This window comes from Vitis riparia, chromosome 14, assembly GCF_004353265.1.
Source record: "Vitis riparia cultivar Riparia Gloire de Montpellier isolate 1030 chromosome 14, EGFV_Vit.rip_1.0, whole genome shotgun sequence".
Classification (NCBI taxonomy): Eukaryota; Viridiplantae; Streptophyta; class Magnoliopsida; order Vitales; family Vitaceae; genus Vitis; species Vitis riparia.
The window spans coordinates 25,226,041-25,295,660 of NC_048444.1; the positions used below are offsets into that span (position 1 = coordinate 25,226,041).

General features: G+C 33.8%; 6 protein-coding genes and 2 pseudogenes across 13 annotated transcripts; 7 read left to right on the top strand and 1 right to left on the bottom strand.

The window, feature by feature from the left end:
- Positions 1 to 10,683: 10,683 nt before the first annotated feature.
- LOC117930582 lies at positions 10,684 to 12,002 on the top strand (annotated as a pseudogene).
- A 2,281-nt stretch (positions 12,003 to 14,283) lies between these two features.
- On the top strand, positions 14,284 to 16,320 carry LOC117930045 (annotated as a pseudogene).
- A 1,263-nt stretch (positions 16,321 to 17,583) lies between these two features.
- Positions 17,584 to 24,513, top strand: LOC117929611 (sugar transporter ERD6-like 8). Of its 2 annotated transcripts, XM_034849949.1 has the most exons (21): positions 17,584 to 17,752; positions 18,159 to 18,278; positions 19,332 to 19,433; positions 19,619 to 19,795; positions 20,406 to 20,468; positions 20,682 to 20,771; positions 20,869 to 20,928; positions 21,016 to 21,081; positions 21,181 to 21,246; positions 21,592 to 21,667; positions 21,874 to 21,938; positions 22,240 to 22,332; positions 22,502 to 22,582; positions 22,671 to 22,755; positions 22,846 to 22,889; positions 22,968 to 23,030; positions 23,132 to 23,191; positions 23,269 to 23,322; positions 23,676 to 23,735; positions 23,826 to 23,940; positions 24,203 to 24,513. In XM_034849949.1, the coding sequence occupies exons 4-21, from the start codon at positions 19,634 to 19,636 to the stop codon at positions 24,313 to 24,315; spliced, it is 1,416 nt and encodes a 471-aa protein (XP_034705840.1). In that variant the 5' UTR covers positions 17,584 to 17,752; positions 18,159 to 18,278; positions 19,332 to 19,433; positions 19,619 to 19,633; the 3' UTR covers positions 24,316 to 24,513. The 2 variants fall into 2 exon arrangements, with proteins under 2 accessions (XP_034705840.1, XP_034705841.1); XM_034849950.1 differs by lacking the exon at positions 24,203 to 24,513 and having other exon boundaries at positions 23,132 to 23,144; positions 23,826 to 23,906.
- A 3,284-nt stretch (positions 24,514 to 27,797) lies between these two features.
- LOC117930583 lies at positions 27,798 to 28,791 on the bottom strand. The gene is made up of 2 exons (XM_034851222.1): positions 28,699 to 28,791; positions 27,798 to 28,319 (listed from the first exon to the last, which is right to left on the bottom strand). The coding sequence occupies exons 1-2, from the start codon at positions 28,789 to 28,791 to the stop codon at positions 27,798 to 27,800; spliced, it is 615 nt and encodes a 204-aa protein (XP_034707113.1).
- Positions 28,792 to 38,228: 9,437 nt separating this feature from the next.
- Positions 38,229 to 45,951, top strand: LOC117929610 (sugar transporter ERD6-like 8). 5 transcript variants are annotated; one of them, XM_034849943.1, is made up of 21 exons: positions 38,229 to 38,499; positions 38,596 to 38,963; positions 40,782 to 40,883; positions 41,046 to 41,228; positions 41,687 to 41,749; positions 41,970 to 42,059; positions 42,159 to 42,218; positions 42,306 to 42,371; positions 42,471 to 42,536; positions 42,888 to 42,963; positions 43,189 to 43,253; positions 43,541 to 43,633; positions 43,793 to 43,873; positions 43,966 to 44,050; positions 44,141 to 44,184; positions 44,333 to 44,395; positions 44,496 to 44,555; positions 44,639 to 44,692; positions 45,039 to 45,098; positions 45,188 to 45,302; positions 45,623 to 45,951. In XM_034849943.1, exons 3-21 carry the CDS (start codon positions 40,830 to 40,832, stop codon positions 45,736 to 45,738), a joined length of 1,494 nt encoding a protein of 497 aa, XP_034705834.1. In that variant the 5' UTR covers positions 38,229 to 38,499; positions 38,596 to 38,963; positions 40,782 to 40,829; the 3' UTR covers positions 45,739 to 45,951. The 5 variants fall into 5 exon arrangements, with proteins under 5 accessions (XP_034705834.1, XP_034705835.1, XP_034705837.1 ...); XM_034849944.1 differs by having other exon boundaries at positions 38,602 to 38,963; XM_034849946.1 differs by lacking the exon at positions 40,782 to 40,883 and having other exon boundaries at positions 38,229 to 38,963.
- A 432-nt stretch (positions 45,952 to 46,383) lies between these two features.
- On the top strand, positions 46,384 to 51,827 carry LOC117931121 (sugar transporter ERD6-like 5). 2 transcript variants are annotated; one of them, XM_034852009.1, is made up of 18 exons: positions 46,384 to 46,789; positions 47,514 to 47,576; positions 48,120 to 48,209; positions 48,320 to 48,379; positions 48,789 to 48,863; positions 48,946 to 49,011; positions 49,091 to 49,166; positions 49,250 to 49,314; positions 49,527 to 49,619; positions 49,763 to 49,843; positions 49,925 to 50,009; positions 50,096 to 50,139; positions 50,224 to 50,286; positions 50,361 to 50,420; positions 50,519 to 50,572; positions 51,001 to 51,060; positions 51,169 to 51,283; positions 51,377 to 51,827. In XM_034852009.1, the coding sequence occupies exons 1-18, from the start codon at positions 46,580 to 46,582 to the stop codon at positions 51,499 to 51,501; spliced, it is 1,485 nt and encodes a 494-aa protein (XP_034707900.1). In that variant the 5' UTR covers positions 46,384 to 46,579; the 3' UTR covers positions 51,502 to 51,827. The 2 variants fall into 2 exon arrangements, with proteins under 2 accessions (XP_034707900.1, XP_034707901.1); XM_034852010.1 differs by having other exon boundaries at positions 46,385 to 46,789; positions 48,789 to 48,854.
- Positions 51,828 to 53,701: 1,874 nt separating this feature from the next.
- LOC117931127 (sugar transporter ERD6-like 5) lies at positions 53,702 to 55,890 on the top strand. Its single transcript, XM_034852023.1, has 8 exons — positions 53,702 to 53,807; positions 54,158 to 54,220; positions 54,415 to 54,504; positions 54,629 to 54,668; positions 54,804 to 54,967; positions 55,052 to 55,116; positions 55,222 to 55,314; positions 55,744 to 55,890. The coding sequence occupies exons 1-5, from the start codon at positions 53,709 to 53,711 to the stop codon at positions 54,872 to 54,874; spliced, it is 363 nt and encodes a 120-aa protein (XP_034707914.1). The 5' UTR covers positions 53,702 to 53,708; the 3' UTR covers positions 54,875 to 54,967; positions 55,052 to 55,116; positions 55,222 to 55,314; positions 55,744 to 55,890.
- Positions 55,891 to 55,959: 69 nt separating this feature from the next.
- On the top strand, positions 55,960 to 60,128 carry LOC117931124 (sugar transporter ESL1-like). Of its 2 annotated transcripts, XM_034852015.1 has the most exons (17): positions 55,962 to 56,212; positions 56,919 to 56,981; positions 57,158 to 57,247; positions 57,347 to 57,472; positions 57,563 to 57,628; positions 57,712 to 57,787; positions 57,869 to 57,933; positions 58,043 to 58,135; positions 58,215 to 58,295; positions 58,383 to 58,467; positions 58,563 to 58,606; positions 58,689 to 58,751; positions 58,837 to 58,896; positions 58,978 to 59,031; positions 59,497 to 59,556; positions 59,691 to 59,805; positions 59,895 to 60,128. In XM_034852015.1, exons 1-17 carry the CDS (start codon positions 56,027 to 56,029, stop codon positions 60,017 to 60,019), a joined length of 1,452 nt encoding a protein of 483 aa, XP_034707906.1. In that variant the 5' UTR covers positions 55,962 to 56,026; the 3' UTR covers positions 60,020 to 60,128. The 2 variants fall into 2 exon arrangements, with proteins under 2 accessions (XP_034707907.1, XP_034707906.1); XM_034852016.1 differs by lacking the exon at positions 58,837 to 58,896 and having other exon boundaries at positions 55,960 to 56,212.
- Positions 60,129 to 69,620: the final 9,492 nt, after the last annotated feature.

Consider the following 69,620-nt stretch of genomic DNA (forward strand, 5'->3'; position numbering starts at 1 on the left):
AAAAGAGTGAATTTTTCGACATGAAACATTGAATATACGAGTAATAACTATTTTTTATTTTCAAGTGAACAGTTACAACTAATAAAAAGCTCTTAAAAAAATTCAAAAGGATTTTCGAAATCAAAATTTAGAAATAAAATATGTTCATATAATGTAAAAATAAAAAGCTACTATATAAAATATAAAATTCAAAATTAAAAAGGATTTTCTAAATCTAAATTTAAAAATTAAATTTGTAAAAATAAAAAGATACAATATAAAATATTTTTTATTTGTAAAAATAAAAAATAGTAACTTTTTAGGGAATCTTTTTGAATTTTAAATTTTATATTTTATGTAGTAGCTTTTTATTTTTAGGGTATATGGAAATATTTTATTTCTAAATTAAGATTTAGAAAATCTTTTTGAATATTGCTTTTTATCGATATAAAACAACAATCAAGCCATCAAGAAACATTCATTGAAGTCGACTTCAATTATGGCAAACACAAGGTGAAAAATAGAGCATGTCTTCATCAAATACAAATATGGTGAAAAAACAGAGCAAGGGAAGACAGAAGATAGAAATAAAAAAAAAATCGAGAAGAAAAGGTCCTTGGAGGTCACCTTCTCCAAGCGTCAAACAAACAGAGCATGGGTAGACAGAAGATAGAAATAAAAAAAAATCGAGAAGAAAAGGTCCTTGGAGGTCACCTTCTCCAAGCGTCGAACATGTTTGTAAAAATATGGATACAATGGAGAAAAAAAACACTCTCAAACACTCACTTTGATACAATAAAACTCTCAAAGTTACAAAATAAGAACAAGAAGAAAAAGAACACAAGAAATGCTCAAACAAGTCCTTGGAACTTTGTCCAAAGACTCTATTTCCTCCCTCTTCTAGAAATCTTTTGGGAACTAATGGAAATAGTCTTGGGATTGATCAAGCTTTTTCACTTTTCTGCATAAGATTTCAAAAAGAAGAAAAGTCATATAAAGCACTCTTGGGGTTGAAAAATGGTTACAAGGATGAGAAAAAACCCATTGTCTTCCTCAATCTCTTCATCTTTGTAACATTCAAAAAAATTAAATTATATGTTTAATTCACACATTAAACATGATTTAATCTCAAATGTGTAACTCTCTTACACTTAACCTCTTAAGTTTTATAAAGTTACAAAGATGAGAAGACTCATTGTCTTCCTTAACCTCTCAAGTTTTGTAACATTTCAAAATGTAATCATATGTGTAAATACCTCTTAAGTTTTGTAACATTCCAAAACTTAATCATGTGTTTAATTCACACATTAAAAGTGTAACTCTTCTTACACTTCATTTTTAACCAAAAATATATATATATATATATATATATTTATATAAATATAACAATCCCCCACTTGGTTAAAAATAAACATCAACCCTTATAACCTCAACAGTGAAAATGCATAAAATAAAATATCTTTCGATTTGAATTTTACCTTAGTTTAATTGTCACAAAGCTCCGTTAAAATCCCAAGTTGCTTGTAGCATTGAACCAGTTATTCCTTGTAACGAAACCGGTAACAACACACACACTTCCACTAACCACACGAGTACCCATTAATTTCTTGCTTAGCACTTTTATGGCCATGTGCTCAATCCATTCACGAACTTTCTTGAAAGAAACTCCAACTCTCATGAGAGGTGGCACCACCCCTAAGTTCACATAAGTGAAATTCTTCCAGCATCCTTGTTACCTTTAAGATGCTTGTCACACATAGACTGAATTTCATTAAAAGCTTTAAGCTTAACCCTCCAACGGTAACAACCAGCATTAATTATCACAGATGGAACTTACATGTTCTAATGCTGTCACAACCCACTTATCAATGACTTGTTTTTACCTATTGAACTTAAGACTGGTCATTTCTTAGTATTAAGTTGGGTTATTATCATTGGTGAATTTTATTTAAGGAGTTTTAGTCCCATCCCTCTAGATGTTATCCTTACTAAATCTCTTGTAAGAGGTTTAGTAAAAGGATCCGCCAAGTTTCCACTTGACCGCACAAATGAGATTGAGATGATTCCATTTTGAATCAATTGTCTCACATACTCATGTCTAATGCTTATATGTCTAGACTTCCCATTGTACACTCCACTGTACGCACGAGCTAGAGTGGCTTGACTGTCACAATGTATCGACACTGTTGACACATTATTTGCAGTAAAAGGGATGTCCATCATGAGATCCCTAAGCCACTCAGCTTCTTTTCCAGTTGCAGCTAGAGCTATAAACTCTGCCTCCATGGTTGAGTGTGATATACAAGTCTGTTTCTTAGATCCCCAAGAGACAGCCCCACCACCAAGTGTAAACACCCAACCTGTGGTAGATAAATTATCTCCCACACTCGATATCCAGCTTGCATCTGAATACCCTTCAAGCATAGCAGGAAACTTTGAATATTAGAGGCTTAGTTCTTTGGTATTCTTTAGGTAACCAAGAACTCTACCAATAGCTTTCCAATGTTCCACGCTTGGATTGCTAATAAACCTACTTAGTTTACTAACTGCAAATGAAATGTCAGTCCTAGTACACTGAGCAACATACATAAGACTTCCAATTGCACTTGCATACTCAAGTTGAGCCACCAATCTACCATCATTCTTTTCAAGTTTTATACTTGAATCAAATGGAGTATTAGCATCTTTAATCTTGAGATGACTAAATTTGCTAACTACTTTCTCAATATAGTGGGTTTGGTTCAAAGCATAACCCCCACTATTTCTTTTCACTTTGATACCCAATATAGTATTAACTTCTCCAAGATCTTTCATCTTGAAGGTTGAGGATAGAAACCTTTTCGTTTCTATTATTCCTTTCATGTCATCACTCAAGATTAACATGTCATCCACAAATAGACACACTATAACCACATAGTCATCATAAGTCTTAGAATATAAGTACTTGTCCACATTGTTGTGTTTAAATCCATCCGAAAGAATAGCATGATCAAATTTTCCGTGCCATTGTTTGGGAGCTTGTTTTAAACCATATAATGATTTGAAAAGCTTACACACTTTGTTTTCATTCCCCAGTAGAACAAAACCTTCCGGTTGTTCCATGTAGACCTCCTCATTGAGATCCCCATTCAAGAATGTCGTTTTGGCATCCATTTGATGAACAAATAGATTATGAATTGATGCCAAAGCAAACAATATCCTAATCGATGGTGTTCTAGCCACCGGCGCATAGGTATCAAAATAATCAATACCTTCTCTTTGTTTAAACCCCTTAGCTACTAATCTAGCCTTAAAGGTTTGAATCATGCCATCGGTGTGATATTTCCTTCGAAATACCCACTTGCACCCTATTGGTTTAGATCCTGGTGGAAGGTCTACCAATTCCCATGTTTGGTTGGACATAATTGAATCCATTTCATCATTGATAGCCTCTTTCCAAAAAGCAACATCTCTAGAAGTCATAGCTTCTTTGTATGTTTTGGGATCCTCCTCTATTTGAAGTACTATAGGAATTTTTCTTATAATATCTTCTCTATTTCCTTCTACTAAGTAAAAGGAAATTCTTTGAGAGTCAATCTCATCCGATCCCAACACTTTCTTTTTTCTAGCTCTTTGGCTTTTCCGAGGCACAATGGGTTGCTCAACAACCTTTGAAGATGTCTCCTCTTGAGACTCTCCAACACTAGTAGGTACTTGAGAATTGCTATCACTCAACAAATTCTCAAAGAACTCTACCTCTCTTGATTCAATTATCACATTAGACTCCAAGTCTAATAGCCTATAAGCTTTGCTATTTGAGGCATAACCTACAAATGCACACTTAATGGCTCTTGGACCCAATTTTGTTTTATTTGGATCCATTTTCTTGCAATAAGCAAGACACCCCCACACTTTGAAGTAACCTATATTAGGCTTCCTTCCTTTCCATAACTCATATGGAGATATCTCATTTTTTCATAGGAATTCTATTCAAAATATGGCAAGCAGTCAACAAAGCTTCACCCCACAAATTGAAATTCAATTTAGCATGCAATAACATAGCATTCACCATTTCCAAGAATGTTCTATTCTTTCTCTCCGCTATGCCATTGTGTTGAGGTGTATAGGGTGCGGTGCACTCATGTATTATGCCATATTCTTCACAAAAGAATTGAATTCACTAGAGAAATATTCACCACCTCTATCACTTCTAAGCACCTTAATATTTTTTCCTAGTTGATTTTCAACTTCGGCTTTGTAAACTTTAAAGGCATTGAAAGTTTCACTTTTGTTTTTCAACAAAAACACATAGGTAAATCTAGAACAATCATCTATGAATGTAAGAAAATGCCTATTTCCACCTCTTGTTAACATGCCATTAAGTTCACAAAGATCACTATGTATTAAATCAAGCAAATTAGATGATCTCTCAACACTATGAAAAGGCTTTTTAATCATCTTTGATTTAACACATATTTCACACTTTTCAAATTTCTTGGTATCACAAGCAATCAAACCACATTTCACAATCCTTTTAATAGTGCTTAAACCAACATGTGCAAGCCTATTAAGCCACAAAAATAAAGAATTTGAATCACACATATAAGCGGAAGTAGAAGCCATTTTATTGATATTGTCATTGGTACAAAGTTTGATCATCCCATCACAAGAATACCCTTTTCCCACAAAGTTCCCCGATTTGGATAAAATTAGCTTACCGGATTCAAACACCGCTTTGATACCCGGTTTGCCAAGCAAATCCCCACTAACCAAATTTTTATTCATATCGGGACATACAATACATTTATAAGGGTAACCTTTTTGCCGGAGGTAAAAACAACTTCAATAGTGCCCTTGCCAAGCACCTTGGATCTTCCTTCATTGCCCATTTGAACCTCTTGATCTCCCTTTGCATCTTCAAAGGTCTCGAAAAGAGATTTGTCATAGGTAACATGAACTGTGGCACAAGTATCATACCACCATCCTTGCACCTTTCCTTGGACAACGCACACATCGCTTTGTGTTGCAATGATCTCCTCATCAATTGCATTCACCACAACCCCTTTTTGGTCCTTTCGGTACCTACACTCCCTAGCATAATGCCCGGGTTTTCCACACACAAAACAAGGACCTTTCTTGCCCTTAAATTGCTCTTGATTTTTCTTAGGGCTCATATAATTTCCGGAATTCTTTTTGTCGTTGTTATTTTTTCCTCTAGGATGATTGGCCTTTGAAACCGCATTGGCTTTGTTAGTCCCACCATTGGACTCTTCCACCATTTTGTCTCTTGATCTGGATTCTTCCTCAATGCGAAGATGTTTTTGAATCTCTTCCAAGGAGTAATCTTCACTCTTGTGGAGAATCCTCTTCCGGTAACTTTTCCAACTTGATGGTAATTTAGTCAAAATAGCACCAACTTGGAAGGCCTTCGGAAGTTCAATTTTGAGAACTTTCAACTTATTCACAATTACTCGCAACTCATGAATTTGTGGTAAGAGAGGTTTTTCATCAAAAAATTTGAAATCTATGTATTGAGAAATAAGAAACTTTTTGGTACCTTTTTCCTCGGCTTTGTACTTGTTTTCAAGAGCCTCCCAAATCTCCCTCGCGGAATTGGTGTTGGTGTAGAGATCATATAGCCTATTGGATAAGGCGTTCAAAATATGACCCCTACATATGAGCTTATCCTCCTCCCTCTTCTTCCTTGCCGGCACCACTTGAGGTGTGTCATTTTCCTTTGGTTCTGGTAACGATGCCAAGGTAGGATCAAGGATGTAAAAAATCCTGAGTGCTGTGAGAAAGAATCTCACCTTGTCTTGCCACCTAGTGAAATTGGAACCATCAAAACGATCCAACCTCACAAGGTCTTGGTTCATAATCTTGATAGTCTCTCCTTCCATTGAAAATAGAGTCTTTGATTGTTAGGAAAATATGGATACAATGGAGAAAAGAAACACTCTTAAACACTCACTTTGATACAATAAAACTCTCAAAGTTACAAAATAAGAACAAGAAGAAAAAGAACACAAGAAAAGCTTAAACAAGTTCTTGGAACTTTGTCCAAAGACTCTATTTCCTCTCTCTTCTAGAAATCTTTTGGGAACTAATGGAAATAATCTTGGGATTGATCAAGCCTTTTCACTTTTTTGCATAAGATTTCAAAAAGAAAAAAAGTCATATAAAACACTCTTGGGGTTGAAAAATGGTTACAAGGATGAGAAAAAACTCATTGTCTTCCTCAATCTCTTCATCTTTGTAACATTCAAAAAAATTAAATCATATGTTTAATTCACACATTAAACATGATTTAATCTCAAATGTGTAACTCTCTTACACTTAACCTCTTAAGTTTTGTAACATTCCAAAACTTAATCATGTGTTTAATTCACACATTAAAAGTGTAACTCTTCTTACACTTTATTTTTAACGAACAATATATATATATATATATATATATATATATATATATATATATATATATATATATATATTTATTTATATAACTATAACAGAACAGGACTCTTCAAGAAGGCTAGCGAGCTCTGCTTTTTGTGTTGTGTTGAGGTCGCCGTCATCGTCTTCTCTCCGGGCAGAGAGCTTTCGTCTTCAGCCACCCCTCCGCGGACGCTGTCATTGATCGCTTCCTGTATCGCGAGACCAACTCTCGTGCGTTGCGCTGGTTCCGGTAAATACAAGAGCAGCCCGATAAAATTTTCTCCATCTTTTGCCTTATCTTTTTTCTCTTATTTTCCTCATTATTTTTTAAGGAAAATAATAGATAAAATATTATGATATTTTCTTTAATGTTTTTCTTTATATTTTTTTCCATCATATTTTCCATGTCACTCAAACTAAAGAAAATAATTTTTCACATGATTTTTTTTTCTTTTCTTAGCATTTTCCAAAAACCAAACATAACCTAAGGGTTTGTAAAGAAAATATATATAAAAAAATGTTATAATTCAATTTTAAGATCTACTTAATGATTGGTCGGCAAAAAAGTAGTTCAAACACAAAATTTAATTTCTCATTCATTAATTATTAAAAAGAAAAAGAAAAAGAATACATTAATATTTTTTTATTATTGAATTAATGGATGGCAAGGCCATTATGGATCTATTTTTTTAAGGAAAATTATTGGATAGATGTTAAAAAGATGCTTATTTATTAAATTCCTGAATGACTCAAATTTTAAGATGTCAATTTTACCCTTTGTTGAACTTTTTTTTTTTTTTTTTTTTTTATTACTCCTTAAAAAAAATTGGAAAGGTGAATAATGAGATTACAACTTCACCCTTTCCTTTATCTTTTCGGTCCTTGGAGGTCACTTTTTCCAAGCGTCGAACAAGACTTTTCAAGAAGGACAGCGAGCTCTGCTTTTTGTTCAGTGTTGAGGCCGCCAACATCGTCTTCTCTCCTGGCAGAGGGCCTTCATCTTTGGCCACCCCTTCGCGAACGTTGTCATCGATCACTTCCTGCATCGCGAGACCAACTCTCGTGCATTGCACTAGTTTTGGTAAAGACGAAAACAGTCCGATAAAATTTTCTCCACATTTTCTCTTTTCTTTTTTCTCTTATTTTTCTCATTATTTTTTAAAGAAAATAGTAGGAAAATATTATGATATTTTCTTTAATATTTTCCTTTATATTTTTTTTTCATCATATTTTCCATGTCACCCAAACTAAATAAAATAATTTTTCACATGATTTTTTTTCTTTTTCTTAGCATTTTTAGGGAATCAAACATAGCCTAAGGGTTTGTAAGGAAAAAAGATATAAAAAAATATTACAATTCAATTTTAAGATCTACTTAATGATTGATTGGTGAAAAAGTAGTTCAAACACAAAATTTAATTTCTCATTCATTAATTATTAAAAAGAAAAAGAAAAAAATGCATTAATATTTTTTTATTATTGAATTAATGGATGACAAGGCCATTATGGATCTTTTTTTTTTTATGGAAAATTATTGGATAGAAGTCAAAAAGACGTTTATTTATTAAATTCCTGAATGACTCAAATTTTAAGATTTCAACTTTACCCTTTGTTGAATTTTTTTTTTTTTTATTACTCCTTAAAAAAAATTGGAAAGGTGAATAATGAGATTACAACTTCACCCTTTCCTTTATCTTTTCTCCATTATTCCTTTGCCTACTTGGAATTGCAAAAATAAGAATTTTTTTTTCTCATCATTCATTTGCTTACGTGGAATATCAATTGAATAACATACAAATATTAACTTGTTAGTATAACATAAGAAAAAAAATTAATTTTATTTGTATTGTAAGTGTAGTGTATTTATTTTGTACCTATTTTTTTTATGACAAAATTAGGTGATGTTTTTTTTTTTACTTAATTTTAAATAGAATTTAAAATAAAATAATACTTATTAGTGTTAAGTATTAAGTTATTTATTTTTTTAATATTATATTTCAATGAAGTATTAAGAAATAAATAAAAACCATTAAGATACTTTTAGCATTCAAGAAAAGCTAAGGTGGTGTTTGTTTTTTTGGTTTTTTGCTGAAAGCAATTTGTTTTTAAAATTTAGTTTGTTTGTTTTTCTACTTTTTCATGACTTATTATAAACTTTTTACTAAATATAAAAAACCAAAATATGTAACTTTTTCTAAATAAAAAATAATAATATATTGGTTTTCATTTACTTTTTAATACTTAATATAAATAAAATACTACAAAAACAAACAACTTAATATTTAACACTATTAAGTATTAAGGTTCTATTTAAAATTAAGTATAAAACAAACACCACCTATATATTATACTTTTTTTTATACCTCATGACATCCAAAATATCATAAGAGTGTATTAACATCATCGATGTATTGAAAGAAAAAAAAAATGTAAAAATTAGGATAAAAACACCATACAAAGAAAAACAAGGAGAAAAAAAAAACTAAAATTATATAATTTTAAAAATTATTTAATTATGAAAAAACTAAAGATGATCAACCACTCTGCATCATTTTCTAAATATGATGTTTCCAATCCCGATGAATAAAATTAATTTCAAAACCTTTTAAATGAAGTCAAAAGACTAGGAAGACCATATAGAATATAAGAAGAATTTTCAGTGAAATTGAGTCAATCTTTCTCTTAACGATAAGTGTATTTTCTCTTACATATTTATTAGATCTTTAAAGGTGAGAAATATGGAGTGCTGAATAGTCTGAATCCATTGTGCACAATGGAACTATATTGCATGAAACTACATTGGATAATTTCCTTGATGATATTGTATCCTAGGAGTCATACCAAAAGGGTGGAATTTGAATATAGGTATAATCGATCAAATTATATTAAAATATGTCATGTATTTTTGTATGTGGATTATCTTATTTTTTGTTTTGAAATAAAATAGTTAAGGGTTGAATGCAAAACATTACAGGCAGATAAGGGTTGAAAAGGTCTAAGGAAACGAATGAGGACCCATTTGAAAGAAAGCTAAAAGATAATGGTGAGAGCGAAGGAAGAGTGTTGTTTTGTCTCCAAGGAAAAGAGAGAATAGTCGATCTAAACATGCCAAAACATGGAATCATCAAATTTTATATTGTTGTTTCCTCACTTAGCCCTAATTTAATATTTTGAATTGTATTAACTATTAAGACCTTAGGCAAATTAGAGAACATAGAAGCAACACACAAGCACCTTTGAGGGAAACTAACTATTGATATACTCATGCTCTCTCAAGAATATGTACAACACTCAAGGCCTTATTTGATAGTTATTTTTAAAAACAATTTTGAAAAATAATTTTTGACAACAATTTTGAAAAAATGTTTTATAATATTTTGTAAAATAAAAGTTTGTTCAAGAATTTTTAAATATGTTTTAAAAATAATTTTTATATTTAGGACTTTGTTTTTAATCATTTTACTATATGCTTGTGTAATTATTTTTAAAACAATCTTTAAAAAATAAACTAAAATAAGTTAAAATAATTATGTTTTTATTTTCTTTTTAAACATGTTTTCTTATTTCTTTGCTCTACATAATAGAAAACTGTTATCGAAAGTAGATACCAAATTGGTCTTGTGCCTTTTTTTTTTCATTTAGGAAAAATGTTTTTCCTATGACTCATTTGAAAACCTTCTCTTTCTTTTTATTTAGGAAAAATGTGTTTCCATACTATCATTAAAAAAACCCATAAAAAAACTTAAAATAATTCAAATTTCATGTTGTCACAAAAAATATAGTACATGAATTATTAAATGTAATATTTATATTATTAGAATGTAGCATCTAAATGATTCAAAGTAGTAATTTTGATCAAAAGTATACAAAATCCAAATTATTTTTAGATAGACGGATGAAGTTTGGATTTTATAAACTTGGTTAAGATGTTGTCACTTTTTTTTAAATTATCTAAATCATTGTCTTATTTATTTGTAGGTAGCTTTCTTTTCTTTTTTTTTAAATATATCTTTATTTCATAATTTAAAAAACTTAGATGAAGTCTCTATGATATACATTTGGAATAGAAATCTGAAGTCTGAACCAACTCATACCTAATCAATATGTGATGTTCAACATATTGATTATTTACCTACGTATTCACATATTGATTATTTACCTACGTATTTTAAAAGAAAATATTATTTTTGTAAGAAAAAGGTAAAAGTATTTTTATCAAAAACAGATAATTTTTAGGGTTAAAAAAAGTGAAGGTTAGATTTAGGATGATTTGGATAAGGAAAAAAGTTCATGATGCATTACTGTAACCAGTCTTTGAAGCATGGTTCGCCGTGCAGGTCATGTAGAGATCGTTTGTCACGTTTGGAAGAGGCCTACTTTCTCGGTCCTGACATTGGAAATGTCTCGGACTGTACTGGGTATCCCTTTATCTATGCTGCTGCTTTGGTCAATCCGTTCGGGCCTACTGACTTACGGACCACAAAGTGTTTATTCTTGCTCGATTTCAGTTCAGGCCCAAAGGCCACTAAGAGACACAAAAATGTGGTTTTTGGGGTTGTGATGGCCTGATGGGCAGTTTTGTTGGGTTATTGGTGACGGTTGTTGGTTTGGGTATTGTGGAGGCGGCACAGCAGAAGGCAGAGGAGGAGCAACCAATTTACAGGTCCAGTTTCAGTGCTGGTGATGACTAACCATGGAAGTATCAGTTCAGTCATCTTCACACTTGAGGAGATGAAAGAGGCGACCATGAACTTTTCCTGGCAGAACAATATAGGGAATGGACTATACGGGAATGTTTACAATGGGATATTGCCAGATGGGTCTGAAGTTGCATTGAAAAGGTTCAAAAACTGCACTGCTGCTGGGGATGCAACATTCACACATGAAGTAGAGGTGATTGCAAGTGTTAGGCATGTGAATCTTGTTGCTTTGAGAGGCTACTGTACTGCAACACATCCTTGGGAAGGTCATCAGAGGATAATTGTGCGTAATTTGATGCCAAAGGGAAGCCTCCATGACCATCTTTTTTGTTCTGGCATGGAGAAGCTTAGTTGGCCTATTCGTAGAAACATTGCCATTGGAACAGCGTGTGGATTAGCCTCCTTACACCATGGAGTGTAGCCTGCAATCATTCATAGAGATGTTAAATCTAGTAATATACTTTTGGATGAAACATTTGAACCAAAGCTAGCTGATTTTGGCCTTGCAAAGTTTCATCCAGAAGGACTAACTCATATGAGCACCAAGGTTGCTGGTACTCTTGGCTATGTTGCCCCAGAGTATGGTTTATATGGGCAATTGGCAGACAGAAGCGATGTTTGTAGCTTTGGGGTTTGTGCTTCTTGGGCCTCTGAGTGGGAATAGAGCACTTATTTCTGATGAAATACTGGAACTTCATCCCTTTTGACATTTGATGGTAGAGCATTTGATGTAGTCGAATATAACATGCCCATGTCAGGCCCGCCTGAAGAGCATTTGCCGTTCTTGCCTTGCATCCTCAACTACATGCTAGGCCAGCAATGGACCAGATTGTGAAGATACTGGAAAAGCACCTGCCACTTCCTTCTATCCCGGATCGTCCAGCTTCCCTCTTTTTTCCTATTATCTAATATCATATTTTATGGTTGCATAGAAGATCAATTTGCTACAAGGAGCTGATTGTTATGAATCATAGAGAAACATAACTTGAAGGGTACATGCTTTTCTCCAAAGTAGGCTAGCTGTTCTTCATGCTGTCCAGAAATCACAATACTTGTATGCATTAATTAGCCATAAAATCTTTTCTGATATTCCATTACTTCAATTTTTAAATGAAGTCTTCTCATCAACTAAAGATGTTTTTATTTACATAATTGCATCTGTAGTCTTTAGTTTTGAAGAACTAGAGAATTTCTTGGAGATATAGTAAGAGTGTGGAAGAGTGCAAGGGTGTCTTGGAGGTGGCCATGGCCTGTGCCAGCAGAGATTCATATTGGTTGGAGAAGACTGGTGGAGTAAGCTTGTTTTAACTCCACCAGTTCAGTACCAATCCAAGAGTTGAATGATATGGTTGGAGACGATATGCAATGATTTTGAAGGATAGATAGAAGCATGTAGAAGTAGTTTGTGATATGTTGTATAGATTTTCTTCTCTTTTGTTCTCAGTTTCCCCAGAGTTGGGGGCACCCCTATTCAACTCATAAATTAAGGTCCTTCAACCCCTTAATTTTCTTATAAGATTCTATGCTACAATCTTCTATGCTAAACATCACAAGATACAAAATTGAAAACATACTTTAATTAGTTTGTCTGCCATTGTACACTAGTAAATTTGCCCAGAACCTGTCTTTGTTTATGGTCAAAGTTCCAAGTACTCTCACCTTTCTCCTCTTTTATGCATTCTGCTAGTCTTTTTCCTTGCTTACAGATTTTCCCCCCTTTTTTCCAACACAGACCGGATTAAAATCAGACATTTTATGATGATAATTGTTGTGCTTACATAAGATAAAAGGAATATGAAACTTTTCAGAGGACTAGCACCATTGCAGCTGAGGAGGCATTTTCACAGGCACAATTTGTATGCTGTTTCTGGTGTCCACACCCATTTACTCATGCACTGATGATGAGACTGAGTTCCACAGCCAAAAAGACAAGTCAATGACACAGCTAAACCTGGATCCCGTGACTGGTAACATAGTCAACAATGCTCAGCTTTATTATATGGATGTTGCTTTGTCTTCAATCATTGTGAAAATTTTATATAATGTCTATTTGATGTCCAAATTTCACGGCATATAATTCAATAATACGCGTTGGTCTTAAGATTATTTACAAATATCCTCAAACTCTTGGTTCGCTATAAATCAGATTCCTGTGCAGATTGCATCAATGTTTTCCTCTTTGTTCTTTTGTTTTTGGCTGCACTACTTGCCTCACGGGTCTGAAGAGGCCTGCTAGCTTAACTGGTCAATGCAGCATACTCTGTTTCGAGGAACATGATGCTGCACACAGTCGATAGAATTTGGAATAAATCCTTTTCTCAGGTAGTTATATCGATAACTTGTACGTACTTTCCACGACAACCATTGTAACACGGTAAAGCAATCAAAGAGAGCATCTCAATTTTTTGACTTGGCACTTCTTGCCAATAATAAGATATTGAGGAAGGCAATTGATTAGGCATTTTCTCCAACATCAACCTCAATAAAGAATCCAACAAATTGTGCTTGAGAATCTCCAACAATGACTATAGAGACATTTTCATTTGCTTCTTAGTTTGACCCAGTGTAAGCAGCCTAAAAACCATACATGCACTTTCTGCACATGTACTCTATTCAGACTTCAGTCATTTTGAAGTAAAATTATCACATGGGATGGACATATCTTGGAAGAACAAAAAAAAAAAAATCATTTTTTACCACTTTTCATAATCCTAAACTAGGTGGGATTGAATTTTCGACCTTCTAAATTGTATACCTACCAAAGTAGGGGATTGAATCATTATTTGATGAGGTAAGTCTTCTTTCAGGGTCCATTTCATGTCAGGTCAATTAGATATTGAAGACAAGACATACATTTCCATGTACAAGCTGGACATTCCTTTGTCTTCTTGTAGTGAACCCCTTCTGCATGGTGTTTCCACAGGTGGCATATGTTTGGAGTCATAGCACCAACCAAAGAATGCCTAATCTGAAAGAGATCTGAAGTTGATCGGTGAGTGAACCATTTAACTCAAAGACCCCATGTGAAATTTCTCAGAAAATTCTCTCAATATCCGTAAACCAAATCATATCTGATAGCGTCATGTCTATAGAATATAGAATATACAGCAATGTGTACTAATATTAAAGAGTTTTCCCCTGTTTAAAAGTCAGTTATGACCCTTTCCAACATTAGCTGCCGCCCATTCTTCACTAACTACCAGAACTAGCACTTCAAAATCAGTTATGGCACCTTCCCATGGAACCTAGCTTCCCAATGTCTTCCTTCCTATCCATTGTCTTTGCATTAGGGCTAATCTTAGGGTTTTCCCGGGTTAGTTTCGCCCTCGAAAATGGCTACAAAATTTCACATAGAAAACTAGTTGAACCCGGTCCCTCTTGTCCTCTGAACTTTGATGTTTTCAGGAAAATGGTGTTGGAAGGCATTCCCAGGCCTTCTTTTCGTGATGTCCCAACACAGTGCAATTATGTTCTTGAAGGCATCCGCGTAATTCGATCTGAATACCTCCGAACCGATGGGTACTTTCTTCCTCCTTCAAGTGCTACCAAGGTTTGTTGGGAGTCCTACCGGCTCTTGGTAAGCGACTTGGTGAGTGGTTTTGACATAGAATTGGCTTGTGGCTATCATCCTGAATGGGTTTCAGAGAGTTGTATGAATATTTCATCTGGGTCAGAGTTTGAAAGCTTGATTCCAGAGTCCAAGTTGCAGGAAGTTAGGTGTTACTGTAACCAGTCTCTGGGCAATAGTACTTCTTGTGCATTGTGTAAAGAGAATTTGGCGAGTCTCCAGGCATCTTACCTTGGTGGCTCAGGGATTGGAAATGCCTCTGACTGTGCTGGATATTCATTTATGTATGCAGCTGGTTGGGTTAATCCATATGGCCCAACAGATGTTGCCACTGCGAAGTGTCTGTTCTCACTTGACTTCTCCCCACATCATATAAGAAATAAGAGATATAAGATTCTGATTTCTGGGGCTGTGTTAGGTTGTGTTATTGGGTTCTTTGGGGCTTTTGCAGCAGCTTGGTTTCTCTGGACAAGACACAGAAAATTGGAGAGGGAGATGGAAGTTTGTGCTAAAATGGAGACTAGTTTGGACTCAGGTTTTGGCTCTATGACTGGGAGTGACACACTGGTGAAGTTCAAGTTTGAGGAAATCAAAAGGGCTACCATGAATTTCTCAAGGGAGAATATAATTGGGCAGGGAGGATATGGGAATGTCTACAAGGGGATACTACCAGATGGGTCTGAAGTTGCCTTCAAAAGGTTCAAGAACTGCTCTGCAGCTGGGGATGCAGTTTTTACGCATGAAGTAGAGGTCTTAGCTAGCGTTAGGCACATGAATCTTGTTTTTTGAGAGGCTATTGTACTGCGACGGTTCCCATGGAAGGCCACCAGAGAATAATTGTGTGCGACTTGATGCCTAATGGAAGCCTCCATGACCATCTTTTTGGATCAGTGGGGAAGAAACTCAGCTGGCCAATTCGCCAGAACATTGCCCTTGGAACAGCGAGGGGGCTGGCTTATTTGCACTATGGGGCACAGCCAGCTATCTTCCATAGAGATATCAAAGCAAGTAACATACTTTTGGATGAAACTTTTGAGGCAAAAGTGGCAGATTTCGGCCTTGCAAAGGTCAATCCAGAGGGGATAACACACTTGAGCACCAGAGTGGCTGGGACTCTTGGCTATGTTGCACCAGAGTATGCTTTGTTCGGGAAGTTAACTGAGAGAAGCGATGTTTACAGCTTTGGGGTTGTGCTTTTGGAGCTTCTGAGTGGGAAGAAAGCATTCATGGCAGCCAATGGACCACAGGCTTTGCTTTTGACAGAATGGGCTTGGTCATTAGTGAAGGAAGGAAGACCAATCGATGTTGTGGATGAAGAAATGCCTGAATTGGGGTTGACAGAAGTAATGGAGCGGCACGTTCTTATTGCTGTTCTTTGTTGCCATCCAGTGTTAGAATCTAGGCCAACAATGGATAAGATTGTGAAGATGTTGGAAACCAACCTTCCAATTCCATCCATTCTTATAGCATCTGCTGCATTGTGAACAGAAGTAACCACATAATGGTGAGTTGTATTGTGATTGGGAAGCAGTAGTCTGACACTGTGATTGGTTCTACCCCAGGTTCTAGGACATACCTGGCTCCATCCATTTTCTGCTTCACAAGTGTATATCTTTATATCCATTTTGTACAGAGAATCAATGAAAGATACTGGTTAAATTGTGCTTATGCTATTGAAATCTTTTCCTGGACTTCGAAGTTTAATGACTTCCATATGCATTAGCAAAGATTAGAGCACAAACCATAGAGGCCCCCATATATAAGCCCAAACAATGTTAGTAATCAATCACTCACTCACGCCAACACTCCCACTCAATTTTGCTAGAGCGCCCACGTCAATGAGCAGGGTGAACCTCTCTCTAGTAGTAAATAACACCATATTAAGTCCTAAGTAATATTAGTAATCAATCGATGTGGGACATTAGAGTTCTTTCCTTTCTATGTCATACTTGATTTTGCTCACTCTCCTAAGAATGCTTCAAGAATCAGTTTATAGAGATCCAACTTTAGGTGCATTGAAATCTAGGCCTAATAAACATATAAGTATTGTGGATTAGGACATTATTTACCACCTTATCCATCAATCAATTTATCAAGTACAAACAAAAACTTACTCTCTCTATATATATATATAGAGAGAGAGAGAGAGAAGTTATTCCTAGTCTTAATCAAAGAATATTCTGCTTTTCTTGCTTTTTTATAATGGAGTAGTATGATGAGAATACACCTGCAATTTCTAGGAAAATGGTTTCTTTCTCCAAGCTTGTGAACCAATTATTATCTGTCAAACTTCCATTTATATACTAAGTTGATCCTGACTTGAATAGAATGGAATGGATCAGAAGTATATTTTTATTGAATAGAATGGATTAAGATTAGAATGAAATCGTCTTTCTTAATACAAAGTGCAACCCTCTTTTTGAGAAACAAACAAAGTGGATTTAATTATAGAGTTGAAAGTTCAAAATAAAATTCTCTTGGGCTCCACTTTTATTATCATTTTTTAAATTTTGTACCTAACCCGATACAAATTTTTCCACAAAAAAAAAAAAAACAAAAAATTTAAAGTATTGAAGAGACGGACACGAAATCCTTTATTGGAATTATTAAAAGTGTACAGTAAAATTTTGACAATTGGATATGAATACAAACAATAAGATTAAATTATAAAAAAATATATATCAGGTCTAATCAATGGGATTAATGTATAAAATAATAAAATAATATTTATGATAGTAGGATCAAATAAAATGAACAGCCAAATTTAGAGAGTAGTGTCGTTTTGATGGGCAAATTTTCAAAACGACGTCGTTTGAGGACGCGGTGAAAATCAAAGCAAACGGAAAAATCCGAGCGGTTTCGTTTTGAATTGAACCTTCCTCAACCTCAAGAATGGGCGTGTGAACTGCGTTTTGCAGTACCCATCAGAAGCAAAGCCCCAAACCCTCTCTCCTATCAATTGCAGGACTTGGATGAAGAAGAAGAAGCTTGCGCTCTGTTCCACGCCAGAAAATGGCTGCATTTATTTATTCTTTTTCAAACCTTAAAATCCTAAAAAGCCCACAGTTTTTTTGGTCTGGTTCTTCTTTTGGTATGTATTGCTTATACCCATGAGAGGATAAAGAACCTTTTTCATTTTTTATTTTCCTGCTAATATATATTCAATGCACCTCAATTCTGGCACTGGCTTTCTTTTTTGCGCACAATGATAAATGGGGTTGCCAATAACCTGATCAATCAGTGCCATTATGAAAATTTCATTTCTTGTGGTATGGGTTTGAGATTATCTTTTCTCTAGGTAAAATTATGATTTTGCATTCATATGACCATTTTAATCTACTGAATGAGTGATTGAGTGATTGATCCCATTTATGGTGATGTGCTCTTGAATCTCAAGAAGCTGATCAAGTGAAAGTTTCTATCTTTGCATTGTGTGATTAATGCATAGCATCTACTTTTTCTTGTTTACAATGGACTATTACTTTTGGGCTTTGCAGATTGGGATTTTCTAGGAAATACTTTGGATGGGAATTAGCCTTGTGATTTCTATTACAAGGTTACTACAATCTTGTGGATTTAACAAATTATGGCAATTTGAGATACCCCTTGGATTGGAGGTGAGTTTATCATACATGTATTTTACTTGGGGATTTTTTTTTTCCTGCTTTCCATGGAAAAGCAATAAATATTTCCTCAAATATTCATCAAACGTAAAATCTACATATTTGTTTATCTTTCTTTTATGTCAAAGTTGGTCTATAAGTTAAAGAAAGACAAGGCTTAAGGTGAGATAGTTTTAATGGTTGGATTAGTTCTATGGCAATTTGATATAATTGAGTTGGATGGTTTAAGATGACCTTATATTATCTTAAGTAACTAGCTTTCATAGCACAAATGACTCATGATAAATGTGCAACTACATTTTTTTTTGGTATTTGATTAGTTTTTTGTGTGGTTAATGTGTGATAAACTTGAATCAGAAGGTTTATTTTGAACTTTTATAGCATGTTTATTGTAAAATACCAATTCTAGCTCCGAATAAATGCATAGCTTAAAATGGAAGGTTTCATCGAAATCTATGTGCTGTCATGATGTGCTTGAATAACATCCATGTTAATGTTATGCATGCATTGTGTATGCGCAACAGCTAGTTGACAGAATGCATGGATTGTGTGTGCGCGACAGCTAGTTGAGAGAATGCCAGGTAAGAGCTAGAAGGACTTCTGGGAGTTCTGCATTTACAGTGCCCTGTCTATTTTGTATTACAATCTTTTTGGCTGATTTTATACAGAGTTAGTTGGTTTTAGATGGACAATGTCAAATGGCTCATTATTCCCAAGTTGTAAATACTAACGAATAAAACATGTTTCTGGAAATATGAAAATATCACAATACATGGTGCGATAATGTTTACGTAAGTTCAAAATCTGGAAAAAAAAAAAATGATCTTTCTAACACAATTTAAACTTAAGATAAAAGGCATTTTTCCAGGGGAAGGTGTGATGGCCACAAAATGAAAGTAAATAAGAGTAAATTTAGAAGCAATGTAATACCCTTTGTTCTATACTCACTTGATGGTGTTATTAATGCTGATGACTCTGATTAGATGAAATGAAAATAATGACAATCCCAGTGACTTGGCTTTTCAATGTTTTCCTTTACCCTCTCAGGTAATCTGATTCATGCTTGGCATTTCGGTTGCACTTTTTCAGTATAAATATATGCTTCTCAGAAAATGCATCATTAGGTTGAAGACTCTGGAAGAGCTTTAGGTTGGTAGTCTATTTCACTTATTAGGATGAGCTTTATGGACTCGACTTGTTTCAGAGATTTGGTCATGTGGGCCATATTCATGGCTAAGCATATGATTCTTTGAATTCTTCCTGATCGTTTTCCTTCTTGTTCTTCTGCATAAACTCCTTTGTCTGTTCTGTTCTTCCTTTCCTATTTCATGTAGTGTAGGTAGGAAAAAATGGCAACCAGACAAGATGTTGAGAAGGGTAATGACACTACAACAAAGCCACTTATTGGGCAAAAAAAAGAAGTACAAATCCAGAGCAACAATGGTGGACTATGGGTGGTTCTTCTTAGTACATTGGTTGCTGTCTGTGGCTCTTTCGAGTTTGGGTCATGTGTAAGTATTGAGATCTCTTCTAATGGTGTGTTTACCTCATTTTGGCTTGAACATGATTTTCGGAGTTGATGAACTTGGAAAGAAATGGAAACAAATTCTACTAGCCATATCTACAAATCAATTAGCCACAACATTACTTGATTTGATAGGATTTTAAATGGATTGTTGTTGCAGTTGATCTTGTTGTAGACTGTTTTCTGTGCTAGGAAAATGCATATCCCAGAAATAATTCTAGAGGCTTGTCAGTGATATGGTGCTTGCAGCACAATGAAGCATTATATTCTTGTCAAAAGATACTATTCTCCAAAATCGCATTCTTTGCCTTTATATCCACTATTTTATTTTTTGGTTGTTGTGTTCTGGGAAATAGGTCATCTCATAGTGGACAAATACTTTTAAATGAATATTCATGTGAACAACAAAATCATGATGTTACTATCTTGTCTTTCTTTCCTTCTACCTTTTTTTTTTTTTTGTTGTGAACTTATTGTGGTACCTGCCTCATATGGAAAAACACTAGATCTGTTTATGTACATTTTTTTTATTGATTTTATTTTCCACTGGCAAAGGTAGGGCTTGTTATCTAACTTATAATCTATTGGCTATGCAGGTAGGATACTCTGCACCTGCCGAGTATGGTATAATGGATGACCTTGGGATATCTTACTCAGAGGTCCATTTGTAACTTTATATTGATCATACCTTCATAATTGAATGTTTATAACATTTTGGCTCATTGTTATATACCTGATAGATCCATACAAAATTTATACATGATATCATAGTGCATTGGCAACTTATTCTGCAATAGACAAAAAGCTAGTGTTACTGATTAAGTTCTTACAATTTGAATATCAAGTTTGATGGAAACTTATGTAACATGCAGTACTCATTTTTTGGGTCCATATTGACCATTGGTGCGATGATTGGTGCTATCACGAGTGGGCAGATTGCTGATTTTATTGGTCGAAAAGGGGTAAGATGGAGGATACTCTGTCAAGATTGTTCATATTTGAGCATTTTTCCTGCACAAACCTTCTCTCACAACTTGCTTTCTTTGTGGGTGGAATCAGGCCATGGGGATGTCGTCCATGATCTGTATAGCAGGATGGTTCACAGTCTACTTATCTTTTGTAGGATATCTCCAATTTTCAATTATAATTTTGATATATTTGTATATGCTTTTCTTCATGTTTTACCCTCTGGATGTTTCAATGTAGGGATCTTTTTCCCTTTATTCTGGGAGATTTTTACTAGGATATGGAATTGGTGTTCTTTCTTATGTGGTATGCTTTTATGTGGAGCTTCTCTTCTTGGATATGAAATTCCGATAAATATGCAACTTAAGAAGCATTAAACATCTCTCTCTTCCTCTGGATGAACAGGTACCAGTCTTCATTGCTGAAATAACACCTAAGAATCTTCGAGGAGCACTAGCAACAGCAAATCAGGTAGAAGTTTTTATTTTATTTTATTTTATTGTTTGCATTGTTTTCAGAAGCAATTTTGTTGAAGAATAATTTGAATAATTTATAATGGAATGATTTCAATGTGATTTATTAGTAGATCCAGTTAGTCTAAAAATTAAGTAATTGGACATGTAAACTGAGAAGAATTCTTTTCGAATTTGAAATGGTCACCTGATTCAAAAACTTCTAAAAGGATTCAAGTAGAAGCATTATTCCTCAAAGTTGCTTCCAGAAACAATCTTGTTCTGAACAGCTTATAGTGGGCATTTGGCTTTTGTTTTCATCACCATTGTTAAGCCTTTTACGGGCAATCTACTTGCTTCGCAGCTCTTTATTGTCACTGGCCTGTTCATTGCCTATGTTATAGGTGCAATCGTAACATGGAGGATATTGGCTTTAACAGGTATCTTCAAATGCTCTACAATTATTCTTGTTAAAGAAAAACACTTCAACTATTTAATTTCATCTATGACTATACCTGCTGAATGCTAAGCATGAACTCTTCAAATTATTGATGTTCATATAGGATTATCCATTAGCAGTTGAGATAATGAGAATGAATATAAGTTCTTGAACATAAGATTTACTCGCATTTGGATTAATATGCAGGAATTGTCCCATGCATGGTTCTTCTCGTGGGTCTCTTTTTCATTCCAGAGTCCCCTAGATGGCTGGTAATATCAAGTTGTGAATTCCAACTGAGCTGCAAAATTTTTATCTGATTTTGATTGAATTTTTGTAAACCTTCTGAATTTGTTCAACATTTTCTATTAAAAATCTCCATGAATTTGAAAATCTTTCAAATAATCCGCATTATTATAGGATTCCTTCCAAATATTGACAAGGGCTAAAAATGGTTTCTAAACCAAATCTTAATACTTTGGGTACTTGAACAAAGTCATTGATATATGTGTTTGTGGGGAGCAATATAGATTTTGGTGCATCTCTGGGTACAAGCTGAATTTTGTGCTGCAGGCAAAAGTTGGCAATGAGAAAGAATTTAAACTTTCACTACAAAAGCTTCGGGGTGCAGATGCTGATATTTCTGAAGAAGTGGCTGAAATCCAAGTAATCCTGGAGTCTCTTTAGCACTTGAATATAATTCTTTCTTACTGTGTCCTTTTTCTGGTTTTGTTTCTCCTGTTTATTTCAGTTCCTCATAACCATAGTGCTTAGGGACAAAGAAAATTTGACATATGGTATAAACGAGATTGCAATTCTCTTTGTCATTTGACAGGAATATATAGTGACTAATGAGCTCCTCCCTAAAGTCACAATAATGGATTTGCTTGGTAAACAAAACATCCGCTCAGTCGTTGTAAGCATTGGTCTAATGTTGACATAATTTGTGTGTCCTTTTAATTCTCATGTTCTTATGCTCTCTTTCTGTCTCATTCCAAAAACAGGTTGGAGTTGGTTTGATGGTTTTTCAGCAGTTTGGAGGAATTAATGGAATTGTATTCTATGCTGGTCAAATCTTTGTATCTGCAGGTGAACTCCTAGATTGCTTAAGATTCTTCTTATTTGAGCTGTGTTTTCAAAATAAAATTATGCTTACTATCAGTTGATCTACAATCTCAGGAGTCCCTCCCAATGTTGGAGGCATTCTTTATGCTTGTCTACAGGTCTTTCTCTCTCTCTCTCTCTCTCTCTCTCTCTCTCTCTCGTTTTGCACTTGTTACTATTTTAATATTCTTCCTCAGGTCATTGTTACTGCATTTGGAGGAAGCTTAATTGACAGACTTGGGAGAAGACCCCTTTTGATAGTAGGCACTATTGAGACCACACTTTTTTTAAGATTAATTTTTTGAGACCCCACATGAATCAAGAGAAAGAAGATTAAATTGAATCTTGTTTTTCATATTAGGTTTCTGCATATGGTATGCTTCTTGGCTGTCTATTAACTGGAACTTCCTTCCTTTTAAAGGTAGATATCAAGCTTACACATATTCCATCTTTATATCAAGTTCCTTCAACTTCTAACAGATTGAGATTGTTAACCAGGCCCATCAGCTGGCAACCAATTTGGTTCCAATCCTTGCAGTGACTGGCATTTTGGTAACTATATAACATATACTAAAACTGAAACTCTGGAATGGCTCATTTCCCCCTGCATTAATATTGATAGGCTCTTGAGTAGTGATATTGAGGTTTCAGTTTTTTTACAAATATTTTCTCCTAGGCTGCATTCTGTAAACCTGGGAGTTTGTTACACAGACCGTGCACTGCCCCCATACTACAAAGAAGATTAATCATTTTATTGTAAAATTCAAATCTCAGCATGAAGGAAAATGACTTCCTTACTAATACATTCCTCCCTGTTCAACTGTATGGTTCTCTGTTTTTTTCCATATTTTATTTATCGTGAAAATTTTCATTACCTTGATGTATATATTTTTATGTGGATTCAGGTTTATATAGGCTTCTATTCAGTAGGATCAGGAGCAATTCCTTGGGTTATAATGTCTGAGGTAACCATGAATCTGTGAAGACCATCACTAATCATTGAAAATGAAATTACTAAGGAAATTCATGCCTAATTTAAGCTGCTTCTGATGCAGATCTTCCCACTACACATAAAGGGAACTGCTGGAAGCCTAGTGACATTAGTGAATTGGTGTGGTTCTTGGGCTGTATCCTACACTTTTAACTTTCTCATGAATTGGAGCTCACACGGTATGTTCTGCATTTTTTTCCCATATAGCTGTCAAGTCTAAAATGTTATGCACTCCAAGAAAATTTACATTTAGGACAAAATCTTTCAAGCAAATTTTGGAATTATGCCATTACCTCTTTCAGCATTTTTCCTATGTAGTGTTTTTACTCTTCCAAAAAGAAGGTAAAAATTTTCAGGCCTTGGAACCGAATTTTAGAATTCTTGGTGTTCGATAGAATTTTGTTAAACTAATGATGTCCACTAAACGATATGGTCTTTCAGGTACATTTTTTGGATATGCATTTGTTTGTGCAGCAGCCGTAGTATTCATAGTCATGCTGGTACCTGAAACAAAAGGCCGAACTCTTGAAGAAATTCAAGCTTCCATGAACTGATTGATTTCATATAGAAACAATACAGTTACAAATAACTGGTGCATCTTTCAATGGAGCCATTTAGAAAGGAGGATCATTTGATCTTTTCCAAAATAAAATTCAACCCCTTGATTCTGTTGCATTGTTCTATGGCTTTTGTCATCACTATTACTACCCTGGTTCTGTATTTCCAATGATCTACTAAGGTCTTTTTCTTGATTTGCTTCTTCAATAGGCTCAATGAGATATCATATGGTTTGTCCCAAATCAAACAAATTCAAAGTAGTAGATTGAAGAACCTTTTTGAGTGTAAAGCATCACTTACACCTTGTGCCTTCATCAATGTTAAGCTATTTATCAATTATCATGGCCAAGTAGTATTTTCGTTTGTTCTTTTTCCTTTTTTTGCTAATTTCGAATTAAATACTTTTAGGGGGTGTTTGGTACACGGGAATAGGGAGTGGGAATAGACATCTCATTCCTTTTCTCCCTTATTCCTATGTTTGGATAAATGTTAAGAAGGCGGAAATGAAATAAAAAATTATTCCGGCAGAAATCAAATCCAACTTATGAGTCGGATTTGCATTCATTAAAAGTAGGTGGTATTCTGATTCATTAAACCTATTTGATAATATAAAATAACCTAAATTACTATTTTACCCTCTTATCTTGTTCTTCAAACCCGATGTTTATCTTCTTTGTAAAGGTAGAGATTCATTCATCATCCACTTCTTATCTTCTTTGCAAAGTTAGAGACCCACTCATCATCCAATTCTCTGCAACAAGTGATTCTTCCAAATTGAATCAATTAAACCTTCCACGATATTTAAAAAAAAAAATCAATTTCTAATTTATAGGGCTTTGGATGTTCATTTTGATTGTTGGATCTAGGATTCGTCATTGTTTGCTGCAACTAGGTTCTGAAAACTCTCTTCTACATCTTCGATCAGGTTTACCTTATTTTCTCTTTCTTCTTCTACTTCTTTATATGTGTTTCTTCTTCTCTATAAATCGATTAATTTTTTTTTTATTAATTTATGTTTGGAATCTAAATTTGAATTATTTAAAATTTTGATAAAAAAAACCAATATTTAAAATTTTTTAAGGTTATGATTTTATCGGATATGATACTTGTTGAAAATTAGAATAAATTTGAATTCTTTTATTTCCTCTTTTGAAAATAGGAAAAACATTTGCTAGCTTTGAGAATTTAAATATTATAATAAATAATTTTTTTTTGAAAAATATAATTTTATAACTACTTAAGCATGACAAATTATTCAAATTTTTAATAAAAATAATAATTGAATATTTGTGCATTAGGGTTATACGATTTTTTATGGTTAATTTTTTATTTATTGAGTATATATATATTTTTTAGCCTTATTATTTAATAACAAAAAACCTCTCAAATTTTATTTTTTTAAAATAAAAGTAAAAATAAAAAATATTTTAAATTATATGTAAGGATATTATTGTAAATTTATTTCTTTTTCATTTCCATTCCTATTATTATCAAACATTGGAATGGAAACAAATAATCATTCCAATCTTGCATTCCTAAGTTCATCCGAATGCTAGAAATGGAATCATCAAATTCATTCCATTCCACTAAGAAATAGGAAAGGAAACAAAATATTATTTCAATTCCCTATTCCGACGTACCAAACACCCCCTTAGTGGGTTGATAAACTTGATTAGAACATAATGTATTAGATCATTAGTCATTTAACCAAATTGATGGGCTACTGAGAGTGACCCATGATGACCCATGATGACCCATGATGTTATTGTTATCAACTTTCTGGATTTTGGATGGAAGCATGGAAAATCAGGGACAAAAGGAGACAATTGAATTGAATTCAACATGACCATTAGGCATTTTGAAGATGGAGACCACAATAATGAAAAAATATTAAAAGAAAAATGCACAAAAGAAGATCTCTTTTGATTTTGACTGTGAAAGAAGCGTTGGAGCTATTGGCAAAGTTTGATACGATTTGCAAACACAATATGTACCCAATAAGCTTTTCGCGAGTTCGGATCGAATATAAATGAGTTTGGGTCAAATTTATGTCGACCCCACACAACACATTTAATAAATAGGTAATTGTTGGGTCAATCCATATAACATGAATTTAACCCGAATTGACTCATATAATAATCTCACTATTAACTTTATTATATTTTTAAACTATTTAACTCATATTTGACTCATTCTAAATTTGTTTTTAAATAAATAATTCAATTGTGTCAGGTCTAGCTTGAGGTATGTAATAAAATACTTAGGTTTTTACATGACACAAACATGATCCATCAACATGAATAGCTACCTCATATAAAATTATTTTGGAATAAGGGATTGACCTATGTGACCTAAATCAAAATGAACTCAACATTGGTGTAGACCCCGCATTTCCGCTCATGCGTTTCCCACTCGATGGCGAAACTCGCTTTTAATTTGAAAATGAATATTTTATTGATTAAGAAAGTGACTTGGAGTCGCCACTTATTTTTGTTTTATTTTAAAAAGGGTAAACAAAATAAGAAAGAAAAACCCTAAGGGGGTGTTTGGTACGTCGGAATAGGGAATGAAAATAATATTTTGTTTCCTTTCCTATTTCTTAGTGGAATGGAATGAATTTGATGATTCCATTTCTAGCATTTGGATGAACTTAGGAATGCAAGATTGGAATGATTATTTGTTTCCATTCCAATGTTTGATAATAATAGGAATGGAAATGAAAAAGAAATAAATTTACAATAATATCCTTACATATAATTTAAAATATTTTTTTATTTTAAATTTTATTTTAAAAAAAATAAAATTTGAGAGGCTTTTTGTTATTAAATAATAAGACTAAAAAATATATATATACTCAATAAATAAAAAATTAACCATAAAAAATCGTATAACCCTAATGCACAAATATTCAATTATTATTTTTATTAAAAATTTGAATAATTTGTCATGCTTAAGTAGTTATAAAATTATATTTTTCAAAAAAAAATTATTTATTATAATATTTAAATTCTCAAAGCTAGCAAATGTTTTTCCTATTTTCAAAAGAGGAAATAAAAGAATTCAAATTTATTCTAATTTTCAACAAGTATCATATCCGATAAAATCCATAACCTTAAAAAAATTTAAATATTCGTTTTTTTTTATCAAAATTTTAAATAATTTGTCATGCAAAAAAAGCTATAGAATTATATTTTACTAAGAAAAAAAAGAGAAAAAAAAATATAAGAACATATAAATTGTCAAAGCTACCAAATACTTATTTCTTATTTGCAAAAAAGGAAATAAAAAAACACAAACTTCATTCTAGTTCTCAATATAAGTACCATATCTACTAAAATCTACAACTAGTATATCCTCCAAAATTAAGCCATCAAATCAATAAAAAAGTTCATAGGAAATTGATGAAACAAAATCCAACCTAAAATTTCTATCAATCCAACCTAAAGACAATAAATCAACAAGGATGCAACATGGAGATTTATGGGGTTTGAAGAAGTTGTTTCGCCCATTCAACCTTGAGATCTTCATCTAAATTGAACAAAAGTTTGACTTTCATTGGGTCACTCATAATAATTTGACTTAACTTCAATATGTCCAATCTATTAAGATTAGGAAGTTTCTCCAACTCACCAACCACTCTATTTTCCTTTTCCGTCTGTTGGTTGAAGTTACCAACAAGGCTCTCTAATGCATTGCATGTTCTTGTCATCACATTAATTAAAGTTGTGTCATCATTCCTTGCTCTTTTCCTACGAGATTGTAATGAACATTCCATTCTACTTGGAGTGGATGCAACTGTATTAGTATGAGAGGCATCAACTTCGGCTTCTAAGTCATCAACTCCAATGTCATTGCTTGCTTCAACTTGATCTAACTCTTCCAAAATATCAGCAGTTGACATTGCTCCTTTTCCATTAGCACGATCTTTACCAAAAACAAGACTTAGATCATCAAAATGTGGAAATGGCTTGAGTCTCAAACCATTAGCATCTTTATGCCCCTATAAAATATACAAAAAATAATTAGCATCTTTAAAATAAAAGTTACTAACTTAAAGAAATATTAATCTCATGCCACATTGGTTTGAAGACAAGATAAATGATTAAGAATATATATCATGTCTTTCCTTTGATGAAATGAATTATAGAATAGGGTCTATTTGAATTTTTATGATCACTTCCAACTATAACTCCTAATTATTTTCCTAAAAGCATCAATGGTAGATACTAAAAAAGAAAGAATATATCATGCATTAAAATGTAATTCATATAAAATACATAATATATTGAAAGCAAAAGAATATACCAATGTATCAAATTAAATTAACAAGATGTTGTGGAATAAAAATACAAGATAGGAAGTATTGTAAATATATTTACCTTTACCCAACCTTCAAATACATCTTGATCACATAAAACCATTTTCTTTTCACTGTCCCAAGAAAACCCGCTACCATAGGTTAACATATCCATTATGGCATTGAATTGTTTTTTTAAAGTCTTCACACGCGATTCAATATGTGGACTTGCTTTAAGTCCACTATTTGGAAGCTTTTCCTCTAACATCTTCTCCACTTGTAAAAATGCTCCTGGTTTAAACCCATTGTCACATTTTACCTTCCCTGAAACACACAACTCAACAAGACACTCAACCAATTTTTCATTCTCACCGGGAGTCCACACTCGTTTGTTTCTTCCACGCCCCCTTATTTGACCACTTGATGTAGAATCCATCCTATGTTTCAAAAATATCAAATTATATAACTATATTTTAAGAACAAATATAATATGAAGACAATTTTAATAAACACATGTCTAATTATATCTCAAATTCAACAATAGAAAAACATTATCAAATTCAATTCAAACTAGTTCATCATATAATAATCCATACAAACCATTCAAAATTTGCAAATGATAAGTCTAAAACATCAAACATAATTTTTCTCCTAAAATAAACAACATACTATAATGTCCTCCATTCATTAAACATTTGAATTGCTAAATTTCTTCGCCAAGCGCTCCATTGATCAGATGGTTCAATTATAGTTATTGGTTCACCTACAACTTGGTGGTCTTGCACATCCAACTCTTGTTCCAATGGATCCACAGACATCTCACTTTTAATGAGATTATGAATAAGACAACAAGCAAGAATGATTTTGCATTGTGTCTTTATTGGATAGAAACAAGGGCTCCTAAGTATAGCCCAACGTAGTTTAAGCAAACCAAAACATCTCTCGATAACATTTCTTGCTGCAGAATGCTTCATGTTGAAAAACTCTTCATGGGTTCTTGGCATGTGTCCCTCTCTCCAATCATTGAGATGATATCTTTGCCCTCTATATGGGGCAAGAAACCCTTTTCCATTTGTATAGCCAGCATCAACAAGATAGTAATAACCTAAAATGAATATTCCAAAACATATTTTAAAAAATATATCATATATTAAAAAGAAATCAATTGTTTATAAAAACCATATATTTACCATGTGGAACTGTTAGTCCATTTCTTCTACTAACTGCATCTCGAAGCACTCGAGAATCAAAGGTCGATCCCTCCCAACCTGGCAATACATAAATAAACTGCATGTCTTGAGAACAAACTCCTAAGACATTTGTTGCAATTTCATTCTTCCTTGTTCGATATCTAGGTTTGTCTCCCTCACATACATTCACTCTAATGTAAGTTCCATCTAAAGCTCCTAGACAATTCTATTTAAATAAAAGCATTAGTATTGCTATAATATGAAATAATTAAACCTATATAAACTTAATTTATAATTTATGTACCTTAAACCATTTCCATCTCTCATCTATGGAGTTCTCAGAGACTGGTTCCGGTTTTTTGAGTAATACTCCTTGTAGGCGAATGACTGCATTCAATACTGCATTGAAATGTCTACTAATAGTTTCTCTAGACCTTAAGAATCGAAATTTTATAACTCGATTCTTTACATGATGTGCAAGAATATGCAAGAATAATGCAACCATTTCTTCTACATCAACATATTTTGAATCCTTTAGTTTACCAATAGTACGAAGCATAGAACATAACATGGTAAAAGTATGCCTATCCATCCTAAGTTGCTCCATACATGCTACATCACTCCCATAAATCAATCGATTAAGATTTTCAACTCGCAAAAATTCTCTATTTGCAGGTCTTTCCATCAATGTTCGCTTCTAATAACGTTTCCTTGTAGTCGTGCAAAGTGCAGTAAGCATATTAAGTATGTTCACTAAAATATATAGAATCATGATAAGTTGTTCTCTTCTTTCCATCTCAATGAGGTCCATGGCTGTGCAAGAGTCCTAATCATAAAGGAGGAAAAAAAAAAAACATTCTGTGTTTTTAATAGGAACAAAAAAATATTAAATATTCCATGTTTGACTCATTATTAATTTTCTATAAGCAAAGAAAAATTTATATATGTAAATTCATTTGTACCAAACTAATACTAATTTTCATACCTTTTAAGAAAGTTAGTAGCTTAACAGAATAAAAAAATAGGCAAGTGGGGCACATACAAATAAGCAAAATTTATCATTACAATACTCTTGCTTGGGAAATCTAGCAAAAATTAAATTAATCTATTTAACATAACCATATGTTCTGTTGACATTTTTGTATATGGTCAGAATCATGGTAGTCCTCACAATCATGGTAGGCATTACTTCTAAATTTATTGTTACTTGAATCATTAATCCCAAATTTTGGTCCGTTTATTCTGGCTACTGTTTCAATGTAGGCAAATATGCCTTAAACAACTAATAAATATTAAAAAGATTAAATATTCTATGTTTGACCTCACAATCATGGGTTTTTTAATCATTAAATTTATTGGTTGTTTAAATAATGTCCATAATTTGCCTTAATCAGATGCCCACAACAGAATGCCTGGGAAGATCAGTAGTGACAATGGTACAGAGCTCATCTTGACTTTTTCTTGAAGTTGCAGATTTTAATTTAACCCCACCTAAATATTTTATTACACTGTTGCTTGAATCTTTCTATGTGCCATCGGTCGATCATTCTGGTAATCTAATTTATTCGATTTGGAAAGGTATGAAAATCATGTTTTATTGGCATTGGTGTTGTGATGTGATGTGGCTTAGGTCGGGAGATTTGCATCATGCAAACCTCCTTGGGCTGTCTACATCAAACTTAAAGTTGGGCCGATATAGATCAATAGTAGTTGGAATAAAAAAATTAATCAATGTTGGTTTCTCGGTGCTTAATGGTTTGTTTACTGTTAAATAGCAATGATATGAAGAGATCTTCACTGTGGCCCATGCTAAAGTTCCAAAATGAGCCGAAAACGCAGCAGATTTTCTGCGAGACGGCAGAATCCATAGCTTTAACTAGGAAAGGAAGACGCCGATAATAATAAACAAAGGGGAAAAAAAACCAAAAGTTTTGTTTTTGTTTGTTTTTTTCTTTTTATTTTTTTCCTAACCATTAAAAATTTTCAATATTGTAAACACGTGAAATCGAAAAATCTTTTTCCAACCATTTCAATTTTTCTCTCCAGTTTCCATTAATACAAGATAAAGAAACATAAAAGATTCCAAACATAAATTAATAAAAAAAAAATCATTTGATTTATAGAGAAGAAGAAACACATATAAAGAAGTAGAAGAAGAAAGAGAAAATAAGGTAAACCTGATCGAAGATGTAGAAGGGAGTTTTCAGAACCTAGTTGCAGCAAACAATGACGAATCCTAGATCCAACAATCAAAATGAACATCCAAAACCCTATAAATTAGAAATTGATTTTTTTTTTTTTAAATATCGTGGAAGGTTTAATTGATTTAATTTGGAAGAATTACTTGTTGCAGAGAATTGGATGATGAGTGGGTCTCTAGCTTTGCAAAGAAGATAAGAAGTGGATGATGAATGAATCTCTACCTTTACAAAGAAAATAAACATCGGGTTTGAAGAACAAGATAAGAGGGTAAAATAGTAATTTAGGTTATTTTATATTATCAAATAGGTTTAATGAATCAGAATACCACCTACTTTTAATGAATGCAAATCCGACTCATAAGTTGGATTTGATTTCTGCCGGAATAATTTTTTATTTCATTTCCGCCTTCTTAACATTTATCCAAACATAGGAATAAGGGAGAAAAGGAATGAGATGTCTATTCCCACTTCCTATTCCCGTGTACCAAACACCCCCTAAGTGTGACTCCTTATTTGGAAAAGGTGGTCTACGAAAAAATCGGATCGGGTTCGGGGGTCAGATTACTTATCGGGAAGGTACGGTAAGGACCGTAGCACTCTTCTAAGTCCCTAAAGTTGGGTCTCTACTAATAAAATGAAGCAATCATGGCAATTGATGAGGGAATCAATGAATACTCATAGTGATCATGCACATGTGAGAATCTAAACATGCATACAGAAAATGACCCGAGCGGATATGGAAGTGTACCTGGGTAGTGATCCATAAAGCGCTATCAAGAAGTGAGGTTAGCGCACAATTAAGGAATAATTTCGAGCATGTCATAGAGCAGAATAAAATCAATCATGCATGGCAATTAAATCAAACAAACAATCAATCAATCATAAGGAAATCACATATGTTGGGCCCCCACCAAAGCCCGATTTATATTGCATGAATTAATCCCATAAATTCCATTATTCAGAATTACGGAAAATTCGTTCCTGCTTATTAAAGTCAAGAGGAGCAGAAGATTGTTTGAAAGCCAGAGCGGAATTAAAACTATTCGGGAGAAAATTAGATTTTTGAAATTTAATTGAAAAATTGGAATCTCGAAGATCACTAGAAAATTGGAGTTTTAGAGTTTATTTGGAGATTAGACTTCTAGAGATTGAATGTGAGAATGCGAATTTTTAGAAACTGAATTTGAAAGAGGTTGGAATTTTGAAAACGATTTGAGGGTTCGGGATTTTAAAGAAAGATTAAGTTGCAAAAATTGAGACTTTGGGAGTTGAATTTTGAAAGAGATCAGAATCGTAAGTTATTTGAGAAGTAGAAATTATGAAAGTTGATTTATGGAAATTGGAAATCTCAAAAATCATCTGAATGAGGACTTTTTAGGAATGAACAAATAAAATGGTAATAAAAATAATGATGATAACAAATGAGTAACTGGGTAAATACGGTAATCGGAACATTAGGAACTGAAAATTAAGTTCGGAGATAGGACATTTGGAATTTTAGATAACTAAATTTAGAAATCAGAATTTTGAAGAATTAGACTTTAATGATTGAGATTTTTAAGAGAAATAAATGGCCAAATATGGAATGATGTTATTAATTAATCAAAACGATATTTGGACGGATGAATAGTGAATAGGGATTTTGAAAATTAAGTTTGAAAGTCGGATCTTTGAATAATTGGACTCTAATTATTGGAATTTTTAGAAGAAAGAAATAAGTAAATGTGGAATTTATAACAATGATAACAAAGATGATATTTGAATGAATAAAAGTGAATGGTGGAATTTTTGAGTCTCAAGGTTAAATTTGGAAATCCGGTTTTGAAGAATTGAATTTTAATGATTGAAATAAATAAATAAATAAGTATGGAATAATGATACTAATTAGCAAAAATAATGTTTAAACGAATAAAAAAAAAGAATAGTGGAGTTTTTCTAATTGAGAATTTGAATTAGGGCGTTGGGTTTTAAAGGATATGACTTTGAATAAATAGGTAGGTATGAGATTATAATACTAATTAATGAGAATAATATTTAGGCGAATAAAGATGGATAGTAGTATTTTTGGGATTGAAGGTTTAATTCAGAAATTGGATTTTTGAAGAAATGGACCTTATATAAATAAATAGGTATGGAACAAGAATCCTAATTAACAAAAATGACATTTAGACGAATACTGGAATTTTTTGGGATTGAAAATTGAATTAAGACATGGGGTTTTCGGAAAATTGGACTTGGAATAGATATGGAATAATGATTCTAATTGATGAGGACAAAATTTAAACGAATTGTAGAATTTTTAGGATTGAAAAATTGAATTAAGACGAGATTTTTGAAGAACTAGGTTTTAAATAAATAGATGAATATGAGATAATAATCCTGATTGATAAAAATAAGATTTAAACGAATTACTGAAAAACTAAATTAAGACAGAGGATTTTCGAAAGATTGGACTTTGAATAACTAAATAAACATGGGATAATAATTCTAATTGATGAAGATAAAATTTAGACGAATTGTAGAATTTTTAGGATTGAAAAATTGAATTAAGACAAGAGATTTTTGAAGAACTGGGTTTTAAATAAATAGGTGAATATGAGATAATAATCCTGATTGATAAAAATAAGATTTAAACGAATTACTGAAAACTAAATTAAGACAGGGGATTTTTGAAGGATTAAACTTTGAATAACTAAATAAATGCGGGATGATGATTCGATTTATGAAAATAAGATTTAAACGAATTATTGAAAAATTAAGTTAAGACGTTGGATTTTCGAGGGATTAAACGTTAAATAAGTAAATGAACATAGGATACTAATTCAAATTAAAGAAAGTAACATTTAGACAACTAGTAGAATTTTAGGATTGAAAATTAAATTATGACATTGGATCTTTTGAAAAGATTGGATTTTGGATAAATAAACTAACATAAGATGATAATACTAATTAATGAAAATAATCATTTAAAACGGAATAAAAAGAATAGTGGAATTTTTGGGGGTTTGAAAATTAAGTTAGGACATCGGATTTATGAAGGGTTGGATTTTAAATTAGTAAATAAATATGGGATACTAACTCTAATGGATGATAATGAGATTTGAACTAATCATTAAAGAATTAAATTAAGACACCTGATTTCTTTGAAAGCTTTAGACTTTAAATAGCTAGATAATATGTAATAATAATTCTTGCTTGATGAAAATGAGATTTAAACGGATTATTGAAATATTAGATTAAGATATGGGGTTTTTGATGGATTAGAATTTAAATAGCTAGATGAGTATATGAGATAAATGGTTTTAATGGATGAAAATGAGATGTGAACTAATTATTGAAGAATTAAATTAAGACATATGATTCCTTTGAAAGATTTAGGTTTTAAATAGCTAGACAATGTGGGATAAAAAAATTCGAATGGGTGAAAATGATATTTGGACTAATTATTGAAAAATTAAATTAAGATATGTGATTTTTAAAAGGGTTAGACTTATAGAGATTTTTTGGAATTGAGGTAATCACATGGGCTAGCTCAACATGGGCTTGGGCCATGAGGATGGCTAGCTTGAGGAGCCATGAGGCCCCCCATCAACAAACTTGGGCTGGGCTCCAACCTCAAGTCCACATCCATGCTATGGGCAAGCCCAATGGGCTGACTTGATCACAAACTTGGGCTTGGTGCTCCAACCCAAGCCCAAATCCAAAGCTAACATGGGCGGGCTCAAAAACCCATCTCAAACCCAAGCCCAAAACTTCATCTTCCTCCAGCTTGCTTCTCCACCCGAATATCATCCTTAGAGAGAGACTTCACCACCGGCGGCAAGATGGAGAGAGGAGCCGTGGCGGCGGTTCAGTGGCAACCAGAAGGTGCAGCCATCAAGGTGGCTGGTGCGAGTGCTCGCCTGGCCGGGGTGGGTGGTGGCGGCTGGTGACGTGAGCAAGCACCTCGCCGACGCAGTACACGCAGCGAGAAGGAGCGGGGAGGGGCGGCACGCGTGCATGGAAGGTTGTGAAGCTCTCCAGGCCTCTGACAAACGCGCCTCTGATGAAGATGGCAGGAGTGATGGCAGATATGAGGAGGAAGAGGGTGGAGGCAGCTTGCATGTTTGGACCCCATGCGTGCAGAAGGGCAGCTTTGGGAGTCCTTGTGAAGATGGGTATGACAGTTAGAGGGAGAAAAGGTGATGGGGAAGATGGGTGGGACGAGTGGCGAGGTTTTGGGAAGGTGACCCGAGTTCATGGAGAATGAGAAGCAGGTGGAGGGCATAGCATCAAGGATATTAAGCTGTATGGTTTAATAGGAAGTGGGTATGGAAAAGGTAGTCATGTTTGCATGGATCCCATGCACAAGGGTGGATGAACTCGAGGTGCTGATGTGAACCAAAGCAGAAGAGACGTGCCCATGCGCGGAGAAAGGAAGTTTCTACTCCTTGGAGCTCATACAACTAATGGGATCCAGGAGCAAAAATGGCCATAACAAACGAGAAACTCATGCAAACTAAACAACATGCATATATTGGCAAGATATATGGAGGAAATATAAGCAGCCAAATCAATCAACAAGCCTATAAAATGCATACCTGTGGAAGTATCTCTCCAGCCAAAAGCCCACAAGACTCTAAGTTTTCTTCATGAAAATCCCTCCGCCCCCTTGCTTCTGGCTTCCGGTGCTATCTTCTTGGGCAAGCCATTACCTCACTTTTGCTGTTCATCACCTCAACAGCATGGCCTCCTAACCACCCCCCTTCAGCTGCACGCCTCATGCAGACGGCATCCGGCTCTCAGCTGGGGTCCCCTACCCTCTCTCAAAATGTAATCCAAAGCCAAGAAAAAATCCACTCCCCCCGGGTCCTCTCCACCAAAGGGGGTCTACAATTGGGTAATTATTTTTAATATTTGAGTTGGACTTGAATTAAAGATTTTCAATTTAAATTCAATTTGGATTGGGTTCGGTCAAGGTGTGGATGACTTAAGCCTAACCGAAATCCAATTTAAAATTCTTTATACTACTTATAATGTATATTATACTATATAATAAAATGCTTATTTTATTTTTTTAATAGATTTTTAAGAAAAAAAATATCAACTATAATGATATAGTATACTTTTTCATTTTATAAAAAAAGTAAATAAATTTATTTTTTGTTGTTATTTTTTTTTTTTCTATTTAAATTTCGATATAAATATATAGAAAAAAAAATTTAGAAAAACATTATCGATAAATTTTGAATCATATAATTGATAAATCTAATTAACTCAAATTCAATTCGAGCTTAGAAAAATAATGTTAAGTTAGACTAGTAATTTTCATTTACTCATTTTAACGGCGATGGGTGTCAGAGGAATATTAATGATGAAGTTGTGGTGCTACTAAATAAAATACCCTTAAAAAGAGTTAGTCTATCATGAGATACTCCAAAATCGAGATTAGTCCACCACCAAATATGTTTGGAAAGGGTACCTTGTGATTCATTACCTTTAGGTCAAGCCAAGTATCTTAACTAGGCCACCAATGGTGCCGCTTTGACAAATTGCATTGTCATTTTGACATTTTAGCAAAAAGATTACAAACAGCTTGCAAAACCCTGTGGAAAAATCGATATCTCCAAAATCGAGATTAGTCCACCACCAAATATGTTTGTAGAGGGTACCCTGTGATTCATTACCTTTAGGTCAAGCCAAGTACCTAACTAGGCCACCAATTGTGTCGCCTTGACAAATTGCCTTGTCATTTTGACATTTTAGCAAAAAGATTACAAACAACTTACAAAAACCTGTGAAAAAATCGACATCTTCATAAGAATGACTTCCTCCTTCACATGAAGAGTGATTATAAAAAACAGAAAAAGGGAACCCCTTCTCTTAAAGAAAGACAACCCTTGGCATCACCAAACTCTACATATTCGAGAACTGTAGAAAATTTATTTTCGTATCCGGAAAATGGTGAAATTAAATCTTCCATTCTCCATGGAAATTTTGAGCATCCATAGCAATAATAAAAATTGGCTTCCAAGTTGCATTAGCCATTTACAATATGAATTAATTATCTAAAAATAAATATGAAAATGAGACTAGTAATTTGCTTGATGCTACAATATTTTATTTATAAAACAAATATATAAAAAATTAATTAATTTTTTAAAAAGTAATTTTTTTTCTTTAAATTTTACCGCCATTTTCCATTTCGCTTCCTCTTCTTCCCGTTCCCACACGACGTTGATGCTTTCAAGAAACCCAACATAACAATGCCGGAATCCAGAGATGGGAAACTGTCGAGACCTGAAGAGGTCCGGCATTCTTGGAATTTTAGCTGATGAATCGGATAGGAGCTCCAACTTGTTCGGGTCTCCTTCCCGGCGTGGTGGGGTCGGAAGGGGCCGGAAAAGGCCATGGCCGTGACCGGGCTGTTACGGATCGCCTTCGAATCCTCCGGCTGTGTTGCCATCTTGGGATCCAAGAAGACCTCTCGGTGACATCACACATGTTGTTCGGGTAAAGAACACGCCCTTAAGTGCTTTTCATACCTCTGGTATTTTTCTTTGGGGTGTCTAATCCTGGTGAATCTAATTCCCATGTGGCCATTGAAAGGAGAAGGGCCCGCTTGAAAGAAATTGAGGATGAGCGCATTCCTACTGCAATACCCTAGGAGCAGGATACTTTACCCGCATCTACTGCTCAACTCGACCCTCCAAAGATTCTGCCTGATATCACTGATCAGACTGGTGGAGAATCAGATTTTCTCACACCCCATAAGAAACTCCTTCACTCAATTAACGCGGTTGAGAAAGCAATGAGGAATAATTGGGGAAACTATAGAGAATTCCAATGCAAAGAAGGCCCTGAGAGAAAAAGGGATATGTCAATGGGTTGATTGACTGGGTTTCAGGGAAATGAAGATGGAGACAACAGAACCGATAAGGATCAGAAGAAAATAGAATTGACAACGAGCCTGCCTGGTAAGATTGATTATCATCTGATGATTTCCTTCTTTTTTTTTGGTCAGTTTACTTGTTTGCATGTAGGTTTTAGTTTAGGATCAGTAGGCAATTTTGCTTTCAATGCCCAGAGTTTTTGTGGCCTACGACTTACTAGGCATGCTTGTTTCCTTTTACTGTCACTTTCCGAATATGACAATGTACACAACAGTTGAATCTCAATATCTGATTCTTCACTTCCAAAGGCCATTAGGGTTGTTTATCATTTTAATTACATAGGTTTTCTTAAGTGATTTTGTGCATTTGGATGCTTTGCTGGAGAATCGTTGTTTAAGAACTGCATTGATATAAATAACATGAACTTAAGACCCTGAGAAGCAAGTGTTTATATCAATGCTTTCAAAATTGGATCGGTCATTAAATAACAAAAGTTATAATTGATGTCAGCATGATTTCATAAATATATAATTTATATATTATTGCAAATTTAAATTAATTTTTATGTGTAATATTTAAGTGTGAAAATATATTAAAGACAAAATGATTTCATATTTATTATTATAATAGCTTCCCTTATATAGGAAGGTAACCATCAACATTGAAGCATTCAAGGAACAAACCTCCTTATTGCAACTTTGCTGGCAACTCAAGCACAGGCTTAAGGTCTAACCATCAAGGAGAACAAAGAAGCAAAAAGCCTCTTCAAAGTGTTCAACCTCATTTACTTCTCCTTGATTGACTATTATGCCAATCATGACGATTGACACTACTTTGATAGCAGAGTAGTCGGTTGAAAGGGCTTAGACCATTAGTATGCTTAAGAAAATAATTGAAAAAAAGGACTTGTAAATCGCTTTTATCCTATATAAGAATCCATTTTCTTGGTATGTGGGTGGGAGAAATTATATATATATTTCTTCGATTAATTTGATGTAAATCCTAAAATAAAATTTTCTTTATAATTTTGGGATAATTAAATTAGAAGCTTGAGTCATGTCCATCTAATTCATGGATATTACATGGGGAAATTAGCGTTGATTACTAAGATTGAATAAAACCTTGATAATGATAATTCCAATGATTTAGACCCCGTTTTTTGTTCTAAAACAAATAGGAAAATACATTTGACAACTAGAAAACAGAAAACAATTTTCTGTTCTTAAAAACAAAAAACAAAGTGTTTTTAAGATAATATATTTTAATTGTTTTCACTTGTTTTTTGAGCATTAAAAAAAAAATTTATACAAATATATAAATGATTAAATATAAAACACTACATATAAATTTTTAAAAAATCTTTAAAAAAACGTAGAAAATAAGTTAAAAAACATTTTCAATTTCTCAAATAGACATTTATTTTACATCACAAAACAGTTTTTAAAAACTATCCTAAAAATTTGTTTTTAAAAACTATCCTAAAAATTTGTTTTTAGAGCTGTCATCACAAACAGTTACCAAATAGCACCTTACCTATAGGGCCTTTAACCTTCTTTATATGCTTGGGTTATTTGACTCATGCTTGGTAGGGGTGCAATAGTTGTTGTTTTTGTCTATTTTTTCCTTGGATTAATTTGAGACAATTTTTTTTTTCAAAATAATTTACAATTTGGTGTTGTTTTTACCTTTTTTTTTCCCTTGGATTAATTTGAGACATTTTTTTTTTAAATAATTTACAGTTTTGGGACTACCAAATTGGAAGCTCTAGTCATTTCCATCTCATTCATGCACATGCTATGACTCAGATTCTTCAAAATAAGAATAATGATAATCCCAATGACTCAGCTTTCCTTATTTTTCTTTACCTGCATGCCGTGATCTGACTCATGTTTGGCATTGCAGGAGTGCTTTTGCAGTATAAATATAAGCTTTTCAGAAACTGCATCACATATGTTGAAGAAACCTGGAAAAGCTTTAGGGTGGTGGTCTGTTTCATTTGTTAGCGTAATGGGCTTTAAGGACTCAACTTATTTCAGAGATTTGGTCATGTGGGCCATATTAATGGCTAACCACATGATTTTTCGAATTCTTCCTGATCATTTTCCTTCTTGTTCTTCTTCTTAAATTCATTTATCTGTTCTGTTCAACCTTTCCTATTTCATTAAGTGTAGGGAAGAAAAAATGGCCGCCAAACAAGAAGTTGAGAAGGGTAATGGCAATATAACAGAGCCACTTATTGTGCAAGAGAAGCAAGGAGAAGCACAAATCAAGAGCAACAATGGTGGTCTACGAATGGTTCTTCTTAGTATATTTGTTGCTGTCTGTGGCTCTTTCGAATTTGGGTCATGTGTAAGTATTGAGATCTCTTCCAATGGTGTCCTTGTCTCATTTGGTTTGAACGTGATTTCCTGAGTCAATGAACTTGAAAGAATATGAAAAAGCATTCTACTAGCCATATTCAGAAATCAATAGCCATAATATTATCTGATTTGATGAGACTCATATGAATTGGGGAAGCAGTTGATGTTGTAGGCTGTTTTTTTGTGTTACGAAATGCATATTCCAGAAAATAATTCTAGTGGCTTGTCATTGCAATGATGTTTGCTGCACAAGGAATTATATATTCGGTTGGTGTCAAAATATATGAATCTTTGAACTGCCCGCCTTTCTCTTTGTAACCATTATTTTAATTTTCCTCTTATGAAAAACACTGAATCTATTTATGTACTTTCTTTTCTTGATTTCATTTTCCATTGGCAAAGGTGGGACTTTGTTATTTTAGTGCTTATAAGCTTCTGTCTATGCAGGCAGGATACTCTGCACCTGCCCAGTATGGCATAATGAATGAGCTTGGGCTGTCTTACTCACAGGTCTACTTTTAACTCTTATCTTATTCAAAACTTCATAATTGAGCCTTCATAACATTTTTGGTCATTGTTATATCCAGATAAATTCATACCTCATTATGCATGGTATCATAGTGCATAAGCAACTTAGTCTGCAATGGACCAAAAGCTGAAGTGTTTGTTATCAGTGATAAATTTCACCAATTTGAATATCATGTTTGATGGAAAATTATATCAATTGCAGTACTCAGTTTTTGGATCCATATTGTCCATTGGTGCAATGATCGGTGCCATCTCAAGTGGGTGGATTGCTGATTCCATTGGTCGAAAAGGGGTGAGAATAGAGGATACTTTGTCAAGATTATTCATATTTGGGTATTTATTACTGCACAAACCTTTTCTCACAACTTGATTTCTTTGTGGGTGGAATCAGGCCATGAGAATGTCATCCATGGTCTGTATTGCAGGATGGATCACGGTCTACTTATCTTTTGTAGGTTATGTCCACTTTTCAGTTATAATTTTGATATATTTATGCATACTATTCTGCATGTTTAACCCTCTAGTGGTTTCAATATAGGGATCTGTTTCTCTTGATTCTGGCAGATTTTTACTAGGATATGGTATTGGTATTCTTTCTTATGTGGTATGCTTTGCTGTGCAGCATCTCTTCTTGGATATGTAGTTCTGATAAATATGTAAATTAGTAAACTTTAAACCTTTCTCTCTTTCTCTATATGACCAGATACCAGTGTTCATTGCTGAAATAACACCTAAAAATCATCGAGGAACACTAGCAACAGCAAATCAGGTACAAGAAGCACTGTTTCTCAATGTTTTCAGAAGCAAATTTATTGAAGAATAATTTATAATGATCATATAAATGATTTCAAATTGTATGACTTCAATGTGAATTGTTATTGAATGCAATTAGTCCAGAAATTAAGTGATTGGGCACGTTACCTTAGAAGAAATATATATATATTATTTTTCAAATTCACAATGACTCCAATATTCAGAATCTTCTAAAATTCTCTAAGTAGAAGCATTATTCCTCGAACTTGCTTCTAGAAATAATCTTGATTTGAATAGCTTATAATGGGCATTCGGTTTTTTGTTCATCATCATCAAGCCTTTTATTGGCAATTTACTTGCTTTGCAGCTCTTTATTGTTACTGGGTTGTTCATTGCCTTTGTAGTAGGTGCATTTGTAACATGGAGGACATTGGCGTTAACCGGTATCTTCAAATGCTCTACAATTGTTCTTGTTAAAGAAAGATATATTACAACTATTTGGTTTCGTCAATAACTACAGCTGCTAACCACAGATTATCCAAAATATTGAAGTTCAAATAGGATTATCCATTAGCTTTTGAGATAATGAGAATTAAAAAAAGGGCTTAATGAGAACAAAATAAAAGTTCTCGAACATAAGGTTTACTGGCAACTGGATTAACATGCAGGAATCCTCCCATGCATGGTTCTGCTGGTGGGTCTATTTTTCATTCCAGAGTCCCCTAGATGGCTGGTAAGATCAAGTTGTGAATTTGAATAGAACTTAGAAATTTTTATCTGATTTTGAATAACCTTTTCAACATTTTCAATTAAAAATCTCTATGAATTTGAAAATCTTTTAAATAACCTGCAATATTATGGATCTCCTAAACATTGACAAGTTCTAAAAATGATTTCTAATCCAAATTTTAAATCTTTGGTTAAGAAACTTGAACAAAGTCATTGACATTAGTATAAGTGTTCCATAGGAAGCTATATTGATTTTGGTACTCTGTGTACTGCCCAAATTTTGTGCTGCAGGCAAGGGCTGGCTATGAGAGAGAATTTAAAGCTGAACTACAAAAGCTTAGGGGTGTAGAAGCTGATATTTCTGAAGAAGAGGCTGAAATCCAAGTAAATATGAGGCCTTTTTTCTTTCTTTCTTACTGTGTCCTTTTCCTGATTTTGTTTCTCATGTTTATTTCAGCTCTTTATAACCATAATGCTTAGCAACAAGGGAAATTTTCTCATAGTTAATAAATGTGACTGCTACTTTTTATTTTCTTTTGGCAGGAATATATGGTAACTCATCAGCTCCTCCCTAAAGTTGGCATAATGGTTTTGCTTGATGAACAAAATGTCCGTTCGGTCATTGTAAGCATTGCTCTCCTGTTGACATGATTTGTGGGTGTCATCTTAATTCTTGTGTTCTTATGCTCTCTTTCTCTCTCCCATTCTAAAAATAGGTTGGAGTTGGTTTGATGGTGTTTCAGCAGTTCGGGGGATATAATGGGATTGTCTTCTATGCTGATCAAATCTTTGTATCTGCAGGTAAACACCTATATTGCATAATATTATTCGTATTTGAGCTGTATTGTGAAAATAAAGTTATGCTTACTGTCAATTGATCTATGATCTCAGGAGTCCCTCCTAACCTAGGAGGCATTCTCTATTCTTCTCTACAGGTATCTCTCTCTGTCTCTCTGTCTCTCTGTCTCTAGTTTCAATCTTATTACATGTTAATTTTCTTCCTCAGGTCACATTTACCTCTCTCTCTCTCTCTCTCTCTTTTTCTCTCTCTAGTTTGATTACTATGTTAATTTTCTTTCTCAGGTCATTGTTACTGCATTTGGGGCAAGCTTGATTGACAGACTTGGGAGAAGACCCCTTTTAATGGTAAGCACTGTGAGACCATTCCTTTTTTAAGATTAGTTTTTTGACATACTGCATAAGTCAAGAGAAAGGATATTAAATTAAATCTTGGTTTTCATTTTAGGTTTCTGCATTTGGTTTGCTTCTTGGATGTCTACTAACTGGAATTTCCTTCTTTCTAAAGGTAGCTCTCAAGCTTACATTAAACAATGTTCTCTACTTACATCAAGTCCCTCCAACTACTAACGCATTGAAATTGTTAAGCAGGCCCATCAACTGGCACCCAATTTGGTTCCAATCCTTGCAGTGACCGGCATCATGGTAAGCACATGACATATACTAAAATCTTCTAACCATGAAACCCTGGAAATGTTCATTTTTTCCCAGCATATTGATAAGCTTGTGAATCGTGAAAATGGTACTGATGTTTCAGTTCTGATACAAGTATTTTCTCCTAGGCTGCATTCTGTAAATCCTGGAATTTGTTATACGCTACCCACACAGAAAACCAATCATTTTATTGTAATATTCAACTCTCAACGTAAAGGAAATGGACTTCCTTACTAATACATTCCTCATTCAAGTGTGCGGCACTCTCTTCTTTCCATATTTTATTCATCCTAAAAACTTACATTGCTTTAATTTCTTTACTTTTATGTGGATTCAGGTTCATATAGGCTTCTATTCAGTGGGATTGGGGCCAATTCCTTGGCTTATAATGTCTGAGGTAACCATGAATCTGTGTAGCCTGTCCTTTTTAATAAAAATGAAGTAACTGAGAAAATTCATTCCTAATTTAATCTGCTTCTGATGCAGATCTTCCCACTACATGTAAAGGCAATTGCTGGAAGCCTAGTGACATTGGTGAACTGGTTTGGTGCTTGGGCCGTATCCTACACTTTTAACTTTCTCATGACCTGGAGCTCACATGGTTAGTTCTGTATTTTATTTTCCCCCATATAGCTGTAGAGTCTTAAAATGTATTCACACTAGGAAAAGTTTAGATTTATGTTAAAATCTTTCTTTCTGTTTTCCATGGAGACCAAATTTTGTAAATCTGCCATGACCCATTTCAGCATTTTCCCCACACAGTGGTTCAACACCTCTACTTTTCCAACAAGAGGACAAAAATTTTGTAGGACTTGAGTATACGCCATGGAACCAAATTTAAGATTTTTCTTCTGTATGCTGGTGGAGGGACATTGAACTGTGTTAAACTAATGATGTGCACATGATGATACGATCTTGCAGGTACATTTTTCGGGTATGCTTTTGTTTGTGCAGCAGCTATAGTATTCATAATCATGGTGGTACCTGAAACAAAAGGCCAAACTCTCGAAGAAATTCAAGCTTCCATGAACCGATGATTGCCATGTCATTCAAGCGAGCTATACAGAGAGCAAGATCAGTTGAGTTTTTCGTTTATTCTGTGGTATTGTTCTATCATCAATGCGGTTCAGTGCCCTCATACATCACCATCAATAAATACCTCGTCTCTCTATTTTCCAAGGAAGATTGTGTTTGGATTTCTTGGTTTGTATCTTCCACAGAATCAATGACATTATGAAGTTTGTCGAGCCTTTTGAGGGTACATTGTCACGCTTTCTTGTCTCTTTGTATCATCATGGCCCAGAAAGATATTCAACTCTTTTTAAACAAAGGGAAAATTATATATTCCTCACATGATCTCACTCTATGGATTGTTATTATACTTTCAGCTTCACAAAAGCCCAAACTGACCAAAAAAAAAAAAAAAGGTGGGAAAAAAACCGCCAGTCACAATCAAAAGCAATTCAAGAAGTTAGGAACGGTAGGTATTTGAGAGTGGTTAGATTGTTAATCAGCCTCTCACATGATATTTGTGGTTTAAGCCAGTGACATGAAAGTATTGATTATTGAATAAAATATTAAAAATAATAACATATGGATTTTTCCTTAATAGAAAAAAAACAAAAAAAAAACATTTGCTTTATTGTCAATGCTCTTCCCCCTCCACCCCCAACCCTTTCTTTTTTCTGTTTTCCGGTCTGTGTTCCCTTCCACTTCCTATAATTGAAAAAGGCGGCCCGAATTACAAAGGCAATTGACCATCTGCCTTTCAAAGTAGGGAGAAAAAAGTAGTCTTAAAAGGAGTAAACGGCCGGACCCGCAGTGCCACATACTAACCCTTCTTGAGTCTGTTTTTCTCTCAAAATCTAGCAGAACGGTATGATGGGGAGAGACAGCTCAAATGGAGGACTCATCACAGCCTCCCTCCTTCATGGAGAAGTTAGGGATGAAGATGGTCCAATATCCATCAATGATCTTGAAGGTGGTGATGCACCACCGGCTGGTGGTGGTAGCTCTTCCTCTTTCACCATTGCTGTTGTTTTCAGCACCTTGATTGCTGTTTGTGGCTCATTTATTTTTGGTACTGCTGTGAGTGTCACCACCCACCCCCAATATTAATTGTCTTATATGCTTCTGTGCACATCATTGTAAGAATTTTAGCTTCTTTTTGATAGACTTTGGAAATATTGAAATATTAGATTTTGTAGAATTTTTGAAATTAAATTGTCACATAAGACATCATTGAATTCATTTAGAAATGAAGTTGAAATTTATGGTTGCATCCGAATTTCAAATCTAATCTATGCAGCTTATGGGGTTTGACCGTTGGATGATCGCATAAATTAAGTTTATTAATGTGATTACCTTTTCATTTTCCAAAAGTGGGCCAGGTTTCATGTCTTTTCTTGGCCCAGCTCTCAGTTGTTAAAGAACGGCCCACGTAGTGTGGGGCCGGGCTCGGTCCTGCCTGGCCCAGATCAGAACTTGGTACCTCGCCGTAGGAGACCGCCGGCGTCGGAGAGGTTCGCCGGCGCTGTTCGCTTCGTTCTTCAATTCTCCCAAACCTCGACTTCCAGTAGATAGAAACCCTAATTTATAGACCTGGAGCGCTCGTTCTCTCTCTCTCTCTCTCTTCCATTTTCATCCGAGACTCATCGAATTTTTTCATTTTTGAGTTTCTTCTGAGGTTGTTCTCGCTAGAAAACCTATTTTAGCCGTCCGTATATTGACGTCGGCGCCTGGAATCTCCGGCGAAACGTAAAAAGGGAGCGGTTTTGGATGAAGTAATGGTTAGTTTATGGCTGAATTGCAGGTGGGATATTCATCACCGGCTGAGTCTGGAATCGTGGATGATCTAGGCCTTTCTACGGCAGAGGTGAAGTACCAATTGTTCCTCTTCTGCTCCTAACCCTTACTGCATTTCCACTGTATCATAACCCTATAAAATAAATTATACATTTGGCATAAATTTTGTTCTACAGTTGACTATTTTTAGATTCAGGCTCAAATGGAATCGGGTATCAATTAGAACCGAAATAAACAGAAAGAAAGTTGATAGATTTTAGATTCTTCTGTCTTTCTTATCAGAAAACTGAGCTGAGGATTCAGAAACTATTTGGTTAAATTTGACTCCAGTGTAAATTTTCTATGTAGAGCATAAAAACCTTATTGGATTTTGCAGTTGTGCATGTAGGATAATGATATAAAGACAAATGTTGATAACATTAATCAGCTCTTTACTTCTAGAATGACCCCCAAAGCATTTTCAGTTCCTCATTTGGATGCAGCAATGGTCTGCATATCGAAACATTTTTAGTGGAATATATTGCTTAGATTTCACATATGCCAATTCTCCTTCTTTCCCTTCTACATCAGCCTAACTAACTAATTGTTGTCTCCTGCCTTCTCCATTATGCAGTACTCCATTTTTGGTTCAATATTGACAATTGGAGGAATGATAGGAGCGGTGATGAGTGGGAAGATAGCTGACCTCATTGGTCGAAGAGGTGTAAGTCCTTTTGTTAGTATTTCAATGTCTATAGGTTTAGCGTGAAATTTGTAGCACCAAATACTTCAACACTTCAGTTCTTCTCAATTTTGGTTGATCTTGTAAATCAGGCAATGTGGGTTTCAGAATTCTTCTGCACAATTGGGTGGATTGCAATAGCATTCTCAGAGGTTTCTTAGCTTCCTTATCTTTCTTCTCTCCTAGGTTAAGCTTATGCTAAGTTTGATTGCTACACTCTAGAGGAATGATTTATTTGTCCTACCTTCACTAGAGACTATACGAAGCAGTACTATGCCAGAGTTTCTGGAGAAAGACTCCAATTTAACTTTTTGCATCTGATTTCATTCAAGTATACTTGGTTCTATGTTCACTAGCTTTTACTTGAAAAGAAGTTCAAAATAGGATATCAGAGGAAATCCTTTTTGTAGCTACACATAATTCTTTGAAATTTCTCCAAACCTACAATAAAAGGTAATCTTTTAAATGATTTAAATGGTGGAAACATCCAGTGTATTGAAATCAATAATCCTTCATTTCCATTTTTACCTGTGGCTTTTGACACTTAATGCCTGTTTAAAGGGTGCTTGGTTGCTCGACATAGGAAGGCTGTTAATTGGATGTGGAATAGGGGCCCTTTCTTATGTGGTAATTGCTGTAAGGTTTACATTCCACATTTTATGTGCTCATCCATGCGATTGATAATGATGATATACATTCAAGTTTCATTGTTGAACAGGTACCTGTCTATATCGCAGAAATAACACCTAAGAATCTTAGAGGACGATTTAGTGGACTTAATATGGTAGATATTTCAATTATAGCTAGATTTGGATTAAAAAATCAACAAATTGTTTATGTGGTTATGAATTAACATTTCACAGTTGTTCATAAGCTGTGGCACTTCAGTAATGTATTTCACTGGTGGTGTTGTCACCTGGCGCATCTTGGCTCTAATTGGTTGGTTCGTCCTGTTCTTACCATGTTTTAATGCAATTTAATGTATTTTGGGAAAAGCAGTTTCTAATCTCTCTCATTTTCAGGAACTATTCCATGTTTACTACCGCTTTTTGGTCTATTCTTTGTTCCGGAGTCTCCTAGGTGGTTGGTGAGAGTCCAGTTTAGAAATTTGCAGAAGTTGTTACTTCCCTGATGTTCATATATCGTGTTAAATGGAAAAGAGATTTGCTAATTCCGAAACAATCAGAATTACCAAGTTTAAAAGAAAATAACACACAAAATTTTATATATATATATATATGTTTAGAAGTTCATGAATATGCATTTAAATGCTCAAATTATGAATGCAACTGTCTGCAGGCAAAGGTTGGTCGAGAAAAAGAGTTTGAAGATTCACTACAACACCTAAGGGGAAAAGACACTGATATTTCTTTTGAAGCTTCTGACATCAAAGTAACATTTTAACTTACGATATATTCAAGAAAGAGTAATAATTTTTTTTTTTTTTTTCAATTTCTATTGGAAGGAAATATTTATTCTTTTCAACTGTTTTGGATGTAGAGCATTAAAGGAGATGGGCTTTTGTTATTTTACAGGATTACACAAGATATCTTGAAGGGCTCTCAGAAACCAGAATTATAGACATTTTCCAGAGGAAATATGCTTATTGTCTCACTGTGAGCGTCATATGTTCATCCTTACTATGTTACGTACCTTTCTTGCTGTTTTTTATGCATGTGTATGTTGAATTGGTTTAGGTCGGAGTTGGATTAATGATAGTGCAAGAATTTGGAGGACTGAATGGTTTTGCATTTTATACGAGTTCCATTCTTGATTCGGCTGGTAAATCACGGGTCCCTGAGGATGCCTCATGTATTTAATGGGGGGAAAACATGTAAAGTAAGATATGAGTTTTTTGTTTATGTCAGGTTTTTTGAGCAAGGTTGGAACTATGGCATATGGTCTTGTACAGGTTCTTAACTCTTTTAACAGTAATTTGAATGTGGGATTCTGCTTCATGTATTTCAGTGATTTGAATTTGGCTGTTCATTTGCAGATTCCAGCGACCATTTTAGGTGTGTTTTTATTCGATAAAATAGGGCGAAGACCTGTTCTGCTGGTGAGAAATAGAAAAAGAAATGGTTTTTAATGTGGTTGATTGAAAAGCCCACATGAATACACCATTGTTTGCAGGTTTCTGCAGCTGGAACATGCTTGGGCTGCTTCCTTACAGGATTGGCATTCCTCTTGCAGGTTTTTTTTTTTTGAAACCAACTCTTCTACTTTGCTGCCTCTTTTTTTCTGTCTTACATATTGTTATTTTCTGAAAAACCTGCTATTGCCATAAACAGGACCTTCACTACTGGAAGGAGGGAACTCCCATTTTGGCACTTGTTGGCGTATTGGTAAAGGATTTTAACCAAAATACAGTTGTTTTGTTTCTTGTTGCATTCATGTAAAAGGAAAACTGTAGTGGAAGATTCTTGTTTTCTTCATATGACACTCTTTGACTTTCCTTGTGCTGTCCTAGTCAATTAGAATGTGAGGTCTCTGAAGCACCAAGTATCCAATTCTTCTTCTGAAGCTTATATAGTCTGGAAGGCTTTTTTCTAGTTTTTTTCTTTTATCTTTTTCCAATACACCTCCTCAATCCCCTTCAGTTGCCATTGCTTGGCTGCTAGCATGGCAAAATATGTAAGGTTGCGTCTTTCAGACAGAGTCCTACCATAGTTTGAAGGGCCATTGTTATTAAAACTTTTCATGGGTTCAGATGGATTTTACATGGGGATGGATAAAATCAATTTATATTTTGGCTGTTTGATTCTGCAATCAGGTATTTAGCTCATCTTTTGTATTTGGCATGGGAGGGATACCATGGATTATAATGTCAGAGGTCAGTTCACTTGCTTTGGGTTTGATTTGTACTTCTTTTAACAGATTAACATGCACAATAAGGTTTACATTATTTCAGAAATACAATGAATGATTGGTTTCTATCCAGATATTTCCCATAAACATTAAGGGCCCAGCTGGAAGCCTAGTGACTTTTGTTTGCTGGTTTGGCTCTTGGTTTGTTGCTTGTACTTTCTACTTTTTATTTGAATGGAGCTCAGCAGGTGATACTTCTCTCTCAACTCTCTCTCTCTCTCTCTCTCTCTTTCTTCTCTCCCTCTCTCAACTTGCACATGACTGTTTGTACATTATTTCAGGAACATTTTTCATATTTTCGAGCATTTGCGGTTTAGGTGTTCTGTTCATTGCCAAACTCGTACCAGAGACCAAGGGAAGAACATTAGAAGAAATACAAGCATCCATTACTTACTTTCTGCAGTAAGATATACCTGGCATCCTATAAGAGATCAGATAATAATAAGGTGCCAGAAATCCAAGGAAGAACGCTAGAAGAAATACAAGCTTCAAATACCTACCTTCTGCAATAAGGTAGACTGTACGTGTTATAAGGCATCTTTATATGCACTTTGTCACCTGCTTGTATCTCAGCACATTACAGAGAAATTTAATTTCCTATATATAATGTACTTGATTTGACCAAACCCTTTGCATTGCCACTCAAGTCTAAACTACTTTCTCTTTTTCTTTTGAGTTATTTGATTAAAAGAGAAGAAATAATCCGAAAATTGTAAAGATAGTTTTCTTTTATAGTAGTTGAGCAGTCATCTTTGATCTCTACTCTTTTTGTTTTGAGGGACATGATGAGACGACTATGGCAGACACCTTTGTGATTTTGAAAGCAATCCCATCTCTGGTCCCAATTAAAGAAAAGCAGGGTTGGGTGAATCAGATTCTAATATAGTGTGAGAGCAAAGCTTGCTTCAAATGTAATCCTAGCGGTGTTGTTTTTTTGACTTTTTGCTGAAAGTAATTTGTTTTCATAATTTAGGTTGTTTGTTTTTCTATTTTTTTATGACTTATTATAAACTTTTTACTAAATAGAAAAAACCAAAATATATAATTTTTTCTAAATAGAAAAAATAATATATTGGTTTTTATTTTTTTTTAATACTTAATATAAATAAAATACTAACAAAACAAACAACCTAATATTTAATGCTATTAAGCATTAAGGTTGTATTTAGAATTAAGTAAAAAACAAACATCATCTAATACTAAAATTAAAGAAAAATTTAAGATAATAATAAATATAAAATTTCAAAATTTGTGTTCAATGACTTTTTGTCTTGATCTTCGTTTAGAAAATTCAGTCATTTTACCACAAAAAAGGCAATACTAAAAAATGATCGGACAATTTAAAGAATGCTAAGGGTGCGTTTGATCATATTTTCTAAAATTTGTTTTTAAAAATTATTTTTTATTTTTAACTTAAAAATAGTTTTCAAAAAAAAGTTTCAAAAACCATGGCCAAACAAGTCCATGTTTTCCTTTTATTTTTAAAAATGAGTGAAAATAACTCTTATTTTTTTCCTAAAAATTATTCTTTATTTCACTTTATTTTTAAAAATCGTTTGCAAAAAACAATGGTTAAATAGTATTAGAAAATTTTTAAAATAATTTTTCATTTTTAAAAACAAAAAATTGTTTTTAAATCACTTGGCCAAACAAGCTCTAATAATAATGATTTTTTTTTTTTTAAATTTCAATTTATAAGGAAAAAAAACCAAATAGTGTTTATAGTTATTTTTATTTAAAATTTATTATTATGTTTTTCTTTTCAAAAAAATAAATAAAAAAGGAAAAAGAATAAAGGACCGTATACCATGCTTTAGGTTTCATCCGCTTAGGAGGGTGGATACCTGACCCACGACATTCAGCCTGGTGCCAGTTAGTTTCCTGTACCTTTTCAATTTGTAAATTAATTAAAGAAAAAAAAATTAAAAAAATGATTTTGTTATGAAAAATATGTAAAAAAGATATAAATAAGATTAGTTAAAAACTCATTTATTTTTAAATTATTTAATATTTGTATTGAAAGAATTAAAATAAATGAAATAAATTTAAAATAATATATAAAACTAATTTATTAATTTTAAATCTATTTTTTATTTTTTATTTTTTTCTCTTTATTTTCTTTTCCTTATATTTTTCTCAAACTTTCCGATAGTAAACATAGTCATCGTGTTTAAATTTAGATCTTATTGTTTTATGGTAAATCTAATTTTGTTACTTTATACAAAGTTTGGTATAATTATTTTGTACCTTAATTTAATTCTTTCCGGGTCTTGATTATTATTATTTTTTAAATCCTAGTCTCGTCGTAAAATTTGGTGGGTATATATCTTTATTATCTTAAACTTTTCCTAACTATTATGTTATAATTTATCATCGATAAATAAATAAAATTAATTAAATTTATATATAATTATCTATGTTACATTTGAAAATTTAGGAAGACAGTAGCCTGGCTGACACCGGCCGAGTACGTAGTTTGGGCCCCCTTGTGTTATTCAACTTTCTGAGGCCCACCCGCATGCTGCACGACAGCATTCCCAAACAGACATAATCAAACGTTTGTCACTTTTGTAAAGATTCCCATTCACTCTCTCAGAACTAAGAACCTCAGAAATGGAGAGAGGAAACATGGATGAAGGACTGACCACAAGCTTCTCACTCCTGCTTGCAGAAAAGGAAGTTAGAGATGGTTCCTTCAATTGTGGTTTCATTGTAAGTTTGATCCATTGCCTATAATGCTTCTATTTTTGTTGTTTGAGCTCATTTCTATGCTTAAGAGTCTTGCTTGGTTCCTCTTTTTATTTCTGCTTTAGCAAAGAAAAACAAAATGCTATAACACCGGAAATCTTCTCCATGGCTTTTCTGAGTAGACAACTCACCTGGTGTAACTTTTTAAGAGCCAAGAAGAAGTAGATTTTTTATCTGCTCAATAAAACCATTCAGAGAATTGACTTCGTTAATTACACCCTAGCAATAATTATCCATTTCATGAAGCAATAAATTAGCTAGCCATGTAATGGGCTGATTTTTGAGTTAACGGGTGGTTTCTGATTGCTTTGTAGTGGGGATATTCATCACCTGTTGAGCATGAACTGATGGATGATCTGGGGCTCTCTCTGGCTGAGGTAAGTACTAACTGAGACCATTACTGAAAATAACGTTTATAAACATAAATGACAAACATTTATTTTTATAAAATACTGTATATGCTTCTGTGTGGATTAAGCACAGCAATAAGTAGAGGAGAAAAATAGGAAGGAATGAAAAACCTGTGGCTAAACTCCTTTCTTTTTGATTGATTTTCTTTCTTATTTTACAGTACTCAGTTTTCGTATCAATATGGGCATTTGGGGGAATAATAGCTTCACTAATGACTGGTACAGCAACCGATTTTATTGGTCGGCGAGGTGTAAGTGTTAAGACTGTTAAATGCCTATAAGCCTATTATGAAATTGTCAATATATTTGTAAAACCTCATCAACTGTTTAATTGTTCTCAATTTTGGTTTAATTTTCAATACATTCTTGAAGCAGACAATGTTGTTTGCGGATATATCCTGCATCATTGGCCAAGGTTTGTTGTTCCTTTCCTTCTTTCTTCCGCTCAACCTCAATGCTTATTTAAGCTTCAAGGATCAGGCTGAACCTAGTCAATGCATGTTTTTTTTTGGGGATGGGATTGATATTAAATTTCACTGCTTTTTCAAAGGATCATTGGTGGCTGGACTTGGGAAGATTTTTAACAGGATTCGCAGCCGGGCATTTTACTTATGTGCCTAAATATGTGAAATACTACAGTTGATGCTGGGTTCTGGCAGTTAACTAATTTTTTCATTGGAACCATTGTTTCCTGGCGCACCTTGGCTCCAATTGGTAATAGCTTTGAAATCTTTACTGATTGATACAATTGAAGGAAATGTCCATATAATTGTTTCTGATATTTGGTTTCATTTCCAGGAATGGTTCCAGGCCTGTTACAGTTTATTGGTCCATTCTTCGTTCCAGAGTCTCCTAGATGGTTGGTGAGTCCAACTAAATTTTCTTGAGATTCTTTACACAGCATCGCAGTGTTGTTTAAACAAGTATAGTGGTCTTAGGCAAAGGTTGGTTGATGCAATTCTCTGCAGGCAAAGGTTGGTTGGGACGAAGAGCTAGAAGTTGCTCTACAGAGGCTGAGGGGACCAAACACCAATGTTTCTCGAGAGGCAGCTGACGTCAAGGTATCATTTCAGCTACATATGTCCATGAACGAAAATGCTGGTCCAATTAATTGAGTTGGACTGGAAAGACCATCGATTGATGATTCAATTGGTTGATCAGTCGGTTTGGTCTGATTTTTAAAACATTGAATTTTTCTTTTAAAAAGGTAAGTTTAATGTTAAGGTGAACTTGTTTCTAAAAATGCAAGTTTAATAGAAAAAAAATGAACCTAAATTTTTAAAAAGACAAGTTTAACATAAAAAATTTTAGAGTAAAAAGTGGAACCGCAAGAAGTGAAAAGAAGGGTTTAATATAAAAGTGAATTTGTTTTTTTGAAAAACAAAGTTTAATGTAAAAGTAAAATAAGGGATGGAAAGTAAGATATTTTTGTATTTCTTTCTTAAACCACTATTTTTATTAATATTTTTAAAATAATATATTTTTTTCAGAGGAAATCTCGTCGAATCCCATCGCCACCCTTTTTGCTGTGACAAAAAATCCCGTGCGCGATTATCCAGCATATTTTAATCCTTGCGCCCTTCAACGTTATTGGCTTCCAACCATCTACCCATATATACTAATGCAAATTCAATAATGAAGCTACTCTTCCTAAATCCTCTTTCTATCTTCCATTCTCACCAACCCTTCCTCAATGTATATATCCTTCTCAAAACTACTCTCTTCTCTCAATTCTACTGCTTTCTCTTGTTCAATTTCCAAGAATAGTAGGATATGGAGAGGAGGAACAATGAAGAAGTCCTTGTAACAAGCTCTCTTCTTGTTGATCAAGAAAATGCCACGAACTACTACCATTGTATTGTCCCAGGTGGTGTCGACGGTGGTTCCTCCTCAGTCACAGCTGCTGTTATTTTCAGCACAGTGGTGGTGGTGTGCGGCACCTTCAATACTGGGTGTGCTGTAAGTAAAATTCATGTCCTATCTTCCCTTCTGGTTTAGACTTATGCCCTCATTTCTTTGCGCATGGCCATCTTTTTCGATATTCATTTTGTCCTACTTATATCTTTTGATCTTCATTTTGTCTTTTCTTCCTTTCTATTATTTCATTTTTTTTTCCTTTTATCCATTCTTCCTATTAGAATTTATTAGTATTTCCTATAAAAAATGATATTCATGTAATGAAATTACAATGCAAATGAAATGCAATTAATTTATTTTAAATATATCTCTCATTAAATCTTTGTATACTTTACACATAATAATAATAATAATAATAATAATCATAATAATAATAAATAGGAAAAATAATAAAGTAATACAAAGTGAAATAGTAGAAAAAAATTAGAATGACAGTACCAGACATTTTTATTGGTCAAATCATCAAATATACTTTCCAATAATTTTGTTGAAATTCAAAGCTTGTGGGATGAAATAGGAAGGTTTTGCAACCTTTGGGCTCTCCAATATAATTAGGATGCAATTATACTAGGTATATAATGAGTAAAGGCTTGGCTGGAAACAATAGGATAGAAAAAGGATATTGTTCAGGTAGAAGGTAGAAAGTTACCAAGAAATGAGCTTACTATTTCATTTGATTTCCTTACAACATTTGCCAGTGATGATTCAAGAAATATATGCTAGTCATAATCAGTTGATTGCTTTGTAGGCTGGATATTCATCACCTGCTGAGTCTGGAATCATGGAAGATCTAGGCCTCTCTGTGGCTGAGGTCAGTATAAACGAGACCTACTAAAAGGGTCATCTGTAGACACAAATGATAAACAGGGGAAAATCTCCATAACTGAATCAATCTGTAACATGGGGTGTAGCAGGCTTTTTCAGATGCTCAGGGTTCTAATCAATAAGGGGTGGCTGGCTTTACTGATTCTGTTTCTTATTTTGCAGTATTCAGTTTTTGGTTCATTATGGACAGCGGGAGGAATAGTGGGTGCATTAATAAGTGGGAGGACAGCAGATCTTATTGGTCGAAGAGGTGTAAGTCATAGACCCTGCCTAATGAAAATGTTCCAATTCTAGAACCTCTATAAAGATGGTTTTTAACTCTTACCAATTTTGGTTGATTTGGCGAGGCAGGCAATGTGGTTTGCAGATATCTTCTGCATCATGGGGTGGCTATTAATAGCATTCGCCAAGGATTATTGGTGGCTCGACTTTGGAAGATTAGCAATAGGATTTGCGGTTGGGCTTATTTCTTATGTTGTAAGCGTAGTATGGTGTGTAGTTCATATTTCAGTTACCTATTCATGCTATCTGTCACATTACTCAACAATCCTGGCCATTACCATACAGGCAGCGGTTTATATTTCAGAAATAGCACCCAGGAATATTCGGGGAGGATTTACATCGGCTGGTTCGGTAATCAAAATAATCATATACTTGGATCAAAGAACCAACTCCATCTGTTTACCATGTGCTTATATATTGCCAATATACTGCAGTTGATGATGTGTTGTGGCTTTTCAATGTTTTATTTCGTCGGAACTGTTGTTTCCTGGCGCACCTTGGCTATGATCGGTAACTTCATAGGACTCTTCTACTCTGTAATTAAACCAAGGGAGTTCCGTAGAAGTAACTTCTAATTCATTTCTTTTGCAGGAGCTGTTCCATGTGTATTACAGGCCGTAGGTTTATTCTTCGTTCCAGAGTCTCCAAGATGGCTGGTAAGTCCAATTAATTTAGAGGTTTTCTATATGGCGTTCTAGTGTTGTATAGGAAGAAAATGTTTTAATCTTAGGCAAAGATTAATTAGTCTAGTGAAATTCTCTGCAGGCAAAGGTTGGTCGAGAGAAAGAGCTAGAAGCTGCTTTGTGGAGGCTAAGGGGAGAGAGAGCTGATATCGCTCTAGAAGCAGCAGACATCATGGTAACTTCTCAGAAAATTGCCTTTTCTTTTCTTTGGACTTCAACTGGAAGAAGTGAGACTGGCTCAATTTGTTTTACAGGAGTATACAAAAACCTTTCAGCAGTTCCCAAAAGCTACAATTCTGGAATTGTTCCGGATGAGATATGCTCATTCACTCATTGTAAAGCCTTAAAAATTTGTTTTTAGTTTGGCATGTTTCCTTTTTAATTACTTGTCAGGTGATTTACAGATAATCCAACTGGTTTAGGTTGGAGTTGGCTTGATGGTGCTGACACAATTTTCAGGGGTCACTGCAGTTCAATGCTTTACAAGTTCCATCCTGGAGTCAGCTGGTAAATCAAGGACCTTTAGTGTTCTTTCATATAATTAAAAGGGAAACAAAATAGATCTTCGATGACCAATGTTATCAATCTGGTGTTTGTGACAGATTTTTCAACTACTTTTGGGAGTAGAGCAATAGCTATTCTCCAGGTTCTTGATTCTCATTTAACTGTAATTTGGATTTGGGACTCGGCTTAATGCTTTTCTTAGACATGTAAATATTCTCCTGCAGATTCCTGTTATGGCTGTGAGTGTAGTCTTAATAGACAAATCAGGAAGACGGCCACTTCTAATGGTTAGGATGGGGAGGAATCTGTTCTGAAGTTTGTAATTAATGTTGTTGATGAACAAGTCCATAGCTAATTTGCCAATTCCTGTAGGTTTCTGCAGCTGGAATGGGGTTGAGTAGCTTGCTTATAGGATTTTCATTCTTAATGCAGGTCTCGTCTACAAGAACATTTAACTAATATATTATTTATTTTCCTTGTTTCTAGTTTCATTTTTCTTTTGTGTACATCCAGGACATGAACCAGTTGAAGGAGGTCACTCCAATAGTGGTGCTCATAGGCCTATTGGTAATGCAACTTAACATAAAAACCGATCTTTGACTATAATTATGCCCTCTCTTTCAGATTGCCTATCAAATAGGATTGGAGCAGAAGGGCATAGTGTCTATTAGAGCTTATTTGGCAATGATTGTAGAAAAAAATTCTAGCCTTTCTTGCACTTGAAAGCAATTATTTTGAGAAAAAATTTCAAGTGTTAAAAAGATTAGACACACTTCATAAAATCATTACCAAACGAATTCTTATAGAGTTTTGAAGGTCTCTGTGTAAGGCTTTTCATGCTCCATAATCTTCACATAGTTTAAGCACTTGCCCTTGGCCAGGGCCCAACCAAAGAAAGTAAACCCTTCAGGTTTCTTCCATTTGAATCCTATTTTGGTTAAAATGATCAATACCTGCATTATTTTTTGAGGGTTTAGCTAACAGTAATCGATAAAATTGGGTTGTATGTTGACCGCATAATTCTGCAATCAGACTTATTCAGCAACTTATTCATTGGGCATGGCAGGACTACCATGGCTGATCATGGCAGAGGTATAACTTAATTATTGTTTATGAACTTCACACTTCCTTCCCTGAAGATTTGTAATGCAACTATTTATTTAGTTATTTGCCCTCAGGTTTATAACTATAGCTGATATTGGTGGATGGATTTTTATTAATTTCAGATATATCCCATAAACATAAAGGGTGTGGCAGGCAGCCTAGTGACCTTCTCCAACTGGTTCTTTTCTTGGGTTGTGACATACACTTTTAACTACATGTTTGATTGGAGCTCTGCGGGTAACCCTCTCTTTCTTTATCTCTTTCTTGAAATTTTCCATTAATAGACATGAAAGCTTTAGGTGCTTTTCGTGGCTTGACTGCTTCAGGAACATTCTTCTTTTACTCTATAATATCGGGTTCCACTGTTCTATTCACTGCAAAGCTGGTACCAGAAACCAAGGGACGAAAGCTTGAAGAAATACAAGCATCAATGACTCATTTTCTCCACTAAAAAAAACTCTTCATGCTCTATGGGAGTAAATATCATGTAGTGGAACTTTTTCTGATTTGTGTCCTGAATTGAAGAAATAAAGTAAAATTTTACCTATGCAATTGAGTTACACGTTGTGATTAATATTTTTGTTACAAAACTACTAAAGAGGGAGGGTAAATTGATAGTAGACAAAACTATGCCCAAAGATGATATCCCAAACTATATTTTTGAGGTCTTATATATTTTGATTGATTGAATCAAATCAATTTTTCCTTCTTGATTAGCTCTATAAGAGAATTAGTATAGATTTGATATATCAACAACTTTTCGATCAGTGTGGGTAGAAACACCAAATAGGCTCTTCAGTCACCATAAGGGACATAAGATAGACATGGAAAATAACTTATAGAGATTATCTCAATATTTGAAAATGTAAAAACCACAAGTCTATTGGAGCAATAATCCATTAGATATGAAAGAAGCATGCATGGTTTTACCTATCTTGGGACCTATCTCCCCACAAGTCTTAATAGTGACCAACACCTATATGTCTTCTTCACATTCACAACGCATCATTCCCCCATGCATGCTTATGAGTGGATTACCTGTAAATCATATTAATGCTTAGTGGCTTGAATTGTTGACCTCTACTTTTCCTTTGTGAATAAGAGCTTTCAAGATTTTCTTGAATAAACCTTGATTTTGAGAATTTTTAGAAATAGAGCAAAAAAATGACATTCTCTAGATTTATAGAGTTTTTTTTTTCACACACCAAAAATTAGTTTTTCAATTCTTTTTATACCAAATCCCTAGGTTTTTAGTGGTGTCAAACTAGGAAAACAAATGACATTCTCTAGATTTATGGAGCTTGTTTTCATACACCCAAAATGACCTTTTCAATTCTTTTTATACCAAATCCCTAGGTTTTTAGTGGTGTCAAACTTGCAAAACAAACTTTAGAAAAACACTATTTTTTCATAATTAATTTTTAAATTTTCTAGATAAAAGAAAAAAGGTGGGCACTAAAGCATCCTAACGTGCTTGAGCGAGCCTGGTTGAATGTTTAAACGATCAACCTATTTTCCCTCTTTTCATGTGCTTTTGTTCATCTGACTGCTCTCATATGTCAGAATATTTAGATTACTCCATTTCAATCCTTGGACCATTGGAGTGCATGTAAAACTATCTTAGGAATCACTAGATATTATCAAAACTATAGATCTAGGTGTATAAAAAATCATACCTATGATCTGGATATTCCTAAATCAATTTCAATCGATGAAGAATAGTGCGGATCTCGAAAACCAAGAGATCTTCCATCTGATGACTCTTTCTTAGATTTAGGCACTTGAGAATGGTGGAATCTTCTTAGAGGGTTAGAGGATAGGGTTCCTCTCTTTGGATTTAAAACAATTAAAGAAGAAAACTGAAGACTTAACCCCTAAGTAACTTGAACTTTTCTTGAGTTCGGGTCACTTAATCCAACCCACTTGAGTCCAATTGACTAACTAGCTCTATTGGACGTACTCCCAATTAATTAATTAACCAAGTACAAAGATAACATTCACAAGTTCTTATGCAACCTTGCATTTTTACCAAAATGCTCTTATGCACATATGTGAACAAATAACCTAACTAATCCTAAAAAAGCGTGCCTCCTAAGAATATGAGCTTCAACAAGAACCATTAGGATCCATAGGAAAATGTCGGCTCCCTCAAAATCCAATTTTGAAGTTAATTCAATATCCCACTATAGAAAGATAACTGCACTTCGGTATCTTATGATGTTAGATCTAGGGAAAATACTCCAGTTAGTAGCCTATTGTTAGACCCTTGACACGGGCCATGTGATACTTAGGCTTCATGGGACGACACCTTGGCCCCATAAGTGACCTAGGACAGTAACAAGGTGGCATAGGGGTGCCATGCTCTATGCAAGGAGATGGCTTGGTGAGCCATGGGCGTGATGCCATGGCTAGGGTGACACCAACAGTAAGAGAGCCTTAGATGGGACACATTGATGTGGAGCAGTGATGCCGACTTAGATACAATGCACAAGGGTGCAATGAATTATGCATGAGGAGTCATGGGCACAATGCCATGACATGCTATTACACCAAGAAGAGGGCTTGGGCAAGGTGTGGAACTACAGTAGCAACGAGATGGATGCAGGAGCATGTTGCCTTGAATGGATGCAATTTGAATGTGTAAGCCAGAAGAGAACACTGTATGCACACAAGCCACTTATATAAATGCATGCTACTACAACATGAAGAGTTGGACTTGAAGTGAGATTGCAAGTCAAGCATAGGAAGGAGTCTTGTTGCCTATAATAATTATAGTCTGAGAGTGGGACTAGGATTCAGAGTCCTTGTAGGAGTGGCTAGTGCCACAACCTATCAATTAGAGTCCTAATAGAACTAGGATGAGTATTCCTAGTCTGATTAGGAGTGGGTGGCGACCACTTTATAAGAAGAGGACGAGGTGAGCATCCTTAGCAAAGATGGAGATCTAAAGAGGGAGATCATGAAGGAATCTTGAACTCACGGACGTGATTGTAGGAGTTTGGCTTGGGTCTTGTATTTTATTCAATGATCTAATAAAATACAAGTTGGGGTTGGTGCACTATAAACTTGTGTGCCTTTGTGTGTTGCCATCTCATGGGGAAGGGTGTAGGCTAGCTTAGAGAACCTCTAAGCATTGTACAAGCGTGAAAACTAGTGTGAGAAAAATTGTGTCTGTGACACGTACTATTCACTACATGTAGACTCTCAATGAACTAATGTTCATAATCTAATGAGGTATATGTTATCAACTTATCAAGATTACCTCTATAATTTATGAGTTACATATCTCCTATTATGTAACCAACTGACATAATCTAACTCACAATAGCATCTATCAAATTCTATTTAAGGAATTATTATAGCGTCACAACTTTCATAATCACAAGTCCTTAAGATCATCCAAGATGACACGTTGTCTTAATCTCATGATGTATGGTGTGTCTATTAAGAATACTTATCGCCACTAACCTCTATCAATAATGACTTAATTCGTAGGGAATATATGACTACCTTAGAGTCTCACCCATAGGTTAAAGCCTTTTGATGAATTTAATCTTGAAAAATGAATTTAAAATAATAAAGGCAAAACTACACTCTAAGTATTAAGATTCTTGAAAACGAACAAGCTAAACTTGAAATTCAAAGCTATGAGATAAAATTGATTCACACACTATACAAAGCATCAAGCTAACATATAATATTTAAATATCATCAATTCATGCTCAAGAAGATATAAAACTTACACCTCAAAGATCAACGATCCAATTCTAGGATATCAATTTACCATTCAATTACCTATCTTAACAAACTCTAAAATAATCATTCAATCATTCTAGAAAGTACCATGATAACAAATAGTCGATATGATTTCCTTTTAACTAGATTTATGTTTGATACAATATTTAAATTTCACGTGCATATCCATACATATCATATGATATGTTAATCCTTAATATCTTAGTGGTTTGTTGATATTCTTAAATTTTTTTTCATTTGTGTGGTTGTAATTGATTTTGATTTTCATGATAAATAGAATCTTCATTTGATTCTTTGCTACATTTGGAGATGTTCCCAACTTTTACAGCCAAAGAATTTCACTTTTGACCAAATTTATTTAATTTTAATGTAGGGTTAAGCTAGCCTTCTTGTTTGAAAAAAAAAAAGAAAATCTTTTTACACATTGCAAGAAATTAAACGTGTTTATTTAATGATTGATTTCATGAAAATTCAAAATTAATAGGAACATGATCAAACTTAAGAAAACTTTTCAAAATCTCATCAATCTAATTTTTAGTTTAATTATAGAATAAATATTTAGTTGATTTTTACTAAGTAGACATTACCTATAGATAGATTAAATTAATTATAAGTATAAATATGAAACATTTTGAGTTCACTTGATTGCTAAGAAAATCCTATAAACTTAAGAAAATAGTAATACGAATAATACAAAATTAACATCTATCAGTTAAGTTCATTAGACATATAGACTTTACGAATTACTCCAAATGAATTCCCCTAAATAAAAATCCTATGTCTAGGACAAAGTAATCTACTATAAAAGGCATAAGCCTAAAGATTTTCTAAGGCTTCTAAACTAAAGAGCATCTAAAGGCTTAGTGACTAAATTAACCAATTGATTTATATAAAAATATACTCTAATGAAGTCTTTATCTTTCATAATATCAAAATTCAAGACATAGACTCAATGAATGTAGTCCTATAATGAAAATAAAAATAGAAAAACTTTAACGACTCCTAGAATGACATAGTACTAAGGAATACCTTATCCTATGGAAAAAACTGCACTAGGAAGTACATAATTTTTTATGGATTTCCTAGGAGATAAAATCCTATGAGAATATAAGGGAATGATATTAGAACTCATTAGGCCTCCATTATGAAGTGGAATTACACCATCTTTCTTAAGTCAAACTTCCTTAACTTTTAGAGGGATGCTAGATTGACCTTTGATAAACCTTAAACAAGATTTCTTGCCCATTTTTTATTTATTTAATCTTAATTATTTCCACGGGAGTTAGACTCACTAACTAACCTATTCACATGAACCTGGAACCTATGTAATAGCCTTCCATAACACTTTGATAATGTTTAGATCTATAATATAGAGCATTTTTGACAAGGTCCTTGAAGCAATTTTCTCATTAGGTGGTGTCTCCACAAGCTTAACAAAAGTTATTATGTCACTACTAAGAATAACATATTGCCTAATATAGTCTAAACCTCTTTTGCTAAGATATGATTTTCCCTTAAAAGTAGATCAATCGGCTCTCTACTACAAGTGCAAAATATCTCACTTTGACTAGTTAGGTCTTCCCTGAAAAGTTGAAAAGATAAAGCTTATTCAATTTAATCAAATTACATGGTTAATTTTTAAAACACTTTATCTTATCCTATAAAGATATTTGTTTTTTCAAATTTTGAGTTAAAAATGCCAAAGTATTTAATTTTTAGCTCCATTTTCAATGAGCATTTTTCATGAGTCATTTTTAGGCTTTCATAAGACAATGTAGAGTGTACAATTGTAATATCATCAAATTCCTCACTATTATCACAGGAAACATTATGTTTGTTTTTGCTACCTAATTAACCATTTTCTAAGATCATTTTACTCAGTCTCATGTGTGATGTTTCTTAAGTTATATTTCATCATACTCTTTGTTGTGAAGTCACGCCATAGCTTTGTAGATATCTAACTCAATCTCTTTCTCTCTCTCTCACCACTACAACTTCAATTTCATCACAACACTTACAAGCATTGTATTCTCCTATATCCTCGAGATGACAATAGTTGAGGTATCGAGATAGGGATAAACACTTATATGCAAGATTTCTCATTACAATCAAATCATGAATGAAAGTGAAACTTACTTGGCTATTTTGTTGGATTTTTTACTTTTATTTTTTTTATTCTTTTGAATGATGGTTGAACATGTAGAAGACTAGTGATGTATTTATTGTATATTATGATATGGAGTACAAAACATGGGATCATATTCCTTTTTGCTCATGGGATAGTTGAACTTTTAGCTTATCAAGCAATGCCTACTCATTTCTGATGAAAAATATACATTTTTTTAAGTTGTTAATGAATCTCGTTAATATTAAGTAATCTCATAAATATTTTTGTATATAATTTAACTATGGTTAAGTTTCATTCATAGAAACTTAATTAAGATTAAGTTCTCAATTATATCTATATACAGAGAGAGAGAAAAAAAAGAAAGAGAGAGAAAGAAAGAGAGAGAGAGAGAGAAAGGGAGAGAGAAAGTACAAAACATGAGATCATATTCCTAACTATTGTTAAGTTTCACTTATATGCTCTCCTTGAAAATGTGAAAAAAAATTGCACTTCTCACAAGGGGAATCAAATCCAAACCTAGTGTTTGTCCCCCCTGAAAAGTATCATGGTTGGACATTGGACTAAAGCCCACATCTGTTGTAATTTCTAAACTTTACATATATTTTAAAAGTTGCCCCCCTTGAACAGAAAACTGGCTCTACCACCATTTACAAAGTTAAGTTCTCGATTAGAATATTTATGTAGGTAAAAATTTTCATTCAAAATATCTTAAATATGTATACTATTTAATTGACATCAATAAGTTGAAATTAAGACCTCTTATGGAATATAATTGCTCAATAACTTAACATAAATAACTATTTTACAAATGATGTATTACTAATATATATGTTTAGATGTTCATTGAAACCCTACCAATAATTTTACTATGAAAATTCAGATTTAAAAGTAGCTCATTAACATCAATCACATTGCCAAATCCCTAAAATAAAACAATTTGGAAGTCATTTTTGTTTCCATCGACGAAGTGGGCAACGTGTTGCTTAAGATTTCTCTTTCAATTGAATGACTGAAACTTTGGAGGTTAATAGTCTATAAGCATACATAGGTTATCAATCATTTTGGTGTAAGGCTTAGAGTACATGAGTGTGCTCTGTGACAGTCCATCATAATGCACTTTGATGGTGTTAGTTATCATGTCTTGAAGTTGTTGGACAGATAGCAACGTCACTAAGGCAGATTCAACAATTTGCCTCTTCATTTGTACCAACTTAGACGTATGTGGCGCATTATCTAGAAACACAATCTTTAGAGGGTAAGTGAGTCCTTGACTTGACTCAACTATGTTTTATGCTTGTGCCTCAACCTTGTTCATAAGGAAAACTATTTGTAGAATTTTCTCCTTAATGGTATTAGTGAGTTTGGCGATGGCATAAGCCATCTTAGCTAATTGTTCTTCAATGGATGTAGTGTGCATTGTCATTACCAACACAATCACCTAGAAAGAAAAGTAGAAAAGTCAGAATGGTTAGAAGAGTTGTCCTCCTTCGACATCTTAGTTGGTGATCCAAGGTGTGAGTTAGTGCTAGAGTTGGCATTAACAATAGAGTAAGGGGACTTATCCCCAGAGTCCTTTAATGTTAAAAGTCGTTTTTCCCAACCATGAGAACTTTGACCCTTTGCCCCCAAAAAGGATAAGGTGATGAACAACTAGTAACTGTTGCATGTCCTTGCTAATTCCATATAAATATGTTGTAATAACATCCATAGATGCATATCCAATCATTTTGAGACTACCAAGCTAATTAAAAAATGAAATGTAATTGCGTCCATGGTGAGAGAATATGTTTCCTCATAGTTAATACCAGGTATTTGTGAGAAACCTTATACTACTAATTGTTTTTTATATCTTATGATCTCATTATTCTCATTATGCTTTCATACAAATACTCATTTGTACTTAACAAGTTTTACAAGTTTTACACCTTCAAGCGTTTGGACTACGAGTCCAAAAGCTTTTCATTTTTTTAACGAGTTTAACTTTGCCTGCATAGCTTCTTTCTATTTTGGTTAATAATTTCTATGTTAGCATTCTTTCACATTTCATGGTTTGAGATGTTCATCATTTCTTATGATGTCAAAGGCCACTTGGAAAATAAAAATATTGTTAATAACAATATTATTTCGATTTTGTTTTTCTTCCTTGTGTACATAACTTACTAAGATCTCACAATTTTCAGGTACTTGTGCCTTTTTAGAGACTACTTGTTCAATTTGTACCTCTTCAAGGGTTTCTTGTTTAATATGTGCCTCTTTAGGGGTTTATTGTTTAATATGTGCCTCTTTAGGGGCATTCTACTTTATTTGTGCCTTTTTGGGGGCTATAGATTTATCAATTTTAGATTGATCATTCATTTTGATTACCTTTTCTAGAGTGCCAAGTTTTCCTTGTGTTCTCATCTTCTAGGGAGTTACATCCTTTAAGCCGACAAGTTTATCACACTTCAAGTATATCTTAGATTCATTTGTTAGTTGCCCTACGTGGATATCAATCCATGCTGGAGTATTTGTATCAAGGATATGTGACTTTGTCACTTTCTTTATATCAATGAATGCATATAGTAATTGGTTTATAAGATTTTGCAACTGAATGATCATTTGAACTACTAGTTTACATTGATTTGTATGAGGATCAAGACGAGACATGGTAGATTCATTCTAAGTAATTTCTTCTCGTTCTTCTGGAATAAGCTTTTTTCCACCTAATGGTGGGAAAACACCCTCATTAAAATGACAATCTGCAAAGTGGGCTATAAAAACATCTCCTATCAATAGTTCAAGATATCTATGATAGACGTAAAATCAAAACCTACATAAATCCCAAGTCTTTGTTGGGGACCCATTTTAGTGCGTTGTGTAGGTGCAATTGGTACATATACTACATGACTAAAATTCATAAGTGAGATATTTGATTGTTTTCCAAGTACGAGTTGTGAAGGGGAGTATTTATTGTAAGTTGTAGGTCGAAAACAGATTAAAGTTGTAGTATGCATACATGTCCACGACCATGACCACATCCTCGTCCTCGTCCATGAGTTTGGGTTAATATTGTGTTCACTTCAGGGAATGGTTTAGACCTAATTGGATGAGATTGAAGATTTTTCATTAAAAGCTCATTATTTTGTTTAGCAACAAGAAAACATGATATTAATTCGGAGTATTTTGTAAATTTACAATCTCGATACTATTACTACATGAGCACATTTGAGGCATGAAATGTAGTAAATTTTTTTTCTAACATATCTTCTTCTATGATTTTTTTCTTCACACAACTTTAATTGAGAGCTAATATTTTTGAACAATGTGAAGTTGTATTCACTAACAGTTTTAAAATCTTACAACCTTAAGTGCATCCAATCATATCAAGATTTTAGGAGAATCACAATTTTCTAGTGATCATATCTTTCCTTCAAATCACTCCATAAAGTTAAAGGATCCTTTATTGTAAGATATTCACTTTATAAACCTTCATGGAGATGATGATGAAGGAAAATCAGTGCTTTTATGTGATCTTGTCGGGATGCTTGATTTCCTTCTTCAATTGTATCTCCAAGATTCATTCCATCAAAATGTATTTCAACATTAAGGATCCAAGATAGATAGTTCATTCCTGAAATGTCAAGTGCCATAAATTCAAGTTTTGTGATATTTGACATTATCAAAGAACTTTGGATATATGACAAAATAATATTATTAGAGTTAGTTACAATAAATTGATAACATTAATATAGCTTTTGATTATAATCAAAATCAAATAATTTACTTATAACTTATGATAATAGATAACATAATTTAAATGAACAAAATCAATACTAATATAAATATACAAAATTTATTTTATATAAACAACCTTAAGTTTGAGATTAGAGAATTACTTTTAGTGCAATTTGTACTGATAATATGTTATAAAACGATAACAAACACAATGCAAAGAAAAGTGGAGAAATATATATTACTCTCAATATATGATAGGGAGGAGGGAATCAGAGAAGAGAATTGAGAAAGAGTTTCCTCTTGCTCGCAATGTCCTTTGTACAAGAGACTGGAGGCCTTTTATAAGCATCACAAAAATCTTACTTTAATGCTTCCATTTACTCATATTAATGAAAAGTATTAATGGAAGACTTATAATTATGTTGTTTTAATGCAATGGGACTTTAAGTGGTGA

Excerpts from the sequence above, each read along its gene's own strand:
- LOC117929611 (XM_034849949.1), top strand. The coding sequence starts at position 19,634 with ATGGCAACCAGACAAGATGTTGAGAAGGGTAATGACACTACAACAAAG. Across the intron at positions 21,247-21,591 it reads CACTAGCAACAGCAAATCAG|CTCTTTATTGTCACTGGCCT; the intron begins GTAGAAGTTTTT and ends CTTGCTTCGCAG. Across the intron at positions 23,736-23,825 it reads CTTGGGTTATAATGTCTGAG|ATCTTCCCACTACACATAAA; the intron begins GTAACCATGAAT and ends CTTCTGATGCAG.
- LOC117931121 (XM_034852009.1), top strand. The coding sequence starts at position 46,580 with ATGATGGGGAGAGACAGCTCAAATGGAGGACTCATCACAGCCTCCCTC. Across the intron at positions 49,012-49,090 it reads GATTTAGTGGACTTAATATG|TTGTTCATAAGCTGTGGCAC; the intron begins GTAGATATTTCA and ends AACATTTCACAG. Across the intron at positions 51,061-51,168 it reads CATGGATTATAATGTCAGAG|ATATTTCCCATAAACATTAA; the intron begins GTCAGTTCACTT and ends GTTTCTATCCAG.
- LOC117931124 (XM_034852015.1), top strand. The coding sequence starts at position 56,027 with ATGGAGAGGAGGAACAATGAAGAAGTCCTTGTAACAAGCTCTCTTCTT. Across the intron at positions 58,607-58,688 it reads GAGCAATAGCTATTCTCCAG|ATTCCTGTTATGGCTGTGAG; the intron begins GTTCTTGATTCT and ends ATTCTCCTGCAG. Across the intron at positions 59,557-59,690 it reads CATGGCTGATCATGGCAGAG|ATATATCCCATAAACATAAA; the intron begins GTATAACTTAAT and ends TATTAATTTCAG.
- LOC117931127 (XM_034852023.1), top strand. The coding sequence starts at position 53,709 with ATGGAGAGAGGAAACATGGATGAAGGACTGACCACAAGCTTCTCACTC. Across the intron at positions 53,808-54,157 it reads CCTTCAATTGTGGTTTCATT|TGGGGATATTCATCACCTGT; the intron begins GTAAGTTTGATC and ends ATTGCTTTGTAG. Across the intron at positions 54,669-54,803 it reads ATCCTGCATCATTGGCCAAG|GATCATTGGTGGCTGGACTT; the intron begins GTTTGTTGTTCC and ends GCTTTTTCAAAG.
- LOC117929610 (XM_034849943.1), top strand. The coding sequence starts at position 40,830 with ATGTTGAAGAAACCTGGAAAAGCTTTAGGGTGGTGGTCTGTTTCATTT. Across the intron at positions 43,634-43,792 it reads AAGAAGAGGCTGAAATCCAA|GAATATATGGTAACTCATCA; the intron begins GTAAATATGAGG and ends TTCTTTTGGCAG. Across the intron at positions 44,185-44,332 it reads TTCTCTATTCTTCTCTACAG|GTCATTGTTACTGCATTTGG; the intron begins GTATCTCTCTCT and ends TTTCTTTCTCAG.
- LOC117930583 (XM_034851222.1), bottom strand. The coding sequence starts at position 28,791 with ATGGATATGTTAACCTATGGTAGCGGGTTTTCTTGGGACAGTGAAAAG. Across the intron at positions 28,320-28,698 it reads TATTTGAAGGTTGGGTAAAG|GGGCATAAAGATGCTAATGG; the intron begins GTAAATATATTT and ends TATATTTTATAG.